The 72,089-nt window shown below is 34.5% G+C and overlaps 1 protein-coding gene across 1 annotated transcript; it reads left to right on the plus strand.

The window, feature by feature from the left end:
* The first annotated feature begins 795 nt into the window (after nucleotides 1-795).
* On the plus strand, nucleotides 796-43,122 carry LOC140442794 (uncharacterized). The gene is made up of 5 exons (XM_072533767.1): nucleotides 796-859; nucleotides 11,933-12,123; nucleotides 29,805-29,906; nucleotides 34,901-35,056; nucleotides 42,881-43,122. Exons 1-5 carry the CDS (start codon nucleotides 805-807, stop codon nucleotides 42,956-42,958), a joined length of 582 nt encoding a protein of 193 aa, XP_072389868.1. The 5' UTR covers nucleotides 796-804; the 3' UTR covers nucleotides 42,959-43,122.
* Nucleotides 43,123-72,089: the final 28,967 nt, after the last annotated feature.

The following is a 72,089-nucleotide window of genomic DNA, read 5'->3' on the forward strand; positions in this document are numbered from 1 at the left end:
TCTTCAGTATGGTGCATCCAAGTTAGAAAATGAGCATGTTAACTTGGGAAAGGATCACTACTGGAGCAATACGGCCAATTTGTGGCAGTAGAGTTAAAAGACATGATGGGTTCCAGGGCACCAGCTAATAATAAGCTTCTTCTGTGGTTATTGTTAGTTGTTGCCCTGTAAATCATCAGGGTTTTTTAACTCTAATACCCCAAATTAGAAACACCAGGTACCTTTTTGAAAAGGATTCGATCAAACTGTAATAAAATTAAAGAAGAAAAAAAGGCAGGAAATTCTGGAATAGTTTACGGCTTTTTTACTTACATCGGATCTTCTACATTCGATTATATGGTTTTTTATAAAATAAAATCTAACATGGGTTCAGGATAAGAGCTTTTTTAGTGTGCTCCATGGACAATGTATCCCACAAGATACATACGGTTTTTTTTTGCAAACGTGCATAATATTTTATAAATGTTTTATTCTGTATTGCTTAATGTATATTTAATAAAAATGTAATGTAAAAATTTTAATATTTCACTTCAAATAAAAGTTTGTCCGTTCAAGGGTTAAAACAATAGTTATGAAAAAAAAAGTAATTCTGATAATTTATAATACAATTTTGCTTATAACTGTAAAAGCTAATAAGAGATATTAATAACCCGAACGCGACTACGAAGTAAAATTATTATTATTAGGATATTAGGAAAAATATAATATAAATGGAGAAAAAATATTAGATAAATGAAACCATTATTTTTTTATTGATCTATTTGGCATAACCTTACAAATAGTATAAGTGGAATTATTTTAAAAATGTCTTATAAGAAGGTGCTAAACTTTTTGTTTGGAGAGATAAAATCATTTAAAGGTAAGGTAAAGAAAGAAAAAACTAAATACAAATTTTAAATAAATTCATTCTCACTCATTTATAAAGGTACAGATTTCTTTACAATCCTCTTCTGTATGACTTTTATTTGTACACTTTCGACATCTCTCATTTTTTTATTTACTGTTGTGAATTTATTAATTGTTATGTCTTTAATTTATAATGTCTTTACTAATTTATTATCTTATTCCTACTTTAATTTATTAAAAGGCACGATAATTTATATAAGTTTATTTATCACTACATATACAATAATTTATTAGTAGGCGAGCGTAACAATAATATCACGAGCGCGAATCTTCTTTATTAACTAACTGTTTTCAAAATAAAAGTTCCCTTATATTTATACGAAAACAGCTGCTCTAGAATCCCATGGATTTTGACCTCAATTGACCTGGTTTCGCCTCGAATGGACAGGCCTAATTCCGGAAGATTCGAATGGAACCAGTTTTTTTATTACTTGGAGTTTATGCCAGCTATTCGAAAGGTCTCGTATATTCTAAAACAGAACAGCATTAGTCATAATATAATACGGTTATTTTAGGCCAGGATAATTATCGTAACATTGCCCCCCTCTTAAAAGATGGTTCCTCCTGGAACCTTGTCGGGACTGGAACCGGAACTGTATGCTGGTATCGGCAACTGGACCCTCTTTTACAACTTCCAGTTGTATAAAAATGACAAGGGACGGTTTTCTCTCCGCACCAGTAACTATGCGGATTGCAACAGACTAACACCTGGACTTCGGTGTCTTTAAAGATCTCCTCCACCATATTTCGGATGACCCTCCAATCTAATTGGCGGCACTCCAACTTTGGCATGGCTAACTTTTGCACGTCGGACTCTAGTACGTGCTCTCTCAATTGAAGTAAGGCTTCCCACACATCTCGGTAGGTAGGTTGGTCACGGGCAGTGTCTTTTGTTACCAGGTAGAAAAGGTAACGTGATGCATCTTGGAGTTTCAAGGTCTTACCGGGAGCTGGCACCTGGCATTGAAGTTCTGCAACTCGACCAAACTTCCTTCGAAAGACGCATGCCAACCCTGGTGCGTCTTTGATACTGGCCGGGATGGTAAGGGCCAGCGAGTAGTCATCGGGGAGCGCGAGTAGATCTTGCTTTTCTTCAGTGGTAACACCATGTCTTGCTTTACCGGTACCTCCATAGGCACCCATGAATTCCTCAAACGTGAGGTCAGACACGTCTTGGACTTGGTTTACTTCCACTTCTTCATCTACGTCGTGGTCACCTTCGAAAGACGCCAGCCGGTTATGGTGTACTATCATCGGCTTTCCCCTCGGAATCTTGCTTATTCGGTAGATGACATCGTTGATCTTCTCCATGATGAGGTATGGACCTTCCCAAAACTGCTGCAATTTGGGAGAACAACCTTTTCGCTTCTTGGGATTATACAGCCAGACTTTGTCGTTCTTCTTAAAGCAACCCTTTTCGGCTTGTGTATCGTACCGTTTCTTCATTCGGTCGCTAGCGATCTGAAGGTGGGAACGGACCAACTCATGTATATCGTCCATTTTTCTTCGTAATTCGATCACATAATCCTCACCTGCTACATCTTCTCCAGGTCGACACCCAAATTCTAGATCACAAGGTAGTCGCATTTCGCGTCCGAATAGGACTCTGGCTGGTGTCTGACCTGTTGATTCGTTAACAGCAGATCTGTAGGCCATTGTGAAGAACGGAAGGTATTGGTCCCAATCTCGCTGATGATCGGACACCATCTTCGTCAAATACCTGCCGACTGTCCTATTCATCCGCTCTACCATACCATCAGATTGCGGATGATATGCTGTAGTTCTTGTTTTCTTCATGCCTAGTCTATCACATATTCCTTGGAATAGATCGCTTTCGAAGTTCCTGCCTTGGTCACTATGTATCTCCAAAGGCACTCCAAATCGGCTGATATATTCTTGGATCAACTTATCTGCAACGGTGACGGCCTTCTGGTCGGGAAGTGCGTAAATCTCGACCCACTTCGTAAAGTAATCCATTACTACCAACATGTACTTGCCTCCATTTTCACTTTCTGGAAATGGCCCAGCGATGTCCAAAGCTATTCTTTCAAACGGGCTTCCAACATTATATTGTCTCATAGGAGCTCTCCTTTTCCGGTGAGGCCCGTTACTCGTAGCACAAATAGTACATTTCTTACACCAGTCTTTTACGTCGTCGGAACTGTTCATCCAATAAAACCGTTCCCGAATTCGCTGAAGGGTTTTCCTTACACCAAAATGCCCTCCCGATGGACTGTCGTGTAACTGACGAAGTACTTCGGCTATTCTGCTCTTTGGGATCACCAACTGTCTTCTCTTCTCTGAACCGTCATCATTTTCCAGGACTCGTTTAAGCAAGCCATCTTCCATGATAAATGAGTCCCACTGGGCCCAATACGTCTTAACTACTGAGCATAGGTTTGATATTTCTTGCCAAGGTGGTCGACGGTTTTCCTCTTTCCATTTTCGAATTTTCTGTATAACTGGATCTCTTTCTTGTTCTTCTCTGATCTTAATAGGCGTCCAGTCGTCGTTGACCATCGTTGTTCTTAGCACTGCTGCTTCCTTGGATTCCGTTTTGTTGCAGTGGGAACACTCTGCTGGGCATGGCCTTCTGGAAAGAGAATCAGCGTTTCTATGGCTAACTCCGGCCCGGTGCTCAATCTTAAAATCGTATTCTTGGAGTCGTTCGATCCACCTGGCTATCTGACCCTCTGGATTCTTAAACTGCATCAACCACTTAAGGGCGGCATGGTCGGTTCGGATTAGAAACTTTCTGCCATAGAGGTATTGATAGAAGTGCTCTACTGATTTAACTACTGCTAGAAGTTCTCTCCTCGTGACGCAATAATTCCGCTCAGGTTTTGAAAGAACTTTACTAAAATATCCGAGGACTCGTTCCTGTCCTCCTTGAATCTGAGACAGCACTCCTCCAATTCCCACATTACTTGCATCTGTATCTAAGATGAACTCTCCTTCTGGCAGTGGATACCCTAAAATTGGTGCTGTTATTAAATGCTTTTTCAAGGTCTCAAAGGCATTTTGGCAGTCTGTATCCCAGCGGTAATCTCTTGCTTCCTCCGTAAGTCGCGTTAATGGCTTAGCGATATCTGCAAACTTCTTAATAAACCTCCGGTAGTAAGTACATAGTCCAAGAAAACTTCTCACTTGATGTTTGTCAGTTGGTTTTGGCCATTCCTTAATGGAATCGATTTTTCCTTTATCCACGGCCACTCCTTCTTTACTGACTATATGACCCAGATAATTGACTTTACCTTGAAATAACTGGCACTTCTTGGGGTTTAGCATCAATTGGGCAGCTTTAAGTCGATTAAAAACGTTTTCTAAATTCCTCAAATGATCTTCGAATGTCTCCCCCAAGACGATTATGTCATCCAAATAAACCAGGCATGTTTTCCAAGATAACCCTCTCAACACATTTTCCATAAGCCTCTCAAATGTCGCAGGAGCATTACAAAGTCCAAATGGCATAACGTTGAATTGTCACAATCCAGATCCTGTGGTGAAGGCTGTCTTTTCTTTATCGACTGGGTCCATTTCTACCTGCCAGTATCCAGACTTCAAATCTAAAGTAGAAAACAATTTACTTCCAGCCAATGTGTCCAATGTGTCATCGATCCGAGGCAGAGGATAACTATCTTTCTTGGTAACGTTGTTCAGCAAACGGTAATCCACACAGAACCTCGTCGTTCCGTCTTTCTTCTTAACCAGGACCACCGGAGAGACCCATGGGCTCGTAGAAGGTTCTATCACCCCGTCTTTCTTCATTTCCTGAACAATCGTTTCAGCTTCCTCTCTCTTCGCCTGTGGTAATCGTCGAGCTGTTTGACGAATTGGCTTAGCATTACCAGTATCAATTTTATGCTTAACAACGGTAGTTCTTCCCGTCTTTCCTCCTTTCGGTACGAAAATATCACGATACTGCCGCAGAAATTCCCTTAATTTCCTTTTCTCCATCTGATTTAGAGACTGTCCTGCAACTGCAACCATTTGGTCGAATTTGTCGTTGGAATTATCAGATGTTGTCGCCTGACGGATTATGGATGTCACAGGTACACAAGTTCCTACTTTTGTCTCTTTCTTTATGGTCACTGGGTAGTCGTTGACATTGATAAGTCTCACAGGAATTTCTTTAGCCGAAGTCACCAATTCCTTTCCAATTATGATTCCACGGCCAACCTCATCGTCGTGGTTCCAAGGCTCCATCATAACAGGTCTCCCTTCGTCTACAATTCCCTGTAGTCGCGCTACTATGATCGTTTCGCTTCTCGCAGGCACGACTGTATCTTCTGTAATGGCTGCTTGCACAGTGTTGTCATTATGTGGATGGAGAAATACCTCCTCGTTGCCAACTTTGATTACCTTATTCTTAAAATCCAATTGGAATCCATGCATATTCATTACGTCCATTCCTAATATAACATCCTCTTCGATGTCAGCAACTATAACAGTATGGACAAACTTTTCTGCCCCAATTCCCAATTGTACCTGGATTTCTCCATGAATGTTGGCATTTTCACCTGTAGCGGTCCGAAGTCGTAACCTCGTTGGTAACAGTTTCTTTCGGCTGTTTATAACTGTCGGGCGTATAATGGTTCTGGTCGCTCCGGTATCCACCAACAACGTATGCTTTTTACCATTTATGTCTCCATCTACATATACACTATCTTCACGACATTTCAAAGAAGCTATTAGTATGAGAGGGTCTTTGGAAAAGTTTTGGGTCGAAGCTGCCCCCCTAAGGCTGACCCGTTCTAGTTTTCCTGATGGTGAGTTTCTTGATTTGCGTCGTACCTAGGGTGCTTACAGGAGCTTCGTACGTGTCCTATTTCGCCACAATTCCAGCATCTGATGGTCTTCGTTTTCTTGTATGTCATGCTTTTTATCATATTAACGAGCTGGTCAAGTTTATCTTCATCTTCTTCCTCTTTTACAGTCCTAACTTTACTGTACCCGCCAGAGGCCTGCGTAGCTGACTCGTATTCGAGGGCGGCGGATAGGACATCAACCAGCGTCTTGTGACGAGCTAATCGCAGTGTTCTCTGCATTTCATGATCACGAAGACCATCAATAAATGTTTGCACGGCCAATTTTTCCATCATGTCTTCGGGAGCTGTTGGATAAGCATATCGTACTAATCTGGCAATATCTACCTCATATTCTTGAAGAGCCTCATCTTTCTTCTGTCTACGATTTTTAAGCTGTGACTGATATACATGCTCCAAATGTTCGTGGCCATATCGCATATTTAACCTCTTCTTCAGTTGTTCGAAATCATCGGTCTCCTCTACGGCTATGGTCTGAAGCACATCTAAGGCATCTCCTCGAAGAGCGATAGTCAGGTTTACCGCCTTTTCTTTTTCAGACCATCCATTTGCTCTTGCGGCTGATTCGAACTGTTTCATGTAGTTGTTCCATGATGATTTTCCGTCGAAAGTTGGGACTTTAACATGAATAGAACCTCCACTTCCTTCAAATTTCGGTCGTGTCTCCAACTTACATTTCGTCTCGTCTTCTTTTATCTCCACTGTAATCGGATTGTTACCTCTCTCTGCTGTCCCTGTTTCCTCCATCTTCCTTTCCATTTCTTTCATCTTTTCTTCGAAGGCCAACATATCGGCAGCAACTTGATTTTTTAACGAAGATATTCTATCGTCGAGGGCAGACATCTCAGAAGTGACTTTAGAGATTTCCGAAGAGATGTTAGCAGAGACTTTGCTTTCCAGCGAAGAAATCTCGTTAGAAACTTTGTCTTCCAACGAAGCGATATCGCCGGAAACTTTGGCTACATCACCAGAAACTTTGGCTACATCAGAAGAAACTTTCGAAATCGACGAGAGGACAGCATCTTCAAATATATAGGTCTCTGGATCTAGTCCCTCTTCTAGCAAAGCGTTCTTTAGTCGTTGGACTAACTCAGCCTTTTTTCCGGTAGAAGCTAATTCTCTGTCTTCAAGATGTCTTCTTAAATTAGTCACTGTCAGCTCATAAATCGTAGCCATTTTCACAATTTATTTTATATTCACTTGTAATTTATTTTCGCAATTTATCTTAAGTATTCCACTGTTCTGACACCATTTGTTGTGAATTTATTAATTGTTATGTCTTTAATTTATAATGTCTTTACTAATTTATTATCTTATTCCTACTTTAATTTATTAAAAGGCACGATAATTTATATAAGTTTATTTATCACTACATATACAATAATTTATTAGTAGGCGAGCGTAACAATAATATCACGAGCGCGAATCTTCTTTATTAACTAACTGTTTTCAAAATAAAAGTTCCCTTATATTTATACGAAAACAGCTGCTCTAGAATCCCATGGATTTTGACCTCAATTGACCTGGTTTCGCCTCGAATGGACAGGCCTAATTCCGGAAGATTCGAATGGAACCAGTTTTTTTATTACTTGGAGTTTATGCCAGCTATTCGAAAGGTCTCGTATATTCTAAAACAGAACAGCATTAGTCATAATATAATACGGTTATTTTAGGCCAGGATAATTATCGTAACATTACATTGTCTAGCTGTCCGGCCGTATCTCAGACATTTGAAGTACTGTACAACAGGTTGTATTCAGTGTTAGTCAAAAGTCCGTTCCCCCCTCGTATCTTTTGAACGGTTATACTTATAATAGTGAAATTTGGAGGAGGTAATAAACAGACGTAGGCTTCTTAACTAGTCATAACAGGTGACGTAATAGTGATAGATGACGTTACAGCGCCGTTATGACATATAATTTTAAATGGGACCTTATGGCAAGTGTAAATAAATTAAATAAATACGAAAATTGTAGCTTCTCATTTAATTAATAAATATTTAACAACCAGTTCTTATAGTAACTTTTCAAAATGTACTCCATCTACTTTCTGACAGTAATGCATCCTATTTATAAACTCTTTCCGTACTTGTTCAAAAGTGGTGGGGGAAATCGCCCTACAATTCAACAATTCGTTGTTTCAAAGTGTTAATATTGTCGGATGATGTAGGGTAAACTTTAGATTTCAACTATGTCCATAGAAAACAATCTAATGGTGTGAGGTCCGGTGACCGAGCTGGCCATTCTATTGTACCTCGTCGTTCAATCCATCGACCACGATCAGGTAACGTCTTACTGCACCATAATGGTGTGCAGGAGCACCATCTTGTTGAAACGTTATTTCTTGTTGCCTAAAGTTGCCGAATTCATCTGGATTATCCCCCAGAATTTCAAGTATTAATGGTTCAATTGCATTTTGTAACATCTCCAGAAATACTTCAGCGGTTAATGTGTGTGTTAATATTTCCATTGAGAGAAAAAGTACCTTCGTCACTATAACAAATTGTTTATATGTAATCGGGCTATTGGTTAATTTTATTGGACATATTCTCACAAAATTCTAGTGTTCGGTCGAGGTCATCATCTGAGGTGCACAATTTTTAATTTGTATGGATGAAATTTGTTTTCAGCCAACATTCCATGCACTGTCTTTTGACTGATTCCATAGATAGGTGCGACTTGGGCTGTAGAAGAAATGGGGTTTACTACCATTTCTGAAATTATGTCAATTTCTTTGTCATCACTAATTGTTGTTCGACCAGATGGTTTAACATCTTGAACACTACTGTTTAAACTTTCGAAGAAGATTCCTCAAATAAGCTCTCAATGTAGAGCGATCGGGGTATCTCTTATTAAAAAGACGTTCCGCTGCATGGAAATCATTTCCACATTCACCAATTATTAACACAGCTGCTACTTTGTCTGCTACAGTACGTACCATTCTGCCTTCGTAAAAATTTAAACGTCTCGTTAAACAATAATAAAATTAAACTACATATTAACTAAGAACAATTAACTAAAAACACCTTGACTAACCTTGAACTGACTAAACTAAGCAAAAACAGAAACTAAATATTGAGCTATAAATGCTTTTTCAAACTAAAAACAACTAGAGAATTGACAAACGTGAACTTTTTTGACAAATAACCAAAGGCGGAAGTTTTTATGAATTAAATAAAAAACTAGAATTTTAGTATTTATTTAATTTATTCGTCAAAATTATCTTAAAACCAAACAAAATTAGTATGATTAAATAGGTATATTAAAATAATTGTAGTTTCGCATTTAAATAACAAATATTCTAACGTTCCCCTCTGGTTAATTGGTTAAAAAGTTGACATTTACGTAAAAACACCTGAAAAACGTCAACTTTTTGACAAGTAACCAGGGGCAGAGGTTTTAATATTTATTAATTAAATGCGAATCTACAATAATGTTCTGAAGCTATTTTCTTGCGGCATTTTAAATTAATTTATATTTAAATGGGAATAAGCCACATTAAAGGTTAAAATACGCTTATTGACGTTTCAATTTCCACTTCGGAAATCAAAAAACAAAATTTGTTTAATTTACTAATGTTTGTATTTTGAGAACGATTTCCGAAGTGGAAATTGAAACGTCAATAAACGTATTTTAACCTTTAATGTGGCTTATTCCCATTTAAATATAAGCGAATCTACAAATTTAGAATTTATTTAATTTATTCATTAAAATTAGCTTAAACTCAAATAAATTTAGTATGGTTGAATAGGTATTTTCAATACCTTTCAAACCAGGTATCACTTGCTATAAGGTCCCATTTAAGATTATCTGTCACAGTGGCGCTGTAACATCATCTGTCACTATAACGTCACATGTTATGACTAGTTAAGAAGCCTATACCTGCTTATTATCTCCCTCCAAATTTCACTATTATAAGTATAACCGTTCAAAAGATACGAGGTTCGAACAGACTTTGTCTGTTCGTTTGTCTATTTCATTTGTCTATTTACCAGAAATACTATATATTTGTCTTGTTATACAATGAACACTTGCTACTTGTTTGCTTGATTTGATAGCTGTTAATAAATATTCTTCAGAAAAGAAATTATCTACCACCCTGACAACTCATTTTTTGGAGTATAGAATTTTGTTATAAATGCTATTAAATAGTTTTTTACTGTTACATCATGGTTAACTAAGCTATTTGCTATTTCTAAGGTATTAAAAAGAACCTTCACCCTATCAACTCCTACCGGTTTTATATCTAACACATCTATCTTTGAAGTTTTATCTTGAAGTAGAAAGTGCCCTATTTTAATGGAAAAGATCTCCTCAAATTTTAATTTTTTTTTTCAACGAACACATCAAATGGCCCATTATCACCTTGTCTATTATATCTGTTATTAAAATCTTCTAGTTGTATATACCTGTTATCATTATCACCAGATTTAGCCATACGGCTCACACTCCCTCTAAGGGGAAAATTCACTCATCCCAGACACCTACGGTATCAAAAGGATCATTATCACTATTATTATACGTATTTTTTTTATCGGGCGGCTTATCGCCGCCCGTTTCTTGTGACATTACTTACACCTTACAATTCAATTATGCTCTCGGGAAATACAAATATCGAAAACCATAATCAATTATATTTATATTACAAAAGCTTTAATCACTAGCTTATTCACAATAAATTTAAAGACGTGTATTCACTTTGACTTACGAATTCGAACTGAAAGTAACTGTTTTTTATCAACAAAGTTACTTTTTATTTTTTCAATTTTGAAATAATGCCATACGTTTTTATAAATAAACTAGCGACTTTGCCCGTCGCATGCGACGGGGATCAATTGTCATCTACAGTCAGTCATTAAATTTTTAAAATAATTAACTTTTCGAATATAAACCAAATAGGTATGATCTGGTGCACTTCTGACCTGACATCATGTTTTTTTTACTATACCCTGTATACATATATATATATATATATATATATATATATATATATATATATATATATATATATATATATATATATATATATATATATATATATATTCTTTCCACGTTTTTATTTTACTCTGTTTGTCCAAGATGATGTTTCCGTCAGAATCAGTTATATTTTCTTTCTACCTTCGTCTTAGTCCCCCTGTGAGTTCTTTACTTTTCCTATGTACATTGTGACTATCTTACTTTGACTGCAGACTCTCAATTTCTTCACATCTTTTCTTTGCTTCTTTTTCTTTGGCTTCTCTGATTTTCGTTCTTATTAATATATTTATGGTTTTGTATTTGTATGGGTCATTTTTGGCTTCTTTTCTCTCGTCCATTAGTTTCAGCATCTCATCTGTCATCCATGATTTTTTTTCATTAATCTATCTATCTTTAAGTGTCTATCCTTTACATTTTGCACTATTTCTGTAATATGTTTGATCGGTTGTTCTTCGTTCGATTCGTCTCTAATTGCAGTCACTTGCTCGTTTTACGTGACTTGGACTCTCATCCTCGTATCAAGGTTTTTCAGCATACGTAGGTCGTATGATGTAGTCGTGTGATGTAGCAAAATGTAGTCTATTTGATTCCTAATAATTCTCCCGGGTCTGTCTTAAGGAGATTTCCACGTGTACAGCTTGCGAGTTAATTGGAAGAATGTGTTGGTGACAACTAGTTCTGCGTCTTCTGCGAATTTTTCTAGGAGGTCCCCTCTCTCGTTTCTGACTCCAAGCCCATGTGCTCCAATGTATTGTGTCTTATCTTCAGCTCCAATCTTGACATTCATATCGCCCGTAATGATGAGAACTTCTTGTCAAGGAATTTTCTGTATGATACTGTTGATGTTCTGATAGAACTCAATTGTTTCTTCCTCGCTTTTGTCTACAGTGGGAGCATAGACTTTAAATGTTTAATACTTCTTCTTTTTTTACACGCAATTTATTTCATATGGAATAAATCTCACAAAACAATATACCACTTTTCTATAAGAAAGTGTATTATGTAATTTCTATTATAGTTTATAGAAAATTCAGTGTTTTAACGATAATAAATAATTTTTAATGTAAAAGTGGAAATACTTTTTAAATGTCTAAATTTTTGTTTAGGTATGGTTAACTACTAGATAATTCACACAATACACAAGATACCTATATTTTTTTTATACCAGATTTGATCAAAGAAAGTTATCAGTTTCAACATACTATAATGAATTATTGTTTTTAGGCGATCCCTTATATTGGATGTTGAACTGGGGAACGTTACTTTATCGTAAATCCTTCCAAAGATATCTATGTGCGGTAATATTTTATTATCAAAACATAGCTTTATATACAATAGCAGTTTTTGCGTACTTAAGTAAACCCACTGCAGTTGAACTTTTAGAATATCTAGCTACAGCTACATCATTAACTTATGTGAGTATTTTAAAACTATAGCTAAGTTTAAATGTTTTAACCAATTTTTATTTAATTGATATTTAATACAAAAGACTGATTTATAGTAGATTTTATTATTAATTTTTATAAATAAAAGATTCATGTTTTGTACACTTTAAATATCCTAATAGATTTTAGGTTATTGTTGTACCATTTAACACGTTTCCTGTATGCTTATATTGAAGTTTCATAATTTGTTTCTTCTTTCGGGTCTTCGTAATAGGTGTAGTGTCCTGCTCTAGTGAGGTGTTAGTGTTCTTCTTTGGGAGTCTGTTAGGTATTCCTTAACCTTTAACTTTTCCGACGTAGACGGCAACTCAATTGCTATCAACAAGTCCTCGTAGACACTTCGTGTCAGGCCTAGCAACCTCCAGTGGAGTCTTACGTTGCCATGCTTTCTATTTCTGTTGTAACTTAAACATCTTAGTTTGTATTTCTTCTTCTTCTTCTTCTTCTTCTTCTAATGGCGCTACAACCCTTTGTGAGTCTTGGCCTGCTTAACAATGTTCTTCCATTCTGCCCTGTCGGATACTTTCCTTCGCCACTGCCTGATGTTCATGGTTTTAAGATCCCTCTCTACGTCGTCTATCCATCTTTTACGGGGCCTTCCTCTTGTTCTGTTTCCTTGAGGCTTCCATTTCTGGACTACTTTTACAGCTCGATTATCTGGCATTCTTTCTAGGTGACCAAGCCAGTTTAGTCTTTGTGATTTTACAAATCTGACAATATCTGCGCTCTGCATAGTTCATCCAGCTCGTGGTTCATTTTAATTCTCCACGAACCATCGCTGCATTGGGTTGGTCCAAATATCTTCCTTAGTATTTTGCGCTCAAATATTCTCAGTTGATTTTCATCAGTGGTTGAGAGGGTCCACGTTTCACATCCATATGTGACCACGGGTCTTATTACTGTTTTGTAGATTCTCAGCTTAGACTCACGATTTAGTAACTTACTTTTCATTAAGTCTTTGTATGCATAAAAGCACTTTTTACCGCTAAGAATCCGTGCTTGTATTTCTTGACTGATGTTGTTGTTGTCATTTATTATTGAGCCTAGGTAGGGAAAAGTGGAGGCATATTTGTAGGTATGGTTGTCTACCTTCAGATTCTCATGTTCATTCGATTTTGTGCACTCCATATATTTTGTTTTACTTTCATTTATATATAGACCAAACGTAGCAGCTTCTCGTTTCAGTTCTATAACTTTTTCGCTTAATACCCTTTTGTTGCGGCTTATTATGGCAACATCATCCGCATATGCGCATATTTTCATAGATCTTGTATTAATACAGCCGTTTATATCCAGTTTTCTAACAACAGCTTCTAAAGTTAGATTAAACATTGTTGTTGATAAGGCATCTCCTTGTCTAACTCCATTTTCAATATCAAAGGCCTGCGTCATATCTCCATCTATTCTCACCATAGCTTTGGAACCCTCCAGAGTCATTCGTATAAGTTTAACCAACTTATTGGGTATCCCTAACATAGATAGTTGCTTTAACATCTTTTGTCGATCTACTCCATTAAACGCCTGTTTGAAATCGATATACAAGTTGTAAATAGGTATGTTATATTCAGCACATTTTTCATGTATACCTCTTAACATATGTATTTGGTCTATAGTTGACCTCTTTGGTCTGAAGCCACATTGGTATTCACCAATAATCTCCTCCGAAAACGATTCCAGGCAGCTATATATAATTCCTGATAATATCTTGTAGATGACATTTAAAACTGTTATGCCCCTATAATTTTTGCAGAGTCGTTTGTCTCCCCCTTTGTACATAGGAAGTATGATTCCCACTTTCCAATCTTCTGGGATGACTTCTAGTGTCCATATGCGGTCGATTAGTTTATGGATACGCCTCCATAGCGCATGTCCACCATTCTTTATCAGTTCTGCAGTTATTCCATCTGTGCCAGGTGCTTTGTTATTTTTTAGATGTTTTATGACTTAGTTTATATTTATAAAGTTAAAAAATGCAACACAAAGTTAATTAAACAACATTTAAATGGTTTTTACGCACATATTAAATAGCTTCAAACATGTACATCGAGATAGCACTGATGATGGAATAATAATTCCGAAAACGTTCTGTGATGTAGCCCGAGAGGGTTTTTAATATTATACCTTTTATAAAGGAATTTTTTAATAAATTTTTAGTTTAAAAATTCTTTGACAAAATTTAGCTGGAAAGCCAAAATGTAGCATTTGACGGGATAAAATCTACACCTCCATCGAACAAAGTTGTAACTCAGGTTAGATCTATTTTCACATTTCAACACAGGCGAATGCAGTGAAAAATTGCGCACATGTCAATATAAACGACATATCTTACTTCTCAATAGTTTCGCTAATACTCCGCTGAAAAAAGTTGTACTTTAACTTACGTGTGTCAGTTTAGTGTAAGAAAGACAGTAACACTGTTTACTTCATATGTCAAATTTTTAGTTTCTATATATTTGACGATTAATAAGGTTGTTAAAGGAGTTACAGCTTTGTTGCACGGATGTTTAATTTATAAAGTAATTAAACATACGGTGTATCCCCTAAGTCAATCTTGTATGAATAGTTTACCGGGGGATCCCATATGCTATATGAGTTGCTGCTTTTTTATAGTTATAGTATATCCCATTGACGTGAATGTAACTTGTACATTATTTAATTTAGTTGATATTTTTGACTATACAAGTGTTTTTATCATCATCATCATCAGTGGTGCTACAGCTCTAGTTGAGCCTTGACCTTCCCCAGTCTATTTCGCCAGTCGTTTCTGTTTAACGCCAACCGTTACCAATTTGCCGCGCCGATTTTCCTTGCGTCCTCGTCCACACCGTTCCTCCATCTCAGTCGTGGTGTGCCTCTACTCCTATTTCCCGCTGGGAGCGATAATAGAGTTCGTCTGGGTGGGTAATTTTCATTTGCTCTTGACACATGTCCAGCCCATCTAAGCCTACCTATTTTTATGAAGAATATTACATCTCTACCATTTACTATTTTTTTATACTTCTCGTACAATTCGAAATTATATCGCCTTCTCCAAATACCATTCTCACAGAATGCGCCCATTATCCTTCTTAGTATCTTCCTTTCGAAGACGAGCAGAAGATTTGCGTCTGTTTTGGAGATGGTCCATGTTTCTGACCCATATGTCAGCACTGGTAAGATGAGTGTTCTATATATTATTAGTTTGGTTTTCTGGCTTAAATTTCTGTTTTTTAGCTGCTTGCTTAGTCCAAAATAACATTTGTTTGCTAGCAGTACCCTCCGTTTTACTTCTTCAGATGTGTCATTATCGTTTGTTATGAGAGAACCCAAATATGTAAACTTATTTACTACCTCAAAATTATATTGGTCTATACTGAAGTTTTCTTCGGCGTTTCTAGCTCTATCTCTGTTATTTGGAATAGATGCTAACATTTTGGTTTTTTCCTCGTTTATTTTAAGGCCCATATTTTGTGCGGCTGTCAAGAAGGTGGAAGTCATCTCTTTAAGTCCTCGTGTAGTACGTGCGATCAAATCCAGATCATCAGCGTAAGCCATAATCTGCGTTGATTTATTAAAGATTGTTCCCCTATTGCGTAACTCGGCATCTCTTATAGTCTTTTCTAACGCTATATTAAAGAGAAGGCACGCCAGCGCGTCTCCCTGCCTTAACCCTGCATACGTTTCAAACGCTTGTGACATATCGCCTTGTATTTGCACTCTGCAGATCACTTTACTCATAGTTGTTTTTACGAGCCTTATTAATTTATGGGGAATGTTAAGTTCATTCATGGCTTCGTATAATTTACCTTTTAGGACGCTATCATACGCTGACTTAAAGTCCACAAAGAGATGGAACGTGTCAATATTAAATTCATTGGTTTTTTCTAAGATTTGACGTAGCACAAAAATCTGGTCAATTGTTGACCTACCTGACCTAAAACCGCTTTGATACTCACCAAGGATTTCTTCCACGTACGTACTTAAACGGCTGTACAGGGTGTTGGAGAATATTTTGTACATTGTATTCAGAAGAGTTATACCCCTATAATTTTTACATTCCAACAAATCTCCCTTTTTGTGCAGTGGACATATGATTCCAGTGCACCATTCCTCTGGCATTTGTTCTTCTTCCCAGACTTTGACTATTATGTTGTGAATTTGGTGCATAATGCTGTTACCTCCATGTTTGATGAGCTCTGCGGGGATACAATCCACTCCTGGGGACAAGTGTTTTTATATCGAGATATATTTTCATACATAAAATTAGTCGTAATAGGTGTATATTAGAATTAGCTTTAAAAAATAGTGAAATAGACGCTGAACCTGAAGTAAAATTATCATAACCATAATTTTGTAACTAAACGTAAGTAGTTTATATTTTATGGAACAAAATTTATTTTCTGGTGAGATGGAAAACTTAGAAATTAAATTATATATAAGATTATATATAATTATATATAATTAAATAAAATTAAAGAACTTCAGCAACAAGGCAAAACTGTTAAGTTGGCATGGATTAAAAGCCACTGTGGAATAACTGAAAATGAAATAGTAGATGAATTGACAAAAAACGTGGTGACACAAAGAGTATTAACTCATTATCTTAATACGTCTAGAGATATAGAATAAAACATATTCAAAGAGCTTAGGAAAGAATAGAAAGAAAGGTATATTAATGGGAATATAAATACAGGAAACCATTACAGAGCAATCAGAAACCATATTACGGATAAATCTTGGTTTTCTAAAATGGAGTCGACAAAGGATATGACAACAACTATTTGCAGAATGAGATTTAACAACTGTCATACACCATCATTTATATTTAAAATGAATCTAGCTGATAGTCCGCAATGTACTTGTGGTCAGATGGGTAAACTACAATATAAAATTTTGGACTGTTCTCTTATATCTAATAAGTTTAATATTTTTTTTAAATTCGCTGTATTCGTTGACCGATATCCACCATCCGATTAATTTAAATTATTTATTAACATTAGAAAACAATGAGTTTTTATATAGATTATTGTATAAACATGTTTTAGATATTAAACTCAAATTGTAATTGCAAATATAGAGTAAATATTTCTTTGTAATTTGTTAGAATATAAAAAAAAATTAAAAAAAAATAATAAGAGAGGGAAGTAAACAAAAATAAATAAAAAAAAAATAAAAAAATATAAGAAATAAATAATAATTAAAAAAATTTTAAAAAAAATTAATAAAAACAAAAAAAGAGAAAAAATGGGGAACTTGGACAGTCCACACTAACGTAGCTATTGAATTAAGTAGATAGCTGCAGAAGAGTTTGCTGTGGAACTCTGAGAACATCATCACCTATTTTTTATATAAATAACTAAAAAAGCACCTAATAGAAAAAAAACTAGAAACAAATTACCAAAAAGAAAAGACTATATATTAGAGATCAATACTTGTAATAGATTTAGGATAAGATTGTATACGAAACGGTGACTAATGAAAAAATGAGTAAAAATTGTAAGATTGGCGAATGGATTTAGTGTCCGCAGTGATATAAACACAAACAACAAACTATCAAACCCTATCAATCTGAGCGTTCTACTATATGTATTACCGCAATGACACATACACCTAAACATTCAGGAGTTTATGTATTCATTATTTTCCCAAGTTTGGTAAATGTAAACAAAATTACTTATTAAATTGCGTTTAACGTTTTATTAAATAACTCTAAATATTTAACTAAATATATTATTAAAACACATTTTATAGAAAGCCTCAAAAAGCAGTTCTGTAAAATGCCAATGCTGAACTTAAATCTATAAACTATAAAATATAATATATATTATGGTACTTATTAGATTAAAATTTTAGTTTTCATTGGTGTATGGGTGCTTAATGAGAAACTTTAGCGCTATTCACAAACTTCAAAAAAATCTGACACATTTATATGCAGAGAATACAAGACCAGCGAGTACAAATCTAATACAAAAACTGAAGCGACAAGGAGAAAAATATAAGAGATATTCTTATCTATACATTATTACATTTTTTACATATTATGGCATAGTTTATTGGATTATCCGTAGTTCCAAAAACAACATTTCATATCTTATTTTTCGACATTTTCCAGCAACTAAAACACTAACAATATTAACATATGCCTTTATGGAACCGCACTCTGTTTTGTTTTGTCATAGCATAATATCTATACTTTTCTACTTGACGTGGCATTATATCTATTTGCTTAAAATGTTAAATGAAGAAATCGTAAAGCTAAAGGAGCAAATAAGCAAGCATTCTAATATATCAGAAGAAATAGACTGTACTTATTGTCAACGTAAAATTTCTGAAGACCTGATTTATTTTTTTAACCGATTCCTTAGAATAAAAGAGTAAGTATATATTATGTTTATCTTAATCACGTATATCGCTATGTAGTTAAAAGATATACGGTGGTATCTAATTTCTGTTATTTAATATAGATGTCGCCACACAGCGATACCAGTCTTGTCAAGAAGGAAATTTGCTTAATCGCTTACGTAGAGGTAGAACCCCGAAAAGACACAAGCCGTCATGTACAGACACCGAAGAAGTAGACCAGACAGGGAGATCACCATAGCCAACACCCCTGTAGAATGGACAAACGAGGCAAAATACCTCGGAGTGATATTAGACAGAAATCTTACTTTCACAGAACATATAAAACAAGCAGTCTACAAAGCAAAAGCCCTAAGAAGTCAACTCTCCTCACTAATAGACAGAAAGAGCAAACTTCGATTCAAAACAAAAATGACAGTAGCTAACTGCATAATACTACCCTCACTAACATATGCATCTGCCGCATGGGGACACACATGCAAAAGTAACAGGCAGAAAATCCAGATAGCCCAAAACTGGATGATGAGAGAGGCATTAAATATACCAAAATACGTACTGCTAAGATACGTATTTAGAGACTCTGGTCAGAAAAAAACTCTAAGGACTATGGACAAAAGAGCCTATGATATCTTCAACGGTTTCAGAAACCACCCCAACAGGATTCTAAAAGAGTTGACAGATTACATCAACACAAGAACGGTGCACAGACGGCCGAAACAACAACTAATTGGATATAGGGAAGAAGAATAAAATAAAGAAATGAGATAGCCACAGAGGAGTCAAACCAAAGTATTTTAGACAGTGACCACCAAAAAAAATGAGGCAGAATTGCTGCAACCAACCAAGAGATGGTTTGTTGGATGAGTTTGGATGGTTGATGTAGCAATTCAGTCACAGTCTGGCGAGACTAAAACGATAGTATATAAGACCAATATACACCGGGGTGTGTGAGGGCAATATACACCTGGGAATGGACACCCCAACACACGCACACATAGTATTAATTTAGATGTAGTAAAAAAAAAAACAAAACCCAAAAAACATATACACGGAGTGTGTGAGAGCAGTATACACTTGGGAATGCACACTCCATAGTTAAGTTAGATAAGTAGTAGTATATTAAGACAAAAAACAAAAAAAAATCGCTCACTGTTTAAACAAAATTATGTCTTCTTTAGAACACCGAAAGTCATCTTATGTTTCGTACAAAAACATAAAAAAACCCAATTAAAAAGTATAAAAGGCCCGTCAAGCCATTTATTCCAGCCCTCAGGCAGATCGAATGCTGATCCTATCGAGAATTCCGAGCACCGAGGTCATGTGCGGCATGATCGGTGTCCAGATAATCTAGAGTGGTAACTTGCATTGTCCATCACAATAACTGAATTTTTAGGTATGAATTCAATCATCTGTTCGAAATATTCTTCAAACACATCTCCGTTCATCTCTTCGTGATAATCACAGGTCTTTTTTGATTCAAACAAAAGTAAACCCTCCTTAAGAAATCCATTCATAATACCTAGATGGGTAACAATTAATCGTCGACCTTTACCTGTTGGTTCTCTGAAACCAGGTGAATATCCTTCCAGAAATGCTTGTCGACATGTTTTTATAGTCTTGTCTTTCCAAGCTCTCCCTACAGTATGCCCTTCATTAACCCACGTTTCATCTAAATAATAAAGGTTCTTCTTTTCTGTCCTTATTTTTTTATTTTTCTGAGGTAGTCTCGTCTCCAACACACAATTTCTTCGGAATCGATAAGCATTGACTGTCTGCCCACTTTTTCATACTTAAAGTTTAACTCATGCAAAACTTTTAAAAGTTTGTCTCTACTTATTGTGGGTAAATCGGGATCGTTGGTAATGGCTTGTAAAATTTTATCTAAAGTTGGTATTTGTTTGTTAAAAAAAATGAGTGGACCATTCTACGAATTGCATTTTTGAAGAATTCATCCACATTCACTTTCGACAATTTTGGTTTTCCTGGTCTCGGTTTGGGTGGCGTTATACCAGCTGATTTTTCCTCTTTTAAAATGTTATATACAGTTGATTTTGAATATCCCATTACTTTAGACGAAATTTCAACTATACTATCAACAGTATTGGAAGGATTGTGTTGCTTAAAATAATTGTAGACGTTAAGGATAACACTCTTTTTGTTAAGTGATAAATGATTCAACTTTAATTTTTTAACTGGTGTTATGTATATTCTATAAACTCACTATTCACTCTTGCAAAAAACAACTGTGTCAGATCTCTTCACTCGCTTATAATCGACTAAACAAAAATTTTCTGATATTAATGAATGACTATTTAAAGACCATTAACCATTTTATTAATCATCGGTTTTCCAAACAAAATCGAAATTTATACTATTTAAAATAGCGTTCACATTTATCAGAAACCATCTTTCGCTAATCGACTTTTTCTATCTAAACTATCAAAAGACCATTAACTAAATACCTATGTATTTTAAGAGTTTCTTTATTTCTTGTTATTTAATGGGTCATTATCATAACGACAAAAACCATAAATAACGTTACTAAAATAAACAGATTTATATAAATATAATATGCTTTGAAAATGGTTTAAATATCTAACAAACCGGAACAAATAATGTAATACCCTTAATGTACGTCTATGACCAGCTGAAAAATCCTTAGCCTACACAGTTCTAACAATAGCAGGTATTTAAATTTTAGTTAGTGTGTTTTAGATACTCCATGTGACATGGAAAAATGTCTATCTAAATAGTCAAACCCAACGTAAAATAAGCTAAAATATTGACGTTGTACGAAAAGCACACGTACTAAAATATGCTTACCAATTTAGTTTTTTTTTTCTGAGAATTTACTCCAGCTTATTCTTCAAATATACATAGCAATATATATTTAAAAATATTTTTAAAGTTATTAAGTTTGGTCCCATCTATGCTCCAACTCTTACCTCAATTTTTTTTCGTATCCTCTTATTATGACAAATGTATAAGTGAATTTCCTCGTACTAATGCCGCTATATATATATATATATATATATATATATATATATATATATATATATATATATATATATATATATATGTTCGGAAAGATTTTCGCGGTTAGTACAATTAAACCTAGAACTAAGAATAATACTATTATAAAAATTCTCCAGTCTTGCGGTTTGAACCACGTTGATTTCCATTGCGCCGACCTTTAGACATCCTCTCTGATGTCTTCTTCAGGGCTTCCGAGGTCTCAGTCTCCCGAGCCCCCAGACCCTACTACACTGATCACTATGCACTTCACTACTACTGTAGTCGTAGTGAATCTTAGCTTTAGGTTTAATATATATATATATATATATATATATATATATATATATATATATACATATATATATATACATTTATATATATATATATATATATATATATATATATATATATATACACAACGCAAAAGTCTAAGGATATTTTAATAATTTGACAATACCAATGACAGAAATTTCATGGCAAGATTAACCTGGTGTCAAGAGTTTCAGAATTGAACTGACAATGACTGGGCCACAGTTTTGTTTAGTGGTGAGTCTAGATATAGATTTCATCCAGATTCGCGTCGGACAAGAGTTTGGAGACAACCCGGAAATGGAGAACGATTACGACATCTTCAAGAAGTGTATGCATACAGAGGTGGTACAATAATGGTATGGGGCGGAATCATGATTGACGGAAGAACTGACCTCATTTTCCCACTTGGCTTGAACCTGTTATCCGCCCGTTTGCTGCTGCTGTTGGAGAAAATTTTTACTTTATGCATGATAACGCTCGACCACATTTTGTCTATATTGTAACAAACTGGTTGGATAACGAGGGTATTGATGTATTGCCGTGGCCAGCACAATCACTGGACTTGAATCTCATTGAGCATGTATGGGACATGCTCCAACGAAGAATTACTCCACATATCGGCAATATCTACAATGAGTTTCGATTAAAACAGCTTCTGATAGAACAATGGACACAACTACCTAAAGCAGACGTTAACAATGTGATTCAAAGCATGAACAGTAGCTGTAGAGCTGTGATAAACCAACGTGGTGGCCATACGTTATTTTAAGTTTATATTTCGTATTTTTGACATTTTATGGTGGCATGTGAAACATCGCTGATTTGCAATATATTTTTTTTTTGCTCCAATTTTCTGTTTTTTTTTTGCAATTTATGGTTTTTGACATATTAAACAACACTTTAAATTACAAATTTTGTATTACTTTTTTTAAGTTGATTACAGATAAACAAAATACGTCTATTTATAACAATATCCCTGGACTTTTGTGTTATGTTATATATATATATATATATATATATATATATATATATATATATATATATATATATATATATATATATATAGATATATATATATATATATATATATATATATATATTGTTAAATAGTGAATAAGTTTTTAATTTTAAGGGCTATAGGTATTTATACTGATTTTTCAAAATGGAGGTTATTTTCAACAATTATTGGAGCAAAAGCAATGCTTGGATCATCGTTGGTGTTCATCGTAGTATGTATTTTTTTATATAATATTTATACCATGTTTACCTAAAGAAAGGAAAATCTTCATTTTATCTTTTGATGTTCAAATGTAAATGTTTTTTGAGGTCAATCTCGTCTAGTTAGATTTTTCGAGAATTGTATTTTTAAATATAATTTCACTTTCAATAACTTTTAGAATTTAAAAGAGTCACTGATAATTTTTAATTAAACGGATACTTTTTATAACAAAAATTAAAGGCTTCTGTTTTTCTGAATTCATGTATACCACTTAGGTGTCTACATTATATATTAATTTACAATAACATACTTAATATAATGAAAGTTGCTTACATTTTTTTAAATATATTTGACTGATAATAAAATTTAAAGAACTAATAAAAAAAGGCAGAAAATAGGCCAGTTGAAATACTTGTACAGTTAACTTAAGACGACTGATAAATTTTTGGGTTTACATCTGACAGTTTAGGTAAAACTCTGTCTATGGACAGAGGTAACCTAGAAAGTGAAGTGAGGTGTTTACTTTAGTAAGTGTTTGCTCTAAAGAGCCCCATTCATGTCGAGATCGGTATCGATACCTGTCGAAAGTATCAGTCAGTATCTCGATAGAAATCTCATAGTGTATTTGCCTGTCTCAGTATCGCTGTTTGTATTACTGTCATGAAACTGTGATACCGCGTGCTACTGAGACTTGTCTCAACGTTTTGCATCGCACTACTTAAAGTAAACACAATTTTGATTTTCAATATGGTAGAACGCGAGTTTTGGAAGAAATTTCTCAATTTATACAAATTATATCCATGTTTATCCCTTTGTTTCCTGAAAACTTTTACAATCAAAAATTGAGGTAAAAATTAAATAATCTTACTCTATTGGGTTCCTAAAATACAAAAAAGTGAAAAATATTATTTTTTTTTATTTATTTTTTTTTAATAGGCTATGGTTTCGACATGATACCACTAGGAAACTAGAGATTTTTCTCAAATAAAAAAAAATCTGATAACTAAATAATAAAAGATAGGTTACTAAAATAATAACTAAATAATAATATAAAACGTAGGTTACTTTTTATGATACAATGAAAAACAGTTCTTTTTTTCGGAAAGGCACAATCCAACCTTACATGTCGCACACTCCCACCTGGTTCTGTGAGGATCCTTACTAGTGCTACAAAAAGCGCATCGTCTAGAAGTCCCGTGTTGTGGCATATGCAAACATTGGTCAAAGCGTTTCTCATAAGGCACAATTTTTTTGAAATGTTTCGCTGTGACTGTTGGACAAGCAACCCTACTTCTTGACGGTTTACTACCACTGGCGCCGATTAACCCTGAAGCTACAGATAACTTAAAAAATTTCAGGTTTGGAACCGTGCATTTCGCTTTTTGTTTGAAGAGAATAAAAGAATTCACGACACATATATCTACGAAATGCCACAAAATCCGGTGCCACCATTTTTTTGATTTGCGGTCAATCTCATACACAGATTTCAGCATATCTGTTTTGTCAACATTGCCCATATGCTGGTTATATTCTTTGACCATCGTTGGACAGGCTACGACTTGTGAATTTCCATCTTTTTGTTTGCGGGAAACAGTTGCTTCTTCTGAAGGGTTTTGATGATTCCCCAAAAAATGGACTATTTTTCGGTCTCTCCACTTTACAAACACTAGTCCGTCGTTGCTGACTCTTCAGTCTGATTGTCCCCAGATTTGTAGTTCTTTGTCAGATGCTAAGTCTTTTGGAATATCTTTTCGGTTAGTCCTGACAGTACCGCACGCATAAATACATTCTGCTTGAAGTTTTTGTTGTAAGGACACAGAGTTGAAAAAGTTATCAAAGAAAACGTGATACCCTTTTGCCACCAAATCTCGAGTCAAGTCTAATATAACTCTTTGGCCCAAATCTTTTTCAGGTTGATCATTAGTTTTTCCAACATATATCTGAAATTGGCAAACGTATCTATTCTCGTCAGATCGAACCCAAACTTTATAACCCCTCTTGATGGGTTTTAGAGGCATAAATTGCTTTAGAGAACTGCGACCCTTGAAACGAATCATAGATTCATCTATCGATTGATATTTTGAAGGGCCATATGAAGAACGAAACGTTTCAGATAAAGTATCCAATAAATGACGAATTTTATACAACTTGTCATAATTTGGCGAGTTGCGACCAGGCATCACCGAATTATCTGCTAAATGCAAGTTTCCCAGATGCCAAGCAAACCGATCTCTAGGCATAGCTGAGCTAATGTAGTGATCTCGTAGTTCCTCTCTAGATGACCAGTAATCGACATAACTGGGCAACCTTTTGATTCCCATCAACATATTGATTGCAATGAAAATTTTAATTTCTTTGGCAGAAGTTGGTGTGAATGAAGAGTCTCCACCACGTTTCTGAAGAGCGTAGAGGTTTGTTTCGAATACAATTTTGTCAATTAGATTTCCGGGAAATAAGTGTAAAAAAAAATCTTTCTTCACTAAACTGCTTCATGTTAGTAACGCAAGATGCCGCTGACTTGGTCCAGGTTCTTCTTTGTTCTATATCCCTCAAAATAGCAGGTGGAACATCGTCCTCGTCGTCCGAGAAGGCTTCATCACCAAGAATATTCTCTGAATTGTCGCCTCTTGAAGGTTGGTCTGGCTGATCTTCAAATAATATTGGCATATTCGCAATGTCAAGCAAATCGTCTTCCTCACTACTCGATTCATCTGACTCGCTATCTGAAGGAATATTCTCTAATAATGTGAATAGATAACCCGACGACATATTCTTTAGCTGTCTGAATAAATATACTTTTTTTTCTGAAATAAAAAAAAAGTACTTAGGTACATATCTAGTTTCCTAGTGGTTTCAGGATGAAACCGGCATTTTATATAATCAATATACTGATTGTAAATTGAAAACTTTTAGTAATAGGAAGTATTAATCATAGATACAAATGTTTCTAATATTGTATATAAAAATAAAGTTACCTGCCATAGCGAAATAATATAAAAAAACACCAAAATCGCTTATACCACCAGCACAGTTCAAAACACGGGTTATTACCAACTAATAATTGAATAACGAGAATGTAAATGGCGATGCGCGATACATTTTATAGTAGGAGGAGCCTTATACGTCATATAACGTGAGCGGTTTCAGGAAAATACCACTGAGAACGTTGCATAAAATTTATTTGTATGTGGTTTCACAGTGAAACCACTAGAAAACAAAGGGTTATGGAACTCAAAGTCCAAAGAATATTAAAATGGACAACTTAGGATATCGGCAATAGCAATTTTGGTAAAAAAATACAAAGAAAAGTATACTAATAGTGATACAATCACTTTTTTGCCATGATTTTTTTACACGATTTTTTCATGAAGAAAATACGCAGCTTTCGTTGTGCCTTTAGATGAGAACTTAAAAAAGTTGTAACGTTCTAAAGAAGTGGATCAGCTAGTGACAAAGTATATGTGCAGAACGAACGAGTTGGAGGAAGCATTTGGTTCGTGCACTTAACCCTTTCAATCGAAAGGGTCAAGCGCGCGTCAATTGGGCGAATAATCGACTTGTACAGTGTTAATTTAGATTTTCTCTTTAGCAGCTTCAATCTTAATAATGTTGAAAGGGAGTATAATCCTCTATTTCCCGCAGCTATCCTTGCTGAGACCTCTTTTTCTTTGTGGTTGTCCGCTTTGATTATCGCCCCCAGGTATTTAAACTCCTTTACTACTTCGAAGTTTTGATTATTAATACTGATGTTCAGCCTAACTCTTGATCTTAGATTTTTGTTTACTACCATGTATTTCGTCTTTTCTTCATTTATTCGGAGACCCGGACTACCTGTTTCCTCCTCGAGCTGTGAAAACACCTCTCTCGCGTCTCTTGTAGAATGCGTGACTGCATCTGTATCATCAGCAAAGGCCAGCAACAGTTTTGATCCTTGATCAGCAAATCCTCCTGTCAGCTCAGACGATATTTTACTTATTGCATATTCTAAAGCAAAATTATCTAAGTCTATCTTTACTTGCGCATATGAGTCTGTCACGCACATTTGCGTTAATTCAACTAATCTTCTTGGTACTCCCATTTCTAAAATTGCTATCCACAATTTGTTTGTTGTCCACAATGAAAATTTGGTGCACATCGTGATTGAATTCCCAGTTTTTCTCTAATATTTGTCGGATTGTAAATATCTGGATCATCTATTAAACAATATAATCCGATGAAACCTATAAAAAGAGGCTATAAGCTCTGGTGTTACTCTGAAGTGAATGGCTTTGTAAAAAACATTCAAGTATATCGGATGAACGAGCTGTTTTATCTTTGACAGAAGCAGACTGAAGAAGCAATATATTTTTTTGAACTTTTACACCACTGTAAAACTACTGGAGAAATTTAAAGTTGAAACTACTTTAGCCTGTGGTACGATCTAAGCGAATAGAAATGATCTTCCTAAAAACCTGTTTAAAGATAAAAAACTTGCTGGAGATGAGTTTAACTACCGCATCTCTAATACAGGGTTTTCCTCTTTTGTGGAAGGATAATCGCATAGTCACCACTGCTTCCAACTTTTACGGGAGTGAATCAACCACATTGAAAGGAAAACAAGGTGATGGCAAAAATATTAACATACCAGCACCCCAAATAATAAAAGATTATAACGAATCTATGGGCGGTGCAGACCATCACGACCAACTAAAGCAATGTTACGGTTTGGACAGAAGATATAATAAATGGTTACATCGACTTTTTTAAGGATGCCTAGAAATAAACTTTGTAAATAGTTTCGTCATAGCTAAAAAAGTATTAGATCCACCACCAAAAAATTTGTTGGATTTTCGTAGAGACCTCACTAGTAGCCTCTGTTTTGCTTCTTCCCACAGTACAATCAAGACTCCAAGAGGAAAAAACGGAGGCATAATTTTAACGTTTTTTGGAAATAAGATTGTCCAATAGAGAAAATTACTGGTAAAAATTTGTTGATCAAAGGGGAAGATGTGAAGTTTGTGGTATAAACAAAATACAATCTAACGATGTCAATTTGCTCTTTATGTAAAGTTGTTCTATGTATTAATCAAAATAAGAACTTTTCATAGAATATCATGAGGTAAATAATTAAAATATATAGTTACTATGATATGCCTTAACAATTTTTCCACTCTGAATTTATACCAGCAGTATTTTTCAGTAACATATTGTTTTAGTAACCACACAATATCAAGTATAAAAATTAAATTGTTTAAAATTTGTTAAAAAATGTTTATAGGATCTTCTATTCATTAAAAATATTATCTCTATGATAAAGGGTTAATTAATTATTGCAGTAAATTTGTCACTGTATATTTGTTTCTGTCACGTAACCATTGCTTTACCCACATTCTATTGTGTCGTCTTTTTTTTTGGAAATATCTGACAACGTAACTGCTACTGCAATAAGCACGGGTGGCATTTCTACATGTGAATTAAAAAAAAATTTAATTCAACTGATATTGCATGAGTCCATCTCAACGTGTAGGTACAGTAGAGATACAGATACAAATCTCAAGATACGTGTATCGCAATTTTTCCTAATACATGTAATGATACCGATCTCAACGTGAATGGGGCCCTTAGAGCTCTTGTTAACGACAACGGTCAACGTCAACGGGTCGATTTTGAAACCGTGCCGTTGGCCGTTGCTCAGTGTCTTTCAGGTTCGTATAAATGTTTGTTCACGCAACGGCCTGGTTTGTTGGTTAACTTTTCACCGTCTACGTATCCAGTCCCCCTCGGCAAGACGTTCCTCGGACCGGTGCAGTGAGCCGTTTTAGTTTATGCAAGTGTGTTGATGGCGTTGGACGAGCATCCGTTGTTTCAACAAATTTCTTTCTTTGTTGCCGCTAAAATATGGATTTTGAAATGAAGATTTTAATAAGTGCGGTCGAAAATCGACCTGTGTTGTGGGATAAAACCATGGAATGATAAAAAATCTATTGAGTTTGTAATTTTTTTTTAGTTTTTTATAACCGAAAGTTTTTATTCTGTTATACTAATAGCATAATTAATAAATACATTGAGGTAACAGCTAGTCGCTCAGCAGGTCCAATGGATAGCCTCATATTAGTGTCAGCACGTTTTAATTTATCATGTACTATTCCTACCAATTTGCGGAAACTTTTTTGACCCATTCGGAAGTAATTGAAGAATTTTTGTCTTTTTCAATTGTTCGTAAAGTGTACGGAAAGCACCATACTTTTTTCTTTCTAACAAAATAGGATGTATCCATATTTTTCTTTTACGCTTCTCCCGTTTCTTCTGCATTTTTTTATACAAATAATACGCTAGTATAATTTTTTGCTTTGACGACAACCTTATATAACATGTATTACGTGCACTTTTTACTTTAAAACAGATGATATTTCGGAGATTCCATACTATCAGCAGACGCATATCCCTTGAAATTTAATAACCGTCGACACGGGTACCCATTTAGCATCGGCCCGTTATCCGTTGAAAAAAAAAAGTTCGTTAACAAGAGCCCTTAAGGTGAACAGTGACTGAAGCTTACCAGATTTCAACAAAACCTGCTTTGACACAATATAGAAGGACACAACGACGCTAAGAGTACGAGTGTGAATAAGAGCGAGAACGGTAATGTGGACAGACTTGGTTATTCCTCGTACAAGAATATTTTCTCGAGAGAAGAGCGATAGTATAAACAGGTTCTTTCACTAGCACAATGTATAATTATATTTAAATCACTTTACTTTTAATAATTATGATTTATTTATTCCAGGCAGTACGCACAATCGACTCAATGCCATATTACGCCTTTCTTACATCTGCAATTATACCACTGGTAATGATTGCCGAATCAGGGGAAACGATAAAGTCAGAGGTAATCAAAATTAGTTGATTATATTACTCCAGCTTATGCTATAATTATTTATAAACTAGGAATTTATTTATTTATAAACCAATTTTTATTGTAGTTCCTTTTGTGATTCGTTTTAATGAATTAACTCATTAAATCAAGTAATGAAAATCATATATTTTATGTAAATTATTGTTCGTATGAGTCCTGTAGTCGAGTTTCTAAGCTTATTTTCAAAACAAAAATTAGCCAAAAAAAGTTATTAGCTATTACATATATGTAACTAAAGGGCCTATATGTAAGGGAACAAAATAAGAAAAAATGTTAAAGGTATATTAAATTATATAGTTAAGCATAAAAGATGTTTTATATATGTAGAGGGAATTATCTTGTATTAAACTGCTCACTACCGACGGTATTGGTGGTGCGACTACCGAAACTACTTGAAATTGAGTGTTTCTGTCGACCTGTACCTTTAGCTTCTGTACCATACTTTATAGGATATAAAGTGGCTATATCTCTATAATCGATTTGTTTTACTGAATTTCCGGTCTTCTTATAAATATGCCAAGCTCTTCCAATGATGCGTTTAGTAATCATGTAAATGGCCATAACCATTTTTTGATCTAATACTAATCCCGTACCTCCCTATATTTTAATCCATCAAGTCCGTCCCTCCCATCGATAAGTTATATTTTCCTATGATACACGGACAAGGCACTTGAATAATTTTCTTCTCTTGTTGAAAAAACCTTTTTACAAGTGTTATTGGTAGAGAAAGACACAGAATTAACAATATTATTGTCAAACCAATGTACAAAAATTATGCCATTGTTGTGTTCAATAACGCCACTACAATCATCCCGATCTGTCTGTTAATGAAAATCAGTTTTCGAGGATAAAGGTATACCCTTAGGTAAATTATTTTCGCGAATGGTACCGATGCACCTTATACTATTTTTTCGCATATTCAAGTTATCTACAAAGAGTTTATATAATAAATTCCTTTTATTTTTGGGTAACTCACGCAACCTGTTTAGCAGTAGCTTTTCCATATAATTTTTCGTCTCTTTCGCTGGATTTTGGGTTCTTTAACTGATACTATATAAACGTCTTCAATAAATAGATGAAGTAGCCATCAACTTTGTCTTTTTTCTCCACCTTTTGACCGAAAAAACCCACCACTCTTCTGAGTGATCCTTAATTATATATATATATATATATATATATATATATATATATATATATATATATATATATATATATATATATATATATATGTTTGGATGATAACTGTTTTGGATAGGTTGGAGTCAATAAAAGGGCTATTGGTTAACTATTTTTTTAATCTCGAGCTTTCAATTGTGTTTACAATTATTATCAAGAGCTAAAAAAGACAAAATATCTTACAAGGTTGAACTAGAAAGAAAAAACAATTTTTGTTAACTTAATGTTAACTCAATGTTTTTATTAAGTTATTTATATTACCAATGTTAGAACACATTATTTATATTTTTTTTTCTAATATTGGTAATATAAATAACTTAACACCATTTTTTGCTAAATCTCAATACATTGTATCTAACAATCAGAACATCTATTATCATTCACTACCTTTTATACCATCATTAACACCTAAATTAATACAAACACTAAAGGTTATTGACAATATAAAAATAGCAACAAAGAATATCAAAACTATTTCATCTTTATATTCCAAAACTAAATATCCTATAGACAAATTTGAAAAAACGAATTTAGTATACAGCATAAGTTGTACTCAGTGTGAGGCTGAATATGTTGGTGAGACCGGAAGAAATCTTTCAAATCGCATTATTTCTCATAAAAGTGATTGCAGAATTAAAAAACCATCTTGTGCTTTGGCAGAGCATGTAATCGATAAAGACCATATTATGGATTTTGATAACATTAAAATTTTATGTAGTGAAAGTAATAAATTTAAAAGGACTTTTTTGCAAATGGTTTGTATTAGCAAAAGTGATAATAATTTAAACAAAAGATCAGAAATTCAAAATTTAAGCAAAATTTATAATTATATTCTTTCTTTATGATTTATATATAAAACTTGTAAAATGTCATATTTAATTCTCCATATATCTGTTACATTTTTTCAGACATCTGTCAACGGTGAATAAATCTTCTTCTTTTTTGTTACTAAACAAAAAAGAATGTTTAAACGAAATTTTACTTTTGGCAATATAATTGTCAAAAATAAAAATTTTATGTTGGCATTTATGACATTGAGGCTTATTTGTAATTGGTTACTATTTTAACTTATTTATAAATTCAATTATTTTTGTATTAAAAAAAATCGGTTGCCTGTAAAGTCGGTTTTACGGGCGAAGATTTTACGTGACAACGTCTTTTTCTCGGTAGAATATTTATTGATATGAATATTATTAAATTGCACAATAGTTGTTTGCAGTTGAAACGCGCTGTTTCTTCTCAATCGACTAAATTACGATTGATTGCAGAGTGATTTAAACTAATAATTTACTTAACACTATCAACATTTGTCAATAGTATGACATAACCTATAAACTCAGTTTCTCAACTTTTGTGTCAATCTAACAATTAATCAATCAATCATAGTTTACGATAATGAAATATTAGTGTACAATTATTTACCTTTATTGTTGTAGTTGTTGTAAATGACGAATCTAAGCACTCCACATTTTCACTACAGACACAGCTGACGATACTTTAACCACACGTGTGAACTTGTATTATGACGCTTTCTCGGTTTTCCAACGCCAAGAACGCTCGAGAAAGACAGAGACACAAGCACGCACCGATTCAACGCGCCTAATTCTCTAGTGCTGCGCGCGCAGCGGACCGATCATGTTTGAGTGGGAGAGAGACGCAAGGCATTCGCCGGTCCGGCGGGCCTCTCTCTCGTTCGGTGACTCATCGTAACAGACGTGAGCGGGCGTTACACTTTTTCATGAGTGACTCCGAGCCACAACCTAATTTAAGACGTTGTCACGTCAAAAATGTTTTCAAAATTATAAAAAATTTTCAGAGAAGCATTCATTAGATTAAGACATTTTTGTATTAATTATTTTTAAGATGTATTAGCAGCAATTTTTACTTATTAAACTAATTTTTATTTGGTAAGTTAACAAAAATTGTTTTTTCTTTCTAGTTCAACCTTGTAAGATATTTTGTCTTTTTTAGCTCTTGATAATAATTGTAAACACAATTGAAAGCTCGAGATTAAAAAAAACAGTTAACCAATAGCCCTTTTATTGACTCCAACCCATCCAAAATAGTTATATATTTGTTCCAAACGAGTCACAAGTACTTCTTTTTTCTTATTCTTATATATATATATATATATATATATATATATATATATATATATATATATATCAAAATTAATTAGATAAATGTCTTTTGTGTTTATCGACCACACTTTTAATCCAAATTTGATTGGCTTTCCCCTTATGAACTGTTTACAAGAATGCTTCTCATACTATCTAACCAAAGATTCGCCATAACTTATTTTTTCTTCTGGCACGAAGTTCTTTATAAACTTGTTTTGTAAAGAGTCTATAAGGGGACGCATTTCCCATGCTTTATCATTTAGTTTTATGCTACAATTATTGTTTGCGAAATGTAAAAATTGCAAAAATTTGTTCAAATCAATTACGCCTTATTGCATTTTAAACAAAAGGATGCTCCATATCTAGTTTAGAATCCCAATAATATCGCTTTCCTGGTTTGGGATCGTATCCACTAAGAAATATAATGACAATGAGCATTTCGGTTTTTGAAGTGAGATATTTGAATCGGTAATATTTTTGAAAAGAGCATGTTTTTTAGTTTCTGACTCATAAGTATTGGAATAATGGGTTATATCAAAATAACTCGAACAATTTAACAGGTGTTAAATTCTCATATTCAGAAAAAATTGGTTTTGGAAAAGTATAAAGACGATTTTGGAAATTACCTCGTTTTAACCAAGAATATGTACATTTTGACGACGCAATTCTAGGTGCGTTGGCTTCAGTGGTGCTAATTCTCTCATTATTGTAAGTTTTAGCTCGGCTTGGGCACGAGTTGACTCCCTGGAAAATGGTCAAAATCTCCATCATCATTTTTATCTCCAGATTCTTCATCTGCGATAACGTTTACTTCTGGAGGTTTTGTATAAATGGCATCTAACTCTTCATCATCGTAAGCAATTTGAAGTGCTTCTTCTAGGGTAAAACCGCGCCTAAAAAGGAAAAAACCGTAAATGCTAAGAAATACACTCCCATACATGCGTTTATGTATTACATATTAATACAAAATAACTCGCATTTTCCAGTTTCCTACAATTCTCTATTGGTAAATCTCCAGCTGTTATCTAATAATCGCTGTTTCACAAATCGCCAAGAATAACGTAATATTTCACTGGTAGTAAAATTACGTCACATTACTAATGCGTTTATTTTTGCAAAAATACGGTAGTACTTTATATATCGAGCAAGTATGGGATATGCTTCAGAGAGGGATTACCTTATCTCCTCAATGTTCATACTAGACAAAGTCTTCAGTATCTTTTTACACATTAATGGATCCTGTTGCTTTAAAACAAAATTGAAAACTTAATTTTAAGCATGCCAAGGAGATAACTGGCTGTATTATAAGAGAAAATTTTAATTTAAATTTAAATTATGAAACCCATTTTTTGCTAGATTTTTATGTTTTATATTGACTATTGTTAAAACTTTTCATTAAATTGGAGCACTTCTTAACTTTTGTTTGATTATTTTATCATGGAGAAATCATATTGTAATTAAATTAAGATCAATTCATTGCTGATTTATCAGGCAATATAACGGCATTTCACTTTTTAAAATCCAATCAAAATTGATGTGTATATAAGAAAAAAACTGTGTTTCTTAGACATTTTTAAAGTGTTTATTTAAATAGTTAAATACAATAATTAATTAGGATATTTATTCAGCTAAGACCTTTATGTATATGTAATATAATTATTTACATTTTAGTGTGAAAAGATGTTTGCTAATGCTCAGCAGTTAAACTGGCATAGCTGGAATAAAAGAAACCGACAGCTACTATTAATGTTTTTAGTAGCAACTCAAGAGCCTATAGAAATAAGCTGCCATGGATTTACTACACAGAGTCGAGAAATTTTACTACAGGTTAGATAAAGTACACACAACCAAACGTATATGGAATCACTATGTATTTCAAACCAATATTTATTTCTTTTGAAAAAACTTGTTATTTTTGTGAAGAATAAACTTTTTGTTAAAAATTAGCAAACCGATAAAACTATCAGATAACATAGTTCAGTAGTTTATAGAATATTTGCTTTATTTATAAATTAAACGAAAATAAATAAACTTGCTTCTGCCTTCAAAAACAAAAATATGCCTTATGTGGACTTATCGGATGGGCAAAGGAAAAAAATTATTGGTCTTGTGGAGCAAGCAATGTCTCAAAGGGACATAGCGGTAGTGGTAGGCGTAACACAGTGCGTTGTGTCAAAAACTTATGCTAGGTATCAGAAATTAATAATTCTTTACTTTACTTTAAAAAAGTAACAATGGTTCGCCATGATCGTTTCATTGTCCAGTTAGCTAGAAGATACTTAACAATTCCTCACCCACAGCTTCAAAGACAACTTTTGAAAGCTACAGGTGTAAGTTTTTTAGTTGAAACGATTCTAAAAAGACTTCAACTCCAAGACTGGAACATTGAAAATTGGCAAAATGTGCCATTCTCAGACGAAACTAGAATTTTTGAAAAGTAAGATGACTGACGAATTCGTTTACTTAAAGGGCGATAAAAACAAACAAAAACGGAAATTGCCATATCTGTTCACAGATATAAAGGAGAAAGTGTCATGTTCTGGGGAAGCTTTATGATCAGTAAAAAGTATAATTTTCTTTCAACCAACTTCAACAGCATACAGGTATGTTAATTTAGTTCTAGAACCTCTATTCAGGCACTGGAGAGGTGGAACGGGAGAAAATTTATTTTCATGCATGATAATGCGCCTCCACGTACCAGCAGAGTGAATACAGACTTCCTTGTAGTAAAAGATATCAATATTCTGGAGAAGTCTGCTTGCTAACCTCAACCCTACAGAGTAATTGTGGGATATGCTTAAAAGAAGAATTGGAGTTTATCAGGAGAATTCACAAAACACGGCACAGCTAGCATAAGCTGCGCTTAGGCCAATGCCGCACTGCAGGATGCTAGATGGTGACTTGGAGTGTGGATTTTAAAGGTGGATGGTGGAGGGTCGACAATTTGTCGTTGCCAATACAACACTGTTGTGGCGAAGCTTAATCATCTGTTGTATATGGATGATTTAAAATTAATGGCTTCTACTCGAAACCACCTAGATCAGATGCTAAAAACTGTAGAAACGTTCTCAAATAATATTAGTATGCATTTTGGACTAGACAAGTGCCGTATACTAAATATAGTCAGAGGAAAGGTTCAGCCCGGAGGTTTCGATATGCAAGATGGCCAAAACATCGAGGCAATAGGTGAAAATGATATATACAAATATCTCGGAGTACAGCAAGCGCGAAAAATTTACCATGAGCTAATGAAAACCGAACTAACTTCCGAGTTCGTACGAAGAGTAAGACAACTAAATCAGTCATATCTTAATAGTAAAAATTTGTTTAAGGCAATAAATACATACGCCTGTTTGGCGCTGAGCTACTCATTTGGTAATATAAAGTGGTCAAAAACGGATATAGAGAATCTTCAGCGAAAAGTAAGAACACTTCTCACAAAGGCGCAAAAACACCATCCACGCAGTTCAGTAGAGAGAACAACATTACCGCGATATCAAGGGGAAAGAGGACTTATGGACATAGGTGAGCAATTGGATAAACAGGTTGCTAATTTAAGAACTTATTTTCAGGTGCAGGCTGAGACATCTACCTTACGTCGAGCAATTTGCGCAGTAGATGATACAACGCCGCTAAAACTAAGGGAACAAGAAATGCGCAAAAACCATCTGACTAAGCAAGAAAAAATGCGCACCTGGATGAGTAAACCTCTGCATGGGCGACATATTAGTGAGATCAGCCAAGAATATGTCGACAATACAGCGTCGAACTATTGGTTGACATTAGGAAAGATGTTTCCCGAGACTAAGGGCTTTCTACTTGCCATTCAGGATCAAGTTATTTCAACTAAAAATTACCTGAAATATATTGTTAAAGATCCTCAAGTCCAAAATGACAAATGCCGATATAGATGTCAAGCGCAAGAAACCATCCAACATCTTACCGGGGACTGCCAGGCGTTTGTCGGAACTGATTATAAAGAACGCCATGACTCAGTAGGAAATATTATCCACCAAGAACTAGCTGACAAACTGGCACTTCTCCAAACCGACCATCTTCCTTATTATCAATATGTCCCTGACAGAATGCTTGAAAATAACAACTACAAGCTATACTGGGACCGCACTGTGCTCACAGACCAACCAGTGGCACATAATAGAGCGGATCTCATACTAGTTAATAAACGTACCAGGCAAACAACGCTTATTGATGTGGCGATACCTAATACCAATAATTTGCGTGTTAAATACAACGAAAAAATCGCCAAGTATAGAGATCTAGAAATACATATCAGGAGACCAAGGAGAATGGAAAGTACCCAGACAGTACCTATTATTCTATCTACTACTGGTGTTATTCCCAAAAACCTCCTAGCGAACATCAAACAGCTGGGTCTAAATGAACATCTTTATAAGGCCATGCAGAAAGCTGTACTCCTCGCGACCAAACCAAGTTACCTAGGGCTCGATAACACGGAAAGAGTCCCACCACAGCTCAATTCTGTTGATACCGTAGGTATCTGGGATGAGTGAATTTTCCCCTTAGAGGGAGTGTGAGCCGTATGACTAAATCTGGATCATAATTCATTTTTTAACTTTATATTGTTCTGAAGCTATTTTCTTAAAACATTAAATACTATTTAAACGGTTCAATGGGAATAACCACAATATATTTATTAAAAAAAGTAGCTTTGTAAAATGTTTAGACAACGAGTTCTGAATTAGAAGTAGAAACGCCAATAAAGTTTCTTTTTTTTAATAAATGTATTGTGGTTATTTCCATCAAGACGTTTATAACTTTATTTAAAATAATAAAATATTTTTTTAATTAAACATAAACTTTGAAAACATTTTCAAACAATAAATTTAATTATGTCAATCACTTTGCACATCTGATTGATTGTCCTTATTGTTGGTAACGACTTATAGAAGAGATGATACTGGAAAGGAATAATGGCCTTTATTGCACAGCTCTTCTAAATCCTTATATTTTCCCTCTTTTATTGACTCTTGTCCTTCATATGCCGTCGTTAAATTTGGCATGGAAAATGTCCTAGTTTCTTTTCGGATAACCTCAAAAGACCCAAAATTTTCATTTTCCTTGTTTTATTTAAAAAATATATGTTTATTATCGTCTTTTCTGTACTGCAGCCATGTTAATTTTAGCCAATTTATACTACTACCATCGATGTCTACATTTTTGTTTTTTATTAGAATTGTGGTAATAGCTTTGAAGTCATAAATTTCTTCCTGTCCAATCTTGTTTACAATGTATTTTGATTTCTTTGACGCCATTCTTACAATGGAGTACCACCCAGTGGGGTAAAATATGTCCACATTACTTTATGCTTTCTCAATATGACCATGGACCGACTCACACTCCATCATTGAATGGCCAAGTTTAAAAAAGCAATGGTCAATTTTTGGAATCTCTAATGTCTGAACAGCGTAAAGCAACATAGCAGATACATTTACGTTGCAGTTTTGGCCATCACACTTGTCTTATTCTTAATCGCCACCAAAAAATTTATCCTCACATTGTTCATATCCTGATACATTAGGTTCACTGGTAGAAACATGGGAGGCACTATCTGAATATGTCACTTGTTGTGATGAGAGCGGTAAATTATGACTACCTATGTGTTTTATCATCTCGTTCCGATTTGTTAAGAGCTAACAATACTAACTTCTTCCCTCTTGAATATATTATTGTGTAATAATAAAATTATAAAACAGTATTATAACGATTATTATAACAATCTCTACAACAATTAACTTAAAACTGAATCAGGTATTTACGTCTTCACAGTTTTAACAGAACTGAAAATGCAACGGACCACCCTGTTAAACATAATACACAAATTATCAAATTCACAGTTACTACCTGCAATCACCATTCAGTGCAATAAAATTAATGCCACAAAAATGTAACTCAATATCAGCTTATTTATAGTACGAAAACATAGTATCGCAGAAATGGAACAGCACTTACATTTCTGTGACACTAAAAGGTTGCTATATAAGGTTGCTTTATAAGAAATGAAGTTACGAAAACTCCTTACTGGGGTTTTAGGTGTTCGGAGAGATACAGTTTTGTGTCACTCAATAGAACTCACTAAAGTAAGTTTAATGGTGTAGATATCTCAAAACGGGAAGTAGTTACATTTTTGTGTCACTAAGCCGACGAAACAATATGTCTCGAACGTTAAAGTTTAGACGTTCGTCCAGTATATTCCAAAATAAAACGGTATATTTTAAACTGAATTTTGCAATAACAAATCTAAATGGAACTGCACATTTTGAAACTACTTGAATTGTGCTTTCATCTCATATTTTGTGGTTTTTTAAATTTGATGTCCAACCTATTAAAAAATAGCCTCTAAAAATGCTACAATTGGCTTATTTAAATGGTTTATTTGCATTTTACGCTTAAAGTAAGCATTTTATAAAAAATCGCAGGAATAGCTTTTGTCTTAGTATAACCTATATTATTAAGAAGAAGTAGTTTCGAAGCGAAAAAAGCCTTTTGTTTTGTATAAAACTTAAAGAGGTCGCTGGTTAAATGAATTTAGAAATAATAATGGAGAAAAAATTCAATATTTTGACTGTAAATAAATTAGCGAAAATAGCAACTATCAATTGTGAATAAATTACGATAATTAACTAGCCTTACTCACTATTGTTGTCTGTACAAAGAATGTAGACTTACTTTTTGGTATATTGATGTATTCATAGAGTGGAGTAGCGTTGGTACTACGTCACGACGCCCGGGAACGCCGAGGCTTGATAGCACGCGAACCGATAAAACTGGGTGCGTTTCGTTCGCTGCCTAGTGATGATGTGTAAGTGTCGTCTTAAGATCGTCAGAAACCATGATAGTATAACTAACAAGATAAGTCAACGCGCATGTTCTTGCATCTCTCTCGCACACCTGTGACGTAAGCCCGAGACAACTTTAATGATGCCAAGTTAAATGCTCTATCTGTTGCTATCCTATGTGCTTCAAAACTTAATGAATGATATTTTTATTTATTCATTGATGTAATAAAGACTTTGTATATTATATTGTTATATAAATTTTATGGTGAAAACATTCAGTTTACTGTGTTAATATCACCTAATTTATTTATCGTACGCATCTTCCTCTCGACTACCTGTAGCTACTTTATAAAGAAGACTAAGTATTTGGTTACCATAATGTATTGTGCAGTGGTGGGTTGCTTAAATAATTATAATAAAAAAAGTAAATCTTTTTCGAAGTGTCGTTTTTTTGTGTTTCCTAGAGACAAACAAATGCGTAAAGTATGGGTTTTCAAGTGTTTTCAGCGAGACAAATTTAATGTAGAACCCGCAGAATATGATCAAAACATTTTACAGAAGCTGACTATTGTTCAAAAGAAAAACTATAGTGGAATATTACTGCTAATAGTATAATTAATTATTATGAAATTGTTACTGAAGAGATCTTTTCCTCGCTAAACCTTCCTAGTGGTGATACAGAAATTAACCCTGAAAATTTAATTGGCAGTCATCAGGATTTAATTAATTCGAATATAAAAGACCTGGAATGGGATTGATTGGAAAATTTAGCCGGTTTCATTGCATTTAAGTTACAAAAAACAAAGAAATACTTGGATATATTCCGGACGCTAACGATAAATCGTTTAGTTGGGTAAACCACGTTTCTGAGGGTGGTTTATTCAAACCAACACTGGAATTTGTAACTAAATATAGTGAACTGGAACATATTTTTCGTAATTATAATGACAACAACAACAAATTAAAAATAACTAAAAATTATTTAAAAAACCTAACAGAAGCTGCAAAATACGTAAATGTTAGCGAAGATGTAAAATTACTTTTTTATATGTAAAATGTATTTAATACTAATTCTAAATATAAATATTAAAGATAATTTCTCAATTTGGTTTCGAAAATTAGTCTACGATTTTATTATCAGATGTCGCTACATTTCGTCTATACGAAGCCATGTTAGAGTTGCTTCCTGAGACAGAAAATATTTATTTCACGTTCAGAGCGATTGCGAAAGCCGTTCTGATGAGGCCTGTTAGGCCGAAATACGTATAAGCGGATGCGCAAGCGCCCTGTACGTGAAATCAAATCTTAACTGTCTTTTCCTTTTTATTTAGATATACTCTGTACGAGTACTAGAAACCAATTCGCTAAAAATTTTGCTCGGTTGAGGAGATATGTTGTGGAATGCAATTTTTAGATTCCCCATGTCTCTCATAACATCTTTATCAACGTCTGTTTTGCCCTACAATTCTTAGAAGGCACAGATTAAAACGAAATTCTGAATTTGGTTTCGAAAATTAGTCTACGATTTTATTATCAGATGTCGCTACATTGCGTCTATACGAAGCCATGTTAGAGTTGCTTCCTAAGGCAGAAAAGATTTATGTCACGTTCAGAGTGATTGCGAAAGCCGTTCTGATGAGGCCTATTAAGCCGAAATACGTATAAGCGGATGCGCAAGCGCCCTGTACGTGAAATCAAATCTTGACTGTCTTTTCCTTTATAATTATTACAATATTCGGAAGATAAAAATCACGAAGATTGTAAAATAATTGTCTAAATGATATTCATAGAGTCTGAAGTATGACCTGCTTTTACTTATGTTTCAAATTCTTTACATTTTACCGGCCTTTTATATTTAATTTATGTTTTGTAGCAATATCTATTTTGTTTGTAATACACACAATCAAATCGAAGATTTATATATTTCTTTAATTAATTTTACAAATTACTTATTAATTTTCAAACCACGTTTTCACAGAAAGTAACTAGTTATGACTTCTTAGTGCACGATATGGCATCGAGGTATACTTACCGTTAACAGTTTAAGTTTCGAAGTTGTTCATTACAGTAATGGAACACCGTTGCCATATGATGCATCGTTAAAATAAGATCCACACAAGTCCCCTGGCTTTGTCTCACTATGACGTCATGCGCAAAGTCGATTAAAATTAGAACGGCAAGTGAGCATACCTTGTTTGTTATAGTATCATGGTCAGAAACCACCCTCTGTCCACGCTTCGAGGTGGTCGGTAGCAAGAGGGTATACCCATAAATCACTCTATTGTATTGCGATTTTGAGTGACGATAATTTAAGTTAATTGTCACGGTAATACAATACTTTACTCTTGTGTGTATTGGCGATACAAAAATAACAAAAGAAGTCAAATTCTCTTAAAACTTAAACTTAAAACATAATAAATGAGATTAACAGATTAACAATTCGATTTTACGAAATAACAGGAAGCAATATATTTTAACAAAGTCGCTAGAATACAACATTGAATTAGATCACATTATAATACAGCAAAAGAAAAATATTAAATGTAAAACATGAAAATAAATACCACATACTTTTCCAAACATCTTTTGTTATAAATTTTTAAAAAATTGTTATAAATAAATAGGTATGAATAAAATTGTTTTATATACATAGCATATTGGCATCATACCTAATCTATTAATTAGAACAAGCTTGTGGTAAGCAATCGATCTTTTTCCACCAAAGCCACCCTCCTATTTTAATTAAGTAGTTTTCAGATATCAAGTATATTCCCAAATTTATTTTTTAGTTGGTTTTTCTATTCTAATTTTAATTTGTTGTATAATATTTTAGGCGCTACAAGTGATACATGGATTTTTAACTTATTATCAGACTGTAAGTTCGGCAAACTGGGGCACCAACACTCAGTAATATATTTCCTTGTTCAGTTGGATATCTACAAAATTTTAGCAAGTTCATAAATAAATCAAGTTGCACATTTATAAGCACTTCAAAAATAATTTGATCAAAATAGGTCTTACAGTTCCTTTTGAAATGAAATGTTATATATTTCAGATATTATAAATGTTAATAAATTAATTTAAGTTACCTTAGTTTTTTTTATTTTAATAACGCATCAACCACGCGTCATTAGCGTATTTAGATTAACGTGACAATGTGTTGATACAATTATTAGTGTGTATACATAAGTTTGCAATAATATTGTGTGTGTATTACAATGTATGTTTTAGATCTTTTGAAGTAGTTGACAGTCTTCAAGATGAGAAAATATTTTTTGGGTATCTGTATTTTCTTATAGGGCATTCCTTAGGGATTTTTCATATGCTATATTTAAGTCGTTTATTGTTATATTTGGGAATCTGTAGTAAAAAATGTTTTACCGTTAGAACACTGTTGCACACTTCACACACTGGTTTATTTTTGAGCTGTAATAAATAGTCATGAGTAAGTCGTGGATGGCCGATAAGGAGACGGGTAAGTATCACTTGCTCGCTTCTGTCTTTTATTTTTGGTTTCCAAAGATGTGGATGTTTGTTGACTTCTTATAGCCTTGATGGAGTATTGTTCCAAATTTGTTGCCATTTTTGATTTTTTGTTTTAAGTATGATTTTAAATCGTTTTGTACCAATATATGGTTTTAAATGTTACTTTCCTTGGACATCGGGTTAGTTCGTGCGTTTTTAGCCAGTTTATCTACAACTTCGTTACCTTCGATTTCGACATGAGAAGGCACCCATAAAAAGTGAACTTGGATGTTCTTATATATTTGAAATGTTTTTAAATTTTTTTTATTAAGAAATAGAAGGGTGTTATCACAGTACAATTGAGTCAGTGGGGATAATGAACTTAGAGAATCTGTAATTATTATGCATCTTTCTTTGTTTTTGTTTTGTATAAACGATAGTGCTTTTAGAATTGCGAATAATTTATCCGAAAAGATGGTTGTAATTGACGACAATTTAAAACTAACTGAGGAGTCTTCCGAACACATTGCTCCTCCAACTCTGTATTCATTTTTTGACGCATCGGTGTATACTCTGTAGGTATTGCCATGTCTGTTCAATAATGTATGAAACTTTTGTTTAATGACGATTGATGATATCTCTGATTTTCTTAGGTTTGTTAGACTGATGTCGATAATAGGAATAAATGTTGTCCATGGTGCAGGGTTGTGGATTTAAGATGTATCATAAGTTATTGGAAATGGAAAATTTAATTTGGATAAGCATGATTGTATGCGAAAGTAAAAAGGATGATCAATTTGATGTGTTTGTTGAAATTTATTTGTAAATCGATCAGCAAAAACGTTATGCAGTACCAGATTATTTTGTTTTGATGACACTGCTGCTGCATATATGTTAGAGTTCTTCTTCTCCAAATAGAGACTTTGAATGAGGCTTGTGTAGTGAGCACCTAAAGAAATACGTAGACATCTATTATGGATAATATCCAGTGACTTTAAATGTGTTTTTTTTGAGAAGTTGTAGACGATGGCTCAGTAGTCAAGTTTTGATCAAAATATGGATTTTTAAATAAGTATCAAGCTTGAATAATCGGCACCCCAGTTTTAAAGGCAAGTATCGTAGTAAATTTATACCAGGTAGACAGGATTTTTTCAGCTGTTGAATATGTGTCTTCCAAGTTCATTTTTTATCAAACGTCATACCCAAGAATCGGATTTCTTCTACATAATCTAGTTTTTGTTTATGTAGATATAATTCTTTTGTTTGGATTTGATTTCTCTTTGAGAAACGGATTGCTGTCGTTTTTTAAGTGTTAAACTGAAGTCCACTGGTAGCTGACCATTTCTCAATGTGTGTTAACGCTTTTTGAATGTGATTGTAAATCGTTGCTATGTTTTTTCCTCTACAGAAAATAACTAGGTCGTCAGCGTCAAGGTTTTCAATTTGTGTTAATATCGAATTTATTGCTACTAAGCTTAAGTTTGATCCTTGTGGTATAGCATTTTGTTGAATTTTTGTCTGATCCGTCAACTCGAATTTGAAATTGTCTGTTTTCAAGAAAATTTGAATTGTATTTTAATATGTGACCCCTTATTAACCAGTTGCTGAGTGTTTTAATGATTTAATAATATTTCCGAACTGTATCATATGCTTTGCTTATATCAAAAAATATTCCAACACAGTGCTGTTTTATTGCGAATGCTTCGTGGATTTCTGATTCTAAGTCAACAAGGTTGTCTAAAGTTGAGCGATGTTTTCGGAAACCACATTGTTCTGGAATAATTAATTTGTTTGATTCTAAATTTCACATTAGTCTATTGTTTATTATCTTTTCTAATGCATTACCTATGTGAGTGATATCGGTCGGTATGTTTGAGGATCTGATTTTGATTTAGTTTCTGGATAGGATTATATTACACATTTTAAGTAGATGTTCTTTAGATTAAGGGCCTAAATTTTTAAGAAATATAAACGGTATATTGTCGGGTCCAAGAGAAGTGTTCTTACAATTCTGAAATAAATTTTCTAATTCTTCTTCTGTTATTGGTATATTTAGATCGTTATTGTTTTGATCATAATATTCTGTAGGATTTTTATCTTTTTTTATTTTAATATCTAAGAAATTGGAAGTATAATTTAAGTTACTTGAGTTATATTCATAATTAGATGCTAGTATATTGGATATTTCTTTTGGGCTTTTGTAAATAGTGTTATTTTAAGTTAGAAAGTTGATTCATTTATGGGGTTTGGGTCTATACATTTTTTGACTTTTTTCCATATAGTTGTTATAGGAGTGAAACTATATACTATAGTGACACATTCTCTGGTGACAAAAGAGTCACGTTTGGTTTTTTTAATGGTATACCTAGCGACTGCTCTTAGTTTTTTAAATTCTAGATTTTCTCAAGAGTTTTCTTGAGTTTTGTGTCGTTTGAATTTATTAAAAGCTTGTTTCGATTGTTTTAATGCTTCTTTGCAGTCATGATCCTACCGAGGTACCGACTGATGTTTGTGATCATAGTTAATTATTCCAACGTACTTATATGCTGTAGATTTATCCAAGTCAGGTAGTCAAAAAAACGGGCGTTGAAAAAAATGTTACTAATAATTTATGAAAAATTAAAACTTAAAATTAAAAATATTTTTTTTTAATTTAAAACATTGATATTTCAAAGTTCCTAATTCTATTTTATAATTACTTGTATAATTTTTCAGGTGATAAGAATAATACATGGATTTTTAACTTATTATAAGACTATAAGTGCGAAGAGTAAAAACTGAGTCTTCACAGCACATTGTTTACTGTTGGTTTATATATATGCAAGATTATACACTTCTCCAAGAAATAAACGCACCACTTCAACAAAATTTTATTTGTAAACAGGCAAAGAATAAAAATAAAACTTTACCAGATTTATTCTACATTTTATTAATAATTATAACAATTTGTCTAATCATCAGAAAATGTTGAAGTACAGGAGAAAAAAAAATAAAACGGAAAATTCTAAAAAAAAATAATGATGAGTAAAGTAAACTAAAATATGAAAAAAGTCTTAATAACAAGTGTTTCCACCTCTACTACGTATAACAGCCTCACATCGTTGGCCCATACCTACTTAAAATTAGTTGCCGTATCTCATTTTATTCTAGTTCTCTCCAAATCTGGATCAGCCTCTCTCCCACTTCCTGTAAGTTGTTTGGTTGGACCGTTGTCGCTCTTTATCGCCTACCAAGTATATCCCAGAGATTTTCAATCGAATTTAAATCCGGACCATGTGCTGGCCATTAGATAGTGTTAATTTCTACCTCTTCTAGATAATTTCTGACGAGCTGGGCAACGCGAGGTCTGGCATTATCTTGCATTAGTAAGAAATTTTCACCGATATAAGGAGCGAATGGTACTACATGTTGCTCCAGGATCTCCAATATGTACGTTTTAGCTGTAACAGTTACATTTTGTATGACCACTAGGTCCGTACGTGCTGTCAAAGAAATACCACCCCACACCATAACGGATCCTCCACCAAAAAATGTGGTGTATGAGAAGTTACACTGAGCATATCGTTCGTTGGTCGTCGCACCACACGAACACGTCTGTCGTTATTGTACAAACAAAATAGGGATTCATCAGTAAATAGCACTCGTTTCCAGTCAACCTCTAACCAATTAACGTGTTCTCTGGCAAAATGCAGTCTCCCCCTTCGATGCTCTGCAGTTAATAGAAGACCTCGGGCGGCAATCCTAGGTGTTAAGTTGTATTCCCTAAGTAGCTGGCGAACAGTTCAGTACTAATTTGTATAGCATGCACGTCTCGAAGCTGAATTTGTAGACTTCGATGTGTTACAAAACGTTGTCGAAGAGAAGAAATTCTTAAAAATCGATCTTGAATAGGGGTAGTTACCCGGTTTCGTCCTTGCCCTGGTTTGCGAGTATGATCCCCTGTTTCGAGGAATCTTTCTAACACCCGTGAGACGGATGTGTGGGATACATTAAACCGACGACCAATTCTTCGGTAACTCCAACCTTCTTCCGACAGTATCACTGCTTGGGCACATTCATCTCGGGTTAAATTACGTGATTGACGCTCCATAATAAACAAAATTAACAATAATCAACAATTAAACAGTAGCCGAATAAAATTCGTGAACACTTGGAAATTAGTATACTTATAGAATTAGTCCATTTTTTGCTTCTTTTTGTTTTGTTGCAAAAAAAACTATAGCGATAAAACACAGTCAATAAATATAAAGTGTACGAATAGCATATACAAGGGGCCTGCAAAATATAACATTACAATGGAAATTTTTATTAACGTTAATAAAATATTTTAATATTTCAAAGTGGTGCGTTAATTTCTTGAAGAAGTGTAAATACGTCAAGTATTAAAATTTCAAGCACCATATGAATATTTTGTAATATTTATTTAATATATAAAATATTTCTTTAATTTAAAAATGTTGAGATTATAACTGGATAATGTTGTACAAAAAGGAGTTACCCTACACTGTTTCTTTTATTATAGTATACCTATGATATGCTATTAAATCGTTTAAAATTTGAAATACTTTTTCAACGCAATTTAAAAAAAAATACCAATTAATTTTGTTTAAAAATATAAAATGTTGGATAAATCCCTTTTACTTTTAAGGTTATAAAAGAAAGTAAGTTTTTTTAAGTAACAGTAACCCATATACTAATTATAAAACATGTTTTATTAGTACAAAATGTCAGACAAAATATTTGATAATAGATAATTAAAAATATTATTAAATATTATTTATAAAATTTATAAAATATTATTTTATCCATTCTGTACAAACTCTTTTGTATCCAGTATGCAATTGCTTCCCAAAAGGTGAGTTTTAACATGCACTGATTGTTGGCGCAATTCCGCTGGTTGATTGGCACATAAAAACAATTTAAATCAACTAGCACCACTAAAATGACGCCATTGATATGCCAGCTAAGTAAAAGCAGTTGTAGTTATTGGCGCCAGTTCTCGTCTTTTTAAGCGATGTTTTTGTATTATCTGCTACAAAGTTAAGCCTAAAGCTAAAAGCATCAAGAAATTGGTCTACAGAGGAAATAAAAGAGTATTTAGAGCTGTACGAAGAATATCCTGGCCTATGAAACAACAAACTTCCGTCATATAAAGATAGAAATCAAAGGGATTCGGATCTATGCAAAATGGTTTTTGGTTATGTCGGACACTGTAAAAAAATTTGATTTAATTGATATAAAATCCAAAATACGCAGCATTCGAAATGCGGGTCTTTATGACCTAACTCTTCTATTAAACTATTAGATGCTCCTAACGTACTTCGACGTGATATCCATGGACGTACCCACAATATGCGCTTCTTTTTTCTCAGATGTTTTCGTCAGTGTTTTTTGCATTTCTAATACTAAAATTTCACAGTCACATAAATACCTGCACGCACTATTGCAGTTAACGCCATTTTAAATACTACGCTCGTTTAAAACAGAAATGTGTAGAAACCAATGCTACCGCCAGTAATAATGGCGCCTGAAAATTGTCATGCTACTGGTGCCAATAATCAGTGCATGTAGAAACCCACCTTAATGTACCTTTTAGCAACAAGGACACCTATCTCTAATATAACAAACTGTGTATGTGCTTCCAAAGAAATGTCGCCATAGATCAATACACCTCAAAACACTAAACTATGCTCTAAGAGAGCAACAAAATTGGGCATAGCGTTATTTAGGCCTTTTCCAAACTCCTTAGCGACTGTCGCTAGGTTCATATTTCGTAAAATAAGACTTATCTGTAAACAAAACGTTTCAAGCACTTTATCATATACTGGATGAAACACTTATCATTATGCAGAGCGACAACTTGCGCTACCTGATCTTGCCTAATTGGAAATTATTATTTGTTACTTTGTTATTAAAAACACTTTTCTTTTCGGAAAAAGCAGCCAACTAAACATCAAAAAGGAATACAACCAAGGCAACAAACATTTTATAAGTAAATATTCGATTTATCGATAGCAGATTGTAACGATATAATTTGCCTACCACATTGGGTATCACTTATAGGGGGTTGAAAGTGGGGACTGAGCAATGCTTGGGCTGGAGATAGGGTAAGCAAACAAACCGAAACCTTTTCCAATGGCCACTCTTGTTTTGGTTGAAAAGTTGGGTCGTAAGTAAGTGAACGAAGGATGTAGTGGAAAGGGGTAACTACAAAGGAAGAAATCAAAAAAATCCCTACAGAGATTTCCTGGGCAACAAAACACAAGAAGGTTTCTAAACTATTTGAATTGGATCCCGTTTAAAATAATTATCTTGCTGGACAGAAAGAAAGGATTTTCTTTCCTAAAAAATATTAAAGGATGAAAATCTTTTTAAAGGAAATAATTCCACAACTCCTGGTTTAGAGAGAAACATTACATATTTATTATTACTTTACATCAACAGTTATTACAAAAAATACTAACAAAATTTATTAACAAACTTTACAGGTTGGGCGACAGCTGTAACAATTTTGCAACTAGTTGTAACTATTAAAATAATTATTAGAAATGAAAATTTTCTAAATTTTTCAACGGAGCTTACATTGAGGTTAACCTTTAAACAAAACAGAATTTAAAATTATGGTTATGTATCAAATGACAGAAAAGGATAATACTGACTGTCATATGTCAAAATGAAATATCAAACCTTTTTGAAATATTAATTAAATGTTAAAATTAGTTATATTTAAAAGAAGACTAATATAACAATTAGCTAATCCATAAAACTTTTATTTTATTTATTTATAATTTTTTAGTTTGTCATGAAAGCAAATCTTTTTTATTAATAAAAAATGGTTTAATTTTTTACTTTGATATTTTTAATAAAAAGTACCTGGTATGGTACCACTGGCTGGTGTATTTCCTTTAAGAAAGTTTTTGGGATTGGAATTGAATAATAAATACTGCAAACAACACACAACTGTGTCCTACACAAACTGAAAATAGTATAGGGTGTTTATGGGACACGAGGACAAGTTCTGTGAGGTAGAAAATTGATTCGGGCTTCGGATTATCCTGGATGACAACAAACTGTAATCTTCAAACTCGGTCACTCAATTCCTTCTTAAAACCGTATGGACCTCTCAAATGGATGGAAACGCCGCCTTACAAATCCCTCACATAGAGCACAGCACAAACAATCGGTGACTAACTCAACAACAACTGCCAAATGGCATCTTGAGCCCAAATTCATCTCTCAACTAAAAAAAATTGCCGGCTTTGACTACACGCCGATAGCTATCTCTTCCAAATCCAAATCTCCTCTCCTAACTCTCCTCTTAATGCTACTACACTTCATTTACATTACTGAATTCTCGGTAACAAAAAACGAATAATGAATAACATTACGAATTTGAAAAAAGAAAAATCCGCACTAAACAATGACCTGACTCCTATCCCTGATATCCTGATATCTTTTTCTGTATGTATAACACATTTACATGATTTACAATATGTATAAAATAATTATAAAGGTAATTTAATTTTTATTCATCCCCAATCCGAACTATTTTCTGCTTCATAACATTTTACAAACATTATCCCACGAGATTAAATGATTTTAGCAGAGTCTAGACCAGTGTAATTATTCAACCGTGATAAACACTATAATTTATGTAGTATCATATAACCGGTATAGTCCGGGAGCTAGCATCAAATTTAACAGGAACATTTTGGCATGGCTGTTTTTTTAATATATAGTCACTTGTTCCAAAGGAACAAGAAGAAGAGGAACAATCTGGCTTTAGAGCGGGAAGGATCTGCACCGATAATGTGTTTGTTTTGAAACAAATAATAGAAAAAAGATCAAGTACCAACCAACCTTATGTTTATAGACCTTCAGAAGGCCTATGATACTGTACCCGCTAAAAAGCTATGGAAAGTTTTGCAGAAAACAAACATTAACCACACAGTAATTAACGCCCTTAAACAGCTTTATAAAGGATCAACGTCGGGAATAAAAATTGGAAATAGACTTTCAAAAAAATTTCCTGTAAACAAGGGACTCCGGCAGGGGTGTTGCATATCCCCCACATTGTTTAAAATCTACGTGGTGAAAGCAGTGTATCAGTGGAAGAGAAAGTGCAGAGGAATGGGTATTGACCTAGGAGAAACTTGCCTATATACCCTACAGTTTGCAGACGATCAAGTCCTTATAGCCAACGATAAAGAAGACCTGACATATATGGCCAGAAAACTACAGGAAGAATACAAAAAGTGGGGTTTAGAACTCAATACACAAAAAACAAAATATCTCCCAATAGGCGCAGAACTATCCAACATTCAGATGGACACAATCGAAATTGCATTCTGCACTGAATATGCCTACCTAGGAATTGATTTCGACACCACAGGCACAGGCAATAGGGAAATTAGAAAACGAATAACCCAGGCCCGTAGAACAGTTGGATGCCTTAACGGAATTGTTTGGAGCTCAGAAATTGGTAAAAGACGAAAATACAATATATATATATATATATATATATATATGAATCTCTCATAAAAACCAGCTTAACCTATGGTACAGAGACATGGAGACTAACAGAAAGCAATAAAAAAAAACTCGAAGCAACAGAAATGGATGTATTTAGACGATCACTTCGAATATCTAGGGCAGACAGAATTAGAAACGATGAAATAAGAAATAGGATGGGGTAGATGGATCAATGGCAACAGACATAGAAAGGAAACAACTTATATGGTATGGCCATGTTCAAAAAATGCCAGAAACAAGACTACCAAAAATCGCCATGAAATGGATACCACCAAATCGTAAGAAACGAAGAAGACCAAAAAGAACGTGGAAGGAGGGAATAACAAAGGCAATGAGCTCCCGAGACTTGACCGAAGAACAATGGAATGATAGAAATTCGTGGAAATTAGGCATTGAACAACGACGCAAAACGTTTTGAAACCGATATATATATATATATATATATATATATATATATATATATATATATATATATATATATATATATATATATATATATATATATATGGAAAAGGATAATGCGAGTGAATAATAAAAGTAAAAAGTAATGGCATGTCTCGCAAAACAGAAAACCAAAAATGGTATATCGATGGAAGACAACCGTATATACGTATTTCTGACTATTGGTCGTCTTCAGTACGGTGCAGCCAAGTTAGAAAAGGAGCATATTAACTTGGGAAAGGATCACTACAGGAGCATAGGATTCACTATCAAAATTATCTTCAATAATTGCAATATCTTCTGGTTCTGATAATTCGCCCGTGTCTTCTGCTATTTCTGAAAAATATGAAATATGATAAAAGTATACAACATATACAATACCTGATATATCGCCATTTTCATTAAAAACGCTAGTCAACGTCGGTAACTGGAAACATTGGAATATAAATTTTCCATCTTGTTCTTACCCATCCATTATTATCAGTTGGTGAAGACGAATTTGGAATAGCAAGATTGGTGTTACTACATAGCTATGCAGTATAAGTCTTTAGCAATAAATCTTGTTGCAATTCTCTTTTACATGGAGGCAACATGGGTCCTTTAAAATTCTATTCTGTTAACCTTTTCTTTTGAGGCAACTTAGTGCCTTTTTGAAAAAGCTGCTACGCGTACGAGATACACATTATTTTGTATTCAAAGTGTTATAACTGTATATGTAAAAAACAATTTCTTCTAAAGTTGCGGACTCTCTTTAAGTATTGTTGTGAATTTATTAATTGTTAAGTCTTTAATTTATAATGTCTTGTTCTTATCTTAATTCATTAAAAAGCACAATGACTGATATTTATTTATTTTCACTAAACATACATAATTTATTAAAAAGCGAACGTAACATTTTATCGCGAGCGCGTCGTCCGAATTAACTGCCCTCCATATAAAAATGTTGTATTTATATACGAAATCCTGATATACTAGAACAGCATCGAAAGATCGAGAAGCTTGGCCGGCTCATTCACCATAATTTTGGTTCTAGACTTCCACCGAAATTTCTACAATAAAACAGAATAATTAGTCATAAAAGTTAGGCCAGTATATTTATCGTAACATTGCCCCCCTCTTAAAAGATGGTTCCTCCTGGAACCTTGTCGGGACTGGAACCGGAACTGTATGCTGGTATCGGCAACTGGACCCTCTTTTACAACTTCCAGTTGTATAAAAATGACAAGGGACGGTTTTCTCTCCGCACCAGTAACTATGCGGATTGCAACAGACTAACACCTGGACTTCGGTGTCTTTAAAGATCTCCTCCACCATATTTCGGATAACCCTCCAATCTAATTGGCGGCACTCCAACTTTGGCATGGCTAACTTTTGCACGTCGGACTCTAGTACGTGCCCTCTCAATTGAAGTAAGGCTTCCCATACATCTCGGTAGGTAGGTTGGTCACGGGCAGTGTCTTTTGTTACCAGGTAGAAAAGGTAACGTGATGCATCTTGGAGTTTCAAGGTTTTACCGGGAGCTGGCACTTGGCATTGAAGTTCTGCAACTCGACCAAACTTCCTTCGAAAGACGGATGCCAACCCTGGTGCGTCTTTGATACTGGCCGGGATGGTAAGGGCCAGCGAGTAGTCATCGGGGAGCGCGAGTAGATCTTGCTTTTCTTCAGTGGTAACACCATGTCTCGCTTTACCGGTACCTCCATAGGCACCCATGAATTCCTCAAACGTGAGGTCAGACACATCTTGGACTTGGTTTACTTCCACTTCTTCATCTACGTCGTGGTCACCTTCGAAAGATGCCAACCGGTTATGGTGTACTATCATCGGCTTTCCCCTCGGAATCTTGCTTATTCGGTAGATGACATCGTTGATCTTCTCCATGATGAGGTATGGACCTTCCCAAAACTGCTGCAATTTGGGAGAACAACCTTTTCGCTTCTTGGGATTATACAGCCATACTTTGTCGTTCTTCTTAAAGCAACCCTTTTCGGCTTGTGTATCGTACCGTTTCTTCATTCGGTCGCTAGCAATCTGAAGGTGGGAACGGACCAACTCATGTACATCGTCCATTCTTCTTCGTAATTCGATCACATAATCTTCACCTGCTACATCTTCTCCAGGTCGACACCCAAATTCTAGATCACAAGGTAGTCGCATTTCGCGTCCGAATAGGACTCTGGCTGGTGTCTGGCCCGTTGATTCGTTAACAGCAGATCTGTAGGCCATTGTGAAGAACGGAAGGTATTGGTCCCAGTCTCGCTGATGATCGGACACCATCTTTGTCAAATACTTGCCAACTGTCCTATTCATTCGTTCTACCATACCATCCGATTGCGGATGATACGCGGTAGTTCTTGTTTTCTTCATGCCTAGTCTATCACATATTCCTTGAAATAGATCACTTTCGAAGTTCCTGCCTTGGTCACTATGGATCTCCAAAGGCACTCCAAATCGGCTGATATATTCTTGGATCAACTTATCTGCAACGGTGGCGGCCTTCTGGTCTGGAAGTGCGTAAATCTCGACCCACTTAGTGAAGTAATCCATTACTACCAACATGTACTTGCCCCCATTTTCACTTTCTGGAAATGGCCCTGCAATGTCCAAAGCTATTCTTTCAAACGGGCTTCCAACATTATATTGTCTCATAGGAGCTCTCCTTTTCCGGTGAGGCCCGTTACTCGTAGCACAAATAGTACATTTCTTACACCAGTCTTTTACGTCGTCGGAACTGTTCATCCAATAAAACCGTTCCCGAATTCGCTGAAGGGTTTTCCTTACACCAAAATGCCCTCCCGATGGACTGTCGTGTAACTGACGAAGTACTTCGGCTATTCTGCTCTTTGGAATCACCAACTGTCTTCTTTTCTCTGAACCGTCATCATTTTCCAGGACTCGTTTGAGCAAGCCATCTTCGATGATAAATGAGTCCCACTGGGCCCAATACGTCTTAACTACTGAGCATAGGTTTGATATTTCCTGCCAAGGTGGTCGACGGTTTTCCTCTTTCCATTTTCGGATTTTCTGTATAACTGGATCTCTCTCTTGTTCTTCCCTTATCTTAGTGGGCGTCCAGTCGTCGTTGACAATCGTCGTTCTTAGCACTGCTGCTTCCTTGGATTCCGTTTTGTTGCAGTGGGGACACTCTGCTGGGCATGGCCGTCTGGAAAGAGAATCAGCGTTTCTGTGGCTAACTCCGGCTCGGTGCTCAATCTTAAAATCGTATTCTTGGAGTCGTTCGATCCACCTGGCTATCTGACCCTCTGGATTCTTAAACTGCATCAACCACTTAAGGGCGGCATGGTCGGTTCGGATTAGAAACTTTCTTCCATAGAGGTATTGATAGAAGTGCTCTACTGATTTCACTACTGCCAGAAGTTCTCTTCTCGTGACGCAATAATTCCGCTCAGGTTTTGAAAGAACTTTACTAAAATATCCGAGGACTCGTTCCTGTCCTCCTTGAATCTGAGACAGCACTCCTCCAATTCCCACATTACTTGCATCTGTATCTAAGATGAACTCTCCTTCTGGCAGTGGATACCCTAAAATTGGTGCTGTTATTAAATGCTTTTTCAAGGTCTCAAAGGCATTTTGGCAGTCTATATCCCAGCGGTATTCTCTTGCTTCCTCTGTAAGTCGCGTTAATGGCTTAGCGATATCTGCAAACTTCTCAATAAACCTCCGGTAGTAAGTACATAGTCCAAGAAAACTTCTCACTTGATGTTTGTCAGTTGGTTTTGGCCATTCCTTAATGGAATCGATTTTTCCCTTATCCACGGCCACTCCTTCTTTACTGACTATATGACCCAGATAATTGACTTTACCTTGAAATAGCTGGCACTTTTTGGGGTTTAGCATCAATTGGGCAGCTTTAAGTCGATTAAAAACGTTTTCTAAATTCCTCAAATGATCTTCGAATGTCTCCCCCAAGACGATTATGTCATCTAAATAAACCAGGCATGTTTTCCAAGATAACCCTCTCAACACATTTTCCATAAGCCTCTCAAATGTCGCAGGAGCATTACAAAGTCCAAATGGCATAACGTTGAATTGCCACAATCCAGATCCTGTGGTGAAGGCTGTCTTTTCTTTATCGACTGGGTCCATTTCTACCTGCCAGTATCCAGACTTCAAATCTAAAGTAGAAAACAATTTACTTCCAGCCAATGTGTCCAATGTGTCATCGATCCGAGGCAGAGGATAACTATCTTTCTTGGTAACGTTGTTCAGCAAACGGTAATCCACACAGAACCTCGTCGTTCCGTCTTTCTTCTTAACCAGGACCACCGGAGAGACCCATGGACTCGTAGAAGGTTCTATCACCCCGTCTTTCTTCATTTCCTGAACAATCGTTTCAGCTTCCTCTCTCTTCGCCTGTGGTAATCGTCGAGCTGTTTGACGAATTGGCTTAGCATTACCAGTATCAATTTTATGCTTAACAACGGTAGTTCTTCCCGTCTTTCCTCCTTTCGGTACGAAAATATCACGATACTGCCGAAGAAATTCCCTTAATTTCCTTTTCTCCATCTGATTTAGAGACTGTCCTGCAACTGCAACCATTTGGTCGAATTTGTCGTTGGAATTATCAGATGTTGTCGCCTGACGAATTATGGATGTCACAGGTACACAAGTTCCTACTTTTGTCTCTTTCTTTATGGTCACTGGGTAGTCGTTGACATTGATAAGTCTCACAGGAATTTCTTTAGCCGAAGTCACCAATTCCTTTCCAATTATGATTCCACGGCCAACCTCATCGTCGTGGTTCCAAGGCTCCATCATAACAGGTCTCCCTTCGTCTACAATTCCCTGTAGTCGCGCTACTATGATCGTTTCGCTTCTCGCAGGTACGACTGTATCTTCTGTAATGGCTGCTTGCACAGTGTTGTCATTATGTGGATGGAGAAATACCTCCTCGTTGCCAACTTTGATTACCTTATTCTTAAAATCCAATTGGAATCCATGCATATTCATTACGTCCATTCCTAATATAACATCCTCTTCGATGTCAGCAACTATAACAGTATGGACAAACTTTTCTGCCCCAATTCCCAATTGTACCTGGATTTCTCCATGAGTGTTGGCATTTTCACCTGTAGCGGTCCGAAGTCGTAACCTCGTTGGTAACAGTTTCTTTCGGCTGTTTATAACTGTCGGGCGTATAATGGTTCTGGTCGCTCCGGTATCCACCAACAACGTATGCTTTTTACCATTTATGTCTCCATCTACATATACACTATCTTCACGACATTTCAAAGAAGCTATTAGTATAAGAGGGTCTTTGGAAGAGTTCCGGGTCGAAGCTGCCCCCCTAAGGTTGACTCGTTCTGGTTTTCCTGATGGTGAGTTTCTTGATTTTATGGTCTTCTTTTTCTTGCATGTCATGCTTTTCATCAAATTAAAGAGCTGGTCAAGTTTATCTTCATCTCCTTCCTCTTTTACAGTCCTAACTTTACTGTAACCGCCAGAGGCCTGCGTAGCTGACTCGTATTCGAGGGCGGCGGATAAAACATCAACCAGCGTCTTGTGACGAGCTAATCGTAGTGTTCTCTGCATTTCATGATCACGAAGACCATCAATAAACGTTTGAACGGCCAATTTTTCCATCATGTCTTCGGGAGCTGTTGGATAAGCATATCGTACTAATCTGGCAATATCTACCTCATATTCTTGAAGAGCCTCATCTTTCTTCTGTCTACGATTTTTAAGCTGCGACTGATATACATGTTCCAAATGTTCGTGGCCATATCGCATATTTAACCTCTTCTTCAGTTGTTCGAAATCATCGGTCTCCTCTACGGCTATGGTCTGAAGCACATCTAAGGCATCTCCTCGAAGAGCGATAGTCAGGTTTACAGCCTTTTCTTTTTCAGACCATCCATTTGCTCTTGCGGCTGATTCGAACTGTTTCATGTAGTTGTTCCATGATGATTTTCCGTCGAAAGTTGGGACTTTAACATGAATAGAACCTCCACTTCCTTCAAATTTCGGCCGTGTCTCCAACTTAAATTTCGTCTCGTCTTCTTTTATCTCCACTGTAATCGGATTGTTACCTCTCTCTGCTGTCCCTGTTTCTTCCATCTTCCTTTCCATCTGTTTAATCTTTTCTTCGAAGGCCAACTTATCGGCAGCAACTTGGTTTTTTAACGAAGATATTCTATCGTCCAGGGCAGACATCTCAGAAGTGACTTTAGAGATTTCCGAAGAGATGTTAGCAGAGACTTTGCTTTCCAGAGAAGAAATCTCGTTAGAAACTTTGCTTTCTAAAGAAGCGATGTCGCCGGATACTTTGTTCTCCAATTTCGAAATCGACGAGATGACAGCATCATGTTTGTCTTCAAATATATAAGTCTCTGGGTCTAGTCCTTCTTCTAGCAAAGCGTTCTTTAGTCGTTGGACTAACTCAGCCTTTTTTCCGGTGGAAGATAATTCTCTGTCTTCAAGATGTCTTCTTAAATTAGTCACTGTCAGCTCATAAATCGTAGCCATTTTCACAATTTATTTTATATTCACTTATATTATTATTATAAGTCTAATTTATGTTCGATCTCACTCTGACACCATTTGTTGTGAATTTATTAATTGTTAAGTCTTTAATTTATAATGTCTTGTTCTTATCTTAATTCATTAAAAAGCACAATGACTGATATTTATTTATTTTCACTAAACATACATAATTTATTAAAAAGCGAACGTAACATTTTATCGCGAGCGCGTCGTCCGAATTAACTGCCCTCCATATAAAAATGTTGTATTTATATACGAAATCCTGATATACTAGAACAGCATCGAAAGATCGAGAAGCTTGGCCGGCTCATTCACCATAATTTTGGTTCTAGACTTCCACCGAAATTTCTACAATAAAACAGAATAATTAGTCATAAAAGTTAGGCCAGTATATTTATCGTAACAGTATTAAAGTGTATTGCTTGAGATATTAATCAAAGCTTTGATATATTTAGAATTTTTAGTTCTAATAATTCATAAGGTTTATTTTTGCCTTTTTTGCAAAAAGGTGGATTATATTACAAACGGTAACATCGATTGAAATGTTTTCCTATAAGAAAACTATTAACAGATATACTTGCCAATAATTCGCTATTTACCATAATATATGTAATTACACTTTCATCGATGAATTTCCCAATCACTTTAAATATGCCATCATAATAATTTTATGAAGAGATCCAATATGAATAAATAATTTATCAAAATTGGGTTTTGTCTAGCTCTGTGTTGGCAGAGCTATTTTTGCAATGCCAAACCGTTCGTTACTTCGATATTATCCATATAACATTCAGAAGCTGCCTTTAGAGCTTGATTCATGGTCTTAAAAAACTGAAGAATTGGTAGGCGAACAATTTATTGCTGTAAGATATGATATCTTCTGTACATTAGTAGTACCTTTATATATTAAACTATTAAATACCACCCACGAAGGCATTTTAGGCAATTTTAGTAGATGACTAGATACCCAAGTGTAATTAATGTTTTTAATGGTTCATCGCACTATCGTAAAGGACTATCGAAAGGCAGCGAAAGGCAGAAATTTATCGTAATATCTAGATTTCGTATCCTACGGCATTAATGCATGAGTTATTGTATCTAAAGATCGTTGCCTCTTTCTAGATACATCATGGCACGTAGCTCCAATTTCATCATCACTAGTAACAGATTAATTTTCTGCATTTTCTCATGATTTAACAATATCTTGAAATATTTTGCCTACTGCATCATGGCACTATAAAAAACTAATAATCCCCCCTATAATTTAAATGACATGTGCGTAGGAACACGCATTGTGGATCCCACAATCCCATTGTGTGGGGATTGTAACCGGGGCGAAGTTTCTGGGGATATATTTGGATGCAGGATTAACCTGGGAACAACATATAGTTAATCTATCGAAAAAGCTTTCCCGACAACTTTTCCTCTTCAGGAACCTTGTACAAGTAACTTTCAGGGAAACTATTTTAACAGCTTATCATAGTAATTTCCATTCTCATCTGATATATGCTATTCTCTTCTGGGGCCACTCTTGTCATATTGATAAAGTGTTTGCACAACAAAGAAAGTGTGTTCGTATTATCTCTGGGCCCTGTTATAGAGCAGACTGTAGAAACTTCTTTAGGGCTTTTAAAATATTAACTTTACCTTGTGTATACATTATGCAGTGTCTGTTGAACATTATATAAAATCTTAGCCAATACAATGGGCATGTAGATTTTCACAATTATTCCACCAGATTTAACAATAATCCTATACCAGAATTTGGCTGACTTGAGAGATCCAGAAATGGTTTAAGGTATTTAGCCATAAAATTCTACAACTTAGTGCCAACTAGAATAAACACTCTTAATTTTCTTCAGTTTAAGGCAAAAATTAAGAGTTACCTTATAGTGAATGTCTTTTTTACATATGAGGAGTATTTTACTTCCAATTTTAATTTGTTGTAATTATCAACAGTATAAGTTAAAACACTGTATTTATGTTTTATGTTTTATATTTAGATTTATGTGTATATTAATTATATTGACATATATTTTTTTATCTTTGACTTGTAAAAAATACTTTTGTATTAATTTCTTACCAATAAACCATTTATATATCGATCTATCTATCTATATATCCCAACTATGTTAATGATAGTATTAAGCCTGAAAAGCCTTAAAGCCTATCCGAGGTATCAGAGGCTAAATGACAAGTTATTGATGAATGCAAAAAGGAAATTCTTGAAGCTGAGACAACTGATGCATTTGCAAATGATATAAATTTGTCACTTGATATTAGCAAAGTTGATCAACCAGCAGATTCTTCAACATTAGTTTTGGATAATGTAGCGACCGAAACATTTGACATACAAGAACCATTTACATCCACTTCTACAAATGCATGTTTTAAACCAACCAAAAGAGCTCGATCTCCATTGCCAACTCTTGAAGATACTGGGTCATTAATTCAACCTAATGATGGTGGTTTCACTGGAGGAGGTAAGATTATATAGAAAACATATTTACACGTTAGGTATATTATCTTTTTTATTGCGGCTATGAATACAGTATCAAAAAACTCGAAAGGTCTTTCCAAATTGACGTGGCCTAATCGCTCACTGCGTTTACATGTAAATAAGGTGGCTTTTCGTGGCGATTCATCCCTTCCTACAAAAGTCAAACAACTTCAAACACCGATGCAATTCTTTAATTATTTTTTTAACGACGATATCGTTAAACTGATTGCTGAAGAGACAAACCGTTGTGCTTTCAACACCATTCAGCACAACTGCAGACGTAATAAGACATTACATTGGTATAATGCTGTACATCTCTATATATCGCTATCCCAACATAGGTAGTTATTGGGAAAATAATCCTTTTGTGGAAATTTATAACTGTATGACATCGAAACAATTTATTGTTATAAAGAAGTATTTTTCCGTTTAAGATGAATCACAACGAAAGAAGAAAGGTGAACCAGGATATGATTCATTATTTCCGGATTCGTACGCTAGCTAACAAACTAAATGATAGGTTTGATTACATCCCCAAAACGGCTAGAATTTGTGTTGATGAACAGATGCGCTCCACAAAAACGAAACGCCATTTGCGTCAGTATATGGCAAATAAGCTGCACAAATGGAATGTGGAATTGTTTGTTCTATGTGATTCACATGGTTTTGCCTATCGTTTCGAAATTTAGAATGGTGCTGGAGATAATGTACTCTTGCCTGGTATACCAGACCTAGGAGCAACATCAAATATTGTGGTTCATTTATCACAAACGATTCCTAATTTTTTATTTGTACCTTATCATATACCTCTACATATAAAGAAAGCAGAGGGTTTTTCATAAAATACATAACCTTAAGTTATGGGATCGACGTAAGAACTGTATTATAGAAGGATAACCAATATGATAACCAAAAACTAAAACTAAAACTAAAACTTTAGTATTTTCAAAGACACCAATAAACGTACAGGTGTATGCCAAGGGTCAAATAATAGAACAGGTAAATTCCATAAAATATTTGGGAACAAATATCAATAGTCAGCGTAATCCAAAAAAAGAAATCCTATCAAGAATCGAACAAGCAAGGAAAACATTCATGAGCATTAAAACATTTTTTACAAGATCAGACCTTAGTCTACAGCTTAGAATCCGAATGATCAGATGTTACGTTTTTTCTGTCTTACTGTATGCCTGTGAAAGTTGGACAATGGACTCTGAAATAGAAAAAAGAATAGATGCCTTTGAGATGTATATATACAGACGAATGTTGAGGATTCCATGGGTACAAAGAGTTACTAATGTTGAGGTACTTCGTCGCATGTGTAAACAAAAATAATTACTAAGAATAATCAAAAAAAGGAAAATGCAATACTTGGGTCATGTGCTGAGAGGCGAAAGATATGAATTACTTCAAGTTATACTGGAAGGAAAAGTACAGGGCAAAAGATCAGTAGGAAGACGCTAGAACTCGTGGCTGAAAGACCTGAGGAGATGGTTCGACCGCTCATCCGCAGAGATCTTTCGCGCAGGAGTTTCCAAAACTACAATTGCCATTTGGATCGCCAACCCTCGAAAGGAGACGGCGCAATGAGAAGAAGAACCAATATGTCCGCCTGGCATCGACATATGTTGGCATTGAACCTTTTATAAGAACTACTCGAAATCAACAAAAAGCAAAAGTACCTCGGTATGATAGGAAGCAAAAAAACAACACATTGAAGTTGATTGTCCCCTAATCATACGTAAATATATTGCTGTTCATTCATACTAATCACATTCGAGCAAAAAGCTGAAATATTACGATTCATATATTCTATCATTTTCTCGACATGGCTGCCACAAACGCATTCATACTATATAAACGTATATGTGCCCAAAAGGCAAATCATTTCAGTGACTGTTGTGAAGAGAAGAGGCGTCTGTCATTTCCAGAATTCTGTGAGGAGATAGCATCTGGCCTTGTTTCTTTCAAGGAAAAACGAAATATAGGTCGACCATCATTAGCTCGAAATGGTGAACCTTGTTCTGCTAGTAAAACTAGTTTATCTAGTGTTGGAAAAAGAGCAGTTAATCAAGTTGGTGATGTACGTTTTGATATTGAAAACCACCCTCAAAAATAACATGTTCTATACTCGTTTCTCTCAATAAAACTTGTTATATATTAAACATCTACCAAAGTTATTTTTTACTTATAACCCGACAAAACAGTCTGTAGACGGTCTTCACTATTATTCATCAAGGAATCATTCTAGACAAGATTTTTAGTAGAGAGTTTAAAAATATGTTACGTTTGCCTATATTTACTTGAAAAAAAAATATCAACTTCAACAGATAGTTTTTACGATCTTGCCTGTTAGAGGGCTAATTCCATCATTAATTAATTTTATCAGAAATGCAAAAAAAGTGGTATTGTATAAAGAAATATACAGCATGAAATTTTCCAAATAAATAATAATTTTTATGTTTTCAGGCAAATAGATTTTGTCTGATGCCATGATACACACATGCCACACTAAACTAAACGCTAAATGGAGTTTTATTTCCAGAGAATATACTGCTATTAGAACCTTATTTTTACAAAAAAATTTACTTCTTTTTTGCTAATTTCTTTTCAATTGTTTACTTATATTAGACAAAAATTGTATTGTTTTTATATCATTTAGTTGGAGTACAGAATATGTCCATAATAACTGAAAAATGTATAAGACAAGGAGCATACAATCTTAAATTATAAGATTTTCTCTAAACAAAAAAACATCAAACGAAATATAATGGTCTTTTTTCTTTTGAAGTATAAAAGAAGTCGCTCGAAATTGTATTTTAAATGCATTGTTTTTAGGTCCCTTTAAGATTTAAGACTTTTTCCATGTTAATCTGTTACATGAAACAAATTCATATTATACTTAAGCTAAACTGACTGGATTATTTTATTTTTCATCGACAATTAAATAAATAATAATAAAAACTATTGTTACTTGTTTTGCTTTCCACAAAAAGTAACTGTATATTCATTCATATATCGTCGGTATACTGCGAAAACCAGGTAAATGACAAATTTTAAAATATTGAGTTAAGTATACCAAAATTCTCAGCTTTTTCCGCTCTACATATAGGTAAACCCCAATAAATAATACGACTTACCATTCAGCAGCTAATTTATGTAATAAACAAATAAGTTACACCCAACCAATTTTTCGTTTTCAAATAAAACAATATATCTCTTATTACTTCCATAAAATTAAAGTTCTGTTGCATGTAAAACACATTAACTTGTCTAGCATTGAATAGTTTATTTCTGAGGTGCATCGATGTCAATGAACGATTTTGTGTAGAATTAAGAACCAAAAAACGGTCATCAATTGCGGTTGTGCACCTTGGACGTCCTTGACCAGGCTTTCGTACAAAATTTCATGTTTTGCGGTACCTTTTTATAGTATTCGAAACTATAGATTCAGTTCTGCTGAGACGTCGCGAGCCGACGAAAATCCTCACGCCATAAAAACGTTTCATCGCCAAAGTACTTTCAAAGTTAATGTTTGGCAGGAATTGTGGATAACAATCTAATAGGCCCAGTATTTCTTTCCAACAATTTACAATCTTGGCAAACGATTTACAAGAATATTTGGAAGAAGTGAATGTTGCAATAAGGCCAAATATGTGGTTTCTACAAGAGAGCGCTCCACCGCATTACAGTAATGAAGTCCGGGAATACCTTTGCAGGCAGTATCCTGGTCGGTGGATTGGAAGGGGTCGTGACGCACCTATTTCTTGGCCACCCAGAAGTCCAGATCTTAATCCCATGGTCTTTTGCTTTTGGGGTTTATAAAAGAGAAAGTGTATTCTGTAACAATAGAGGACCAAGAACAATTGAGGGTTAAAATAATCGAAGCTACAAATCAATTTCGTCAGAAAAATATGATTTTTTAGCGCAAACTGTTTTTTGAAAAAAGTGATAAAAGGCAAAAAAAATTTAAAAATAATGTGTTAAAAATAATTCGTTTAATTTGAACGTATTCAAAAGTTTGGTGGGATTTAGGGCTGCGCACCCAGCTTAAACTTTTTCTGTGCGCTTAAATTTTATTGTTTTTTTTTTATGAAAAATTCTTTCAGAACAAGAAAGTAACGTGTCCATTTTTAGTACAAAATTTCAAATAGTTTAGGAGATAATGCAAAAAAAACAATTTTTATTTTGTAACTTCAAAGGGCTGTAACTTTTTTTGTGTACCCATTTGTACTAAGGTAAGTTGGATTCAATCAATTTATTTTTGTCCCCTGAATGCATGATTTAATTTATGACATACCTTTTTGAAACATCCTGTATACTTTTAACATTTACCCAAAATTATGACTTTAACAAATCATTTGATGATGCTTTCTTAAATTTTAGGTAATTAATTCTAATTTGGATCTACCTATTGTTTTGTATTATAAGACTGAAGTCTGGTAAAACTTAATTTCATATATTTACAAACTAAATTCAAAAATATAGAATGTATCTTGCCAATATATTGGCAGGTCAAATATTTAAATTTTATTAGGAATTATTTTTATTTTTAATAAGAGTATATTTTTTGTTTTATTCTTTTAAACAAGTGCTCTTTTATTTTTAATTCAACCAAAAAAAATTGATCACACTATTAAAAGCCGATACAAATACACCGCGTTATAAAGGTCAGTGTATTTGTATCGAATTTATGTTAATGTATAAGAAATAAACCGGGTATACGTATGGAAAACAAAAATTGACGTACGGCGATGCATATGCCATGCGTTGTTATGTGTTTCTAAATAGTTTTCTCGGTTTCTGTTTAGGTATCAGACAGGATCTGAGAATTTACCTTGTACGAGGAAATGTTGACAAGTTTAGCGCTTTATGTAGTTTGCAATATCTTATTCAAAACTTAACTTTCTGTACATTACAACAACCAAAACATTTCTCGTGCCTTCAAGATGCCCTAGTATTATACCTTATGATATATATGTTATTTAATTCAATGTTATTATGGGGTGTATAATAAATAAAACAACGTTATTAACGCAACTATGTTTATTCTGATTCTTATTATACGTTACAAGTAATAGATTACATTATTAAACTGTCTATATTTATATGGTATCATCAAGAAGTACCCTAAAAAGCACATTCCAATCATTGACGTATAACGGGTATAAACTAATAAACGAATTCTAATTATCTACAGGGTATGTATAATCGGATTATCACAGCTAGGGTAGTAAGTACATTTTATCCTCAAGGATTGGAATGTTCCAACGAGCCCTAACAACTATCTTTTTGACTCTCATTCTCATTCGTTTTCAGAACAATACATCTATATGAGTAAATTAATAGTTTTTAAATAAAAATGTGTTTCCAAACTTTGTTAATCATTCTGTATAAAGTAATCTACTAATATTTAATAAAAATCTTTTTTATTATTAAACACTAAAATGTACTGTTTTCCAAAATTTTGAATATATATATATATATATATATATATATATATATATATATATATATACCTAGAACCCAGAACCTTAGGTAAGTTATTTTCTAAGACAAAAACTCCATTGGCCCCTCTAGGACAAACTAATGTCGTCTATCAAGTACCCTGTGCAGAGTGCAACTCCTGCTACATTGGCCAGACCAGCTGCTCCCTTCAAGGTCGACTAACGTAACACAAAAGCGACATTAGGATTTCTAAACCATCTTGTGCCCTTGCACAGCATGCTATTTCAACCAAACACAGTATCGACTTCACGAATACCAAAATACTGTGCAAACAACAAAATCATCATAAGCGATCCATCCTTGAAATGTGTCAAATTCTTAAACATCCATCCTCCCTAAATAAGAGAACCGACATCGACAACTTGAGTCAGATATATCACTCCCTCATCATTCAAAATAAATAAGAAAACCCCTTACAAGACAATAACTTTAATCCCATTTTTCGTTCCAAATTTTTTTTTGTTTGTTTTTTAAAGAAAAAGGAATAAATGAATCCTTTTAAAAAAAAAGAGTCCTTAAGAATCGTAATCCGCACCAAACACATTTAACGTAGAATGCATGAAGTCAGCAGGTAGTGCCAAGATTAAGTCATCCACTACCTGCAGACTCCATACATTCTACGTTAAATGTGTTCAACCAACAAAACCCACACTTGCAATTCACGTGCGAGGAGGAGTGGGAGGGATCTTTGCCTTTCCTTGACATGAGATTGCATAGATGTGAGGATAATGTTGTGAAAACACAATGGTATAGAAAACCCATATGTAGCAATAGATTCATAAGCTACCACTCCCACCATCCTCCTAGGATGAAAACTAATTTAGTCCTAGCGATGAAAGAACGTGTCAAAAGGTTATCTCATCCGGATTATCTCCAACATGATCTCAACCTCTTACGTAATATTTTTGTTGAAAATTCATATCCTCTAAGACTGATTAATAAATTAATTTTTAATGTTTCCTTTGTTGATAGAAACAACAGACTTACTATGTCACAATCAGTGCCCTCAGCACAAAATAATTCTGCTCCAACAAGTGTGTATTTTTATGCCCTTCCATATATTCCAAAACTAACCGTTGAACTCACTAAGATTTTTAAAGACTTTAAGAATATCAAAATAGCTAACAAGAACATCAAAACCAGACGTCAGCTGTATAGCAAAATAAAACAACCCCTAACCACTCTAGAGACTACAGATGTTGTTGATTGCATTCAATGTACTGAATGTCCATCCACGTACATTGGTGAAACTGGAAGGAATCTGTCTAGCCATATTATTTCTCATAAGAGTGATTGTAGATTAAACAAACCTACTTGTGCTTTGGCAGAGCATACTATCGATCTAGACCATAAGATAGATTTCAACAATGTAAAAATATAAAAAAAAAATAGAGATGGTACATATCAGCAAGAGTGATAATAACAATCTTAATAAGAGATCTGAGATCCAGAATCTTAGCAAAATTTACAATTATATTGACTTTTGACCGAGCTATTTTGCATCTCAGAGTTTTCTTTGTTTCTTTTCTTTTTTTAAAAATTTCAGTATTATTTGAATACTTGTGATCAAACTTCAGTTATCAATTTAGTTTTGTTTTGTTTGAGTTATTATTTTTTCTAAACCTATTTACTAAATACTATTTTCTTTCGATTGCTTATGTTATAAATAACATTTTTAATTTCCCGCTTATTTTTAAGTTGGTAATACAGTTGGTAGTACTCAAAATTCATAAACAGTATTTTGTGAGATGTTATTTTCAAAGTTGTTTTTTGTATTTTCTCCTATTTAAACAATAATTGTCCACCCACTTTCTCTTTCTGCTCGTGAAATGTGACTGAAATCAAGCCTGCAGTGACGACTGTTTTAACATGTCGTCCTTCATTCTGTTTTTAACTTTTAACGTATTTAGTAATTTTTAAAGTGTTTTCTTAACAGTAACTTTTTTAAGTTTAGTTGCAACTTCAGTACTATCATGTTATTTAACGTTGTTGTTTATGCTACGAATCGTACATTCGGGTAAGTTTTTTATAGTTTTTTATAGCCTTTTTTGGGCACCATTCAAATTGTTACAACATAGTAATATTCTTTGTAGACCTTGATAAAGGTGGCAAAAAACCACCGAAAGCTTGGATTCAGAATAAATAGTACGCCTTAGCAAAGCTCTGTTTTTATTGACTACCACACCCAAAAAGAAAAAAGTATTTACATATGTTTTTTCCAAACTAGTCAAAAAACTTTGGACTACTTTTTCTTACTATATATATATATATATATATATATATATATATATATATATATATATATATATATATATTTAAAGGTCACAAAGAAAAACGATATCAACATCATAATGGGCGATTTTAATGCCAAAGTCGGTAGGGGTAGATGTGGTAATGCGGTCGGTGATTTCGGTCTGGGTAACAAAAATGAGCGAGGAGAGTTACTAATTGAATTTTGTAATGACAACAATTTCGTCACATACAATTCGTGGTATCAACTCCCACCAAGAAGATTGTATTTATGACGAGCACCAGGAGATCGTCCAGGTCATATGTTACGAAATCAAATTGATTACATTTTAATAAACAAAAGATTCCGCAACTATACAAAAAGAGTGGCCGCTTACCCTGGTGCGGACATTTCGTCTGACCACAACCCCCTAATACCGAATGTAAGGCTTCGATTGGCAAAGGTTAAAAAGCCATCTAATAAAAAATACATAAACACTAGAGAATTAATGAGAGGTGAAGAGCTTAGATCCACATACAGAAAGCACATCAACGAGAACTTGAGAAACATACATATTATATAATATTAGAGGAACATACAAGGAACACACAAGGAAATTGCTTACAGGAAACCTGTGAGAAAATAAAAATAGCTATAGTCGAGGCTGACGAAGTAGTCGCAAGTCAAATAAAAAGAAATCACAAAAACGAGTGGATGACGGAAGAGATACTTGATCTAATGGAGCAACGCAGACAGTACAAAATACATTAGAATCAACAGAAATACAAGGAAATCTAACGTACGATAAGAGTAAGAATTAAAAACGCAAAGAAAAGCTGGATGAAAGAACGTTGTGAAGAATTGGAATCACTACAAAAAAAGAGAGACAGCTTCGGACTACCAGCATAAAAAGGTCAAAAAACTTTGGGTATATACAAGAAACACCATGAGACTCGCCTGAAGAATGATCAAGAAAACTACGTTCATATCCAGGAAGAACTAGCTAAGATCTGGGCAAACTATGGTTCGTCCCTCTGTGTGGATAATAGACCGAATCTTCCAACTACTAACTTACCCACGAAAAATTTATCCGCCCCTCCCATTATCCGAGGTGGAGTACGCTATGAAAGTAGCAAAACTAGGCAAGGCCCCTGGACTGGATGTAATTACTACGGAAGCCATAAAAATGTTGGAAAATGATAACATCGACATGCTGGTAACAATTTTCAATGCCATATATAACACCGGCCACATTCCAACGGATTGGCTTTGTTCAACCTTTGTGATGATCCCTAAATCACAAAGAGCGACAGAATGTAAAGACCACAGACTGATAAGTTTAATGAGCCATTTGCTTAAGTGTTTAGTTTAGTCTTAAGTGTTTCTTCGCATCCTTTACACAAGAATATTCAGAAAGCTGAAAGATCTAAGCGGTGAGACACAATTTGGTTTCAAGAGCGGACTGGGTACACGTGAAGCAGCTTTCTGCGTGAATACCCTTGTACAAAACTGCATGAATCATTCCTCGATTATGAAAAAGCGTTTGACACCGTAAAACATGACGCAACGATAAAAATGCTACATTGACGAGAAAGATATAAGAGTTATCTAGAATCTCTATTGGAATCAAAAATCACGAGTGAGACTGAACAAATCAACCAACACAGAAGAATTTGAAATTTTAAGAGGGGTGTGATAGGTGTGTATTTTGTCTCCTATGCTCTTCAAGCTCTATGTGGAAAACATTTTTGCAGAGACACTGGAAGGCTCTGAGTGTGGAATAAAGGTAAACGGGTTCCCGATAAATAACATTCGTTACGCCGACGACACCGCGATAATAACAAACAACGAACATGATATGCAGTTGATATTAAATAAAATAAACACCGTAGGAAAAATATATGGCTTGAAGATAAATGCTGGAAAAACTAAATGCATGGCAATAAAAAAAACGCACTTTTAAGAATACAACTGCAAGTAGATAATGCTCCAATCGATCAAGTAAAAATATTTAAATACTTGGGAATGATGATGAATGATTAATGGGATCCTCAACAAGAAATAAAATGCCGCACCGAAGAAGCAAGACAAGCTTTTATCAAATTTAAACCTTTACTATTTAACCGCAATCTTTCCTTGAATCTCCGCTACAGAATGGTTAAATGCTATGTATGGTCCATATTGTTATACGACATGGAAACATGGAAGTTAAGAGTACCTTCCATTATTAAGTTGGAGGCCTTCGAAATGTGGACGCTGCGAGGAATGTTCCGCATACCATGGACAGATAGGGTGAGAAATGAGGAAGTCTTAAGAAAGGCAAATACTGAGAGAGAACTACTCAATTTGATCAAGGTACGAAAAATTGGATAGCTCGGCCATATTCTGAAAGGAAAAAATACGCAATCGCTTAATGAATCATCCAGGGAAAGATTGAAGGCAAGGCAAACTGGACACGCATTGGCGATCTTTTGCATGCCGCAAAAGACAGACGTCTGGCCTTATGATAGTTCGATTGTTGGCTTCGCTACAATTTATTCAAACAAAGGTACAAGCAACATAACAATAAAATTTTATGAATATTTACACAGGTGGGAATGTTCACAAGAAACTAAATGACAGCAAATTGCGCACCCGATGTAACCACAGTTAATTGAATGGATAATATAAATATGTATACTATGTAATGAATCTATACCTGAAAACTGCTTTTTTTCTATTAAGTTATTGTATTGTAAGTATTGGTATATTGTAGTGTATTGTACAGGCGCCAATATTGTACAACCGTCCATTATTGTACAAGCATTCTTTTGTCGTTTAGTGAAACTAGTTACTACCTAGAGTTGAGTGCTTAAGTTTTAC

This window comes from Diabrotica undecimpunctata, chromosome 6 (assembly GCF_040954645.1).
Source record: "Diabrotica undecimpunctata isolate CICGRU chromosome 6, icDiaUnde3, whole genome shotgun sequence".
NCBI classification, from domain to species: domain Eukaryota; kingdom Metazoa; phylum Arthropoda; class Insecta; order Coleoptera; family Chrysomelidae; genus Diabrotica; species Diabrotica undecimpunctata.

Bases quoted from the DNA above. Each gene is read 5' to 3' on its own strand.
- LOC140442794 (XM_072533767.1), top strand. From the start codon at position 805: ATGTCTTATAAGAAGGTGCTAAACTTTTTGTTTGGAGAGATAAAATCA. The intron at 860-11,932 runs GTAAGGTAAAGA...TATTGTTTTTAG, and splicing joins AGAGATAAAATCATTTAAAG to GCGATCCCTTATATTGGATG. The intron at 12,124-29,804 runs GTGAGTATTTTA...TATTTATTCCAG, and splicing joins CAGCTACATCATTAACTTAT to GCAGTACGCACAATCGACTC.